General features: G+C 44.5%; 5 non-coding genes and 6 pseudogenes across 5 annotated transcripts; all 11 read left to right on the top strand.

The window, feature by feature from the left end:
- The first annotated feature begins 8,880 nt into the window (after positions 1 to 8,880).
- LOC142654072 (U2 spliceosomal RNA) lies at positions 8,881 to 9,090 on the top strand (annotated as a pseudogene).
- A 6,289-nt stretch (positions 9,091 to 15,379) lies between these two features.
- LOC142653724 (U2 spliceosomal RNA) lies at positions 15,380 to 15,567 on the top strand. The gene has a single exon (XR_012848641.1). It is a non-coding gene; the product is annotated as a U2 spliceosomal RNA (small nuclear RNA).
- Positions 15,568 to 22,402: 6,835 nt separating this feature from the next.
- Positions 22,403 to 22,577, top strand: LOC142653924 (U2 spliceosomal RNA; annotated as a pseudogene).
- Positions 22,578 to 23,847: 1,270 nt separating this feature from the next.
- Positions 23,848 to 23,917, top strand: LOC142654669 (U2 spliceosomal RNA; annotated as a pseudogene).
- Positions 23,918 to 29,885: 5,968 nt separating this feature from the next.
- LOC142654182 (U2 spliceosomal RNA) lies at positions 29,886 to 30,083 on the top strand. Its single transcript, XR_012848913.1, has one exon. It is a non-coding gene; the product is annotated as a U2 spliceosomal RNA (small nuclear RNA).
- Positions 30,084 to 36,665: 6,582 nt separating this feature from the next.
- Positions 36,666 to 36,853, top strand: LOC142654052 (U2 spliceosomal RNA). The gene has a single exon (XR_012848849.1). It is a non-coding gene; the product is annotated as a U2 spliceosomal RNA (small nuclear RNA).
- A 6,601-nt stretch (positions 36,854 to 43,454) lies between these two features.
- Positions 43,455 to 43,623, top strand: LOC142654118 (U2 spliceosomal RNA; annotated as a pseudogene).
- A 6,577-nt stretch (positions 43,624 to 50,200) lies between these two features.
- On the top strand, positions 50,201 to 50,388 carry LOC142653889 (U2 spliceosomal RNA). Its single transcript, XR_012848740.1, has one exon. It is a non-coding gene; the product is annotated as a U2 spliceosomal RNA (small nuclear RNA).
- A 1,270-nt stretch (positions 50,389 to 51,658) lies between these two features.
- Positions 51,659 to 51,769, top strand: LOC142654626 (U2 spliceosomal RNA; annotated as a pseudogene).
- A 1,351-nt stretch (positions 51,770 to 53,120) lies between these two features.
- Positions 53,121 to 53,331, top strand: LOC142653940 (U2 spliceosomal RNA; annotated as a pseudogene).
- Positions 53,332 to 59,922: 6,591 nt separating this feature from the next.
- On the top strand, positions 59,923 to 60,119 carry LOC142654198 (U2 spliceosomal RNA). The gene has a single exon (XR_012848923.1). It is a non-coding gene; the product is annotated as a U2 spliceosomal RNA (small nuclear RNA).
- The last annotated feature ends 1,411 nt before the right edge of the window (positions 60,120 to 61,530 follow it).

Here is a 61,530-nt window from a genome sequence, read left to right as displayed (position 1 = left end):
TGCGGAAGAAATTTCGTGGAAGAACCTCGGCCAGCAAGGAGAAGATTTGCATAGCTCCGCCCCCTTCGGGAAAGAGCTATCGAAGATCCTCCTCAAGCGACAAAAAACCAGCTGGAAGAAGCCATGGCCTCAACCAGCAACCCTGCCACCCAGAAGAAGAAGGCTGATGGACCAGGTGAGCCGGCCCAGGCCAAGACATCTCCTCCTGAAGCCTCCTCAAGCGAACAGGCCACCAGGAAGCCGAACCAGGCTGCTCCAACCCTGGAGCCCTGGATGAAGCAGACGGTGGCCCTGAAGCTGAAGGAGGTGGACGGGAGAGTGCCGGACATGACGGAAGAAGTGTTCTGCCAGAAGATGCTCCTGGACCAGGGCTTCGCTAAGCCGGAGACCATCAGCATCCAGGCCTTCATGACCGGGATGTTCTTCGTGACCTTCGCTTCGATCAACATCTGCAGAAGGTACTGGGAGATGGTGAAAGCGGCGAGGCCTGAATCCCCTTTCTCTCGCTTTGTGGGCAACTGCCCTGTCCAAAGAGAGGAAAGGCGGGTGACGGTCTCAATGCGGAACCCACACACCCCCGGCAAAGACATCACCACGCTCCTGAAGCGGTTCTGCACAGTGGTGAGGGAACCCACCCACATCCTGAACGGACTCGGCTTCTGGACTGGCAAGTGGTCGGTAATCGTCCGACTGAACAAGGATTCGAGCGCGGAAGACGGCCTCCAGCACCTGCCCCAGTCATTCTCGCTGGGCAACTCCTACGGCCTCATCTATTACCCGGACATGCCGCAGATCTGCAGGAGATGCAGCAAGAAGGGTCATTCGGTGAAGGACTGCAAGGAGGACGCCTGCAAGAACTGCCGGGTAACAGGACACGAGACCAAAGACTGCCCGAAACGGACAATGTGCAACCTCTGCGGACAAGCAGCCCACTCTTACAAGGACTGCCCGAAGAGGGATCGATCCTGGGCAACTGTAGCAGCGAAAGCTCCAGCCAGAGGGAACCCCGCCCCAGCCAGAGCTCCAGCGGCACAGAAGACCGGGAAAAAGAAGGATGGTAAGAAGACGACAGTCCCTCCCCCCCCTCTCCCGGCCCTCCCTCGCCCGGCCCTCCCCACCCCCCCGTCCCCAACCCCTGTCACCCCCACTGAGGCTCTCACCTTCTCCTACCCACCCATCTCAGTGGTCCTGTCACCTGCACCTCTCCCAACCCAGCCTCCCTTCTCCCCAGCTCCAGCAGCACTAACATCTTCCCCTCCAGCTGCTGGAGTCCTCTCCCTGGAGGATTTTCCCCCTCTTGTCTCCTCAGGTGCCATCCAGAGGAAGAGAAAGGTGAGGGACAGCCCAGCTGCTGAGTCCTCAAAACGACAAGTCGTGGAAATCTGCGAAGATTCCCTTGCGCAGCAGGAGGAAATGGAGCAGATGGTGGAGGAACTCGTGTCTGAACCTGAGGTCATCGACTTCACAACAGACATCCAGGTGGCTACAATCCTGGAACAATTTATGTCAGAGGGCCTGCTGGATCTTTCGGACCCGCCAGGCGAGGAGGATCCGCCCGACCGGACTGGTAACTAAGGTGTATCGTTTGCACTAACCTTCTTTATTCTCCCCCATGGCTGCTAAACTTAACATCTTTAGCCTCAATGTGAGGAGTGTTAGAGATAGGACTAGATGTCAGATGGTGCTAACTTTTCTTTCCAAGCAGTCGAGTGATGTATTTATGCTGCAGGAATGTACTCTCCCCTCTTCCAGGTCATACCATCATCTGGCCAGGCAGTGGACCCATGGCCCGTCCTACTGGTCTGGTGGGGGCGACTGTAAGTCTGCAGGGGTTGCCATCCTGATTAGGGGAAGCGTATTTACTGTTGACTCTGTCCAGGAGCTCGTCTGCGGCCGCTTGTTGGTCGTAGACGGTTCCTGGGCGGGAGAGCCGATTAGGCTCATCAACGTGTACGCTCCCCCTATGAAGGCTGAGCGCCTGGAACTATTCCAGACCCTGCGGACCCAGCTCGCCACCACTAGGGCAGTGGTGATGGCCGGGGACTTCAACTGCCCCATCGAAGAGGATGGACGAAGTTCCGGCACTTCAATCAAGCTGGATGTCAGTTCCAAACTGCTTATCGAGATGGTAACCGAAGCATCCTTGCAGGACGTTGTGGGCTCCATGGGGATCGGCTCTGTGAACTATTCATGGAGCCGACCCGATGGCTCACTTCGTTCTCGGATTGACTTTGTGTTCACCTCCCGGGCAGTCAAGCAGCATGGGCACTCCATGGTCCCCTGCTTCTTCTCTGACCACAGGGCCATTCTCTTCCAGGGTGCCATCGGCCACGGTTTTCCTCCCGGCCCTGGCTCCTGGAAGCTGAATTGTGCCCTGCTGGAAAGAGAGGAGGTACTGGCGGAACTTAGAGACGCCTATATTGTTTGGAGGAATGATAAAGTTTTCTTTGACAAAACCTGTGACTGGTGGGAATATGTTAAAGTTGAATTTCGTTGTTTCTTTCAGGCAAAAAGTCGTCAACAGGCGTGTGAGAGGAAGAGAGACTTCAGAGAGATGCAGCGTCAGCTGCGATCCCTGCAAGACCTCCTTCAATGCGGCTGGGACGTCAGGAAGGAGCTGGAGGAAGCCAAAAAGGGCCTGAAAAGGCACTTTGAGGAGGAATCCAAGCGAATTGTCTTTCGTTCCAAGGTGGAGAACCTGGAGAAGGGTGAGAAATGTAACTCGTTCTTTTTCAGGAAACTCCATGCCGGCCACACGCCCCTGAAGGAACTCCGAGATGAGACCGGAAACATGCATTCTGGGAAGAAGGAGGTGATGGGAGTCGTCACAGACTACTACCGAAGCCTCTACTCCCGGAAAACCACTGACCCCGAAGCCGCCGATAAATTCCTGTCAGGTATCACTAATCATCTTGATCCTGCAGGTACGGAGGCTATGGATGTACCCCTGACGGTGGAGGAACTGCTCTCTGCCGCTAAATCCTTCAGACCCGGCAGGACCCCGGGCAGTGATGGTCTCCCAGCAGAGCTCTATGTAGCGCTGGGGGACTTGATCTGTCCGGACCTGCTGGAGCTCTATGAGGAGATGGTGGTGGGGGGTAGAATGCCACCGTCCTTGAGAGAAGGCATGATCACGATCTTGTATAAGCGGAAGGGGGAGAGATGTGACCTGAAAAACTGGCGTCCCATCTCTCTCCTGAACGTGGACTACAAGATCCTCGCCAAAGTATTGACCAACAGACTGAAGGTTGTCATCGGACAGATCATCGGATCGGACCAAACCTGCGGCATTCCTGGCCGTAGGGTGGCCGACAGTCTTGCCCTGGTGAGGGACACGGTGCATTACATGCAAAGCCGCCGTACACACGCGGCCCTGGTCAGTCTGGATCAGGAGAAGGCTTTTGACCGGGTCTCTCACGAATTCATGGGTAAGGCTCTGCGTAGGCTGCGGCTTGGCAGGTTGTTCTGTTTGTATGTTAACCTGATGTATTGCGACATTTACAGCTCGGTGCTGGTGAACGGCTGGAAGACTGACCCCTTTCCTGTATCGTCGGGGGTTAGACAAGGCTGTCCTCTTTCACCTCTCCTTTTTGTTTGTGTTATAGAGCTCTTCGCAGAGGCTATCCGGCAGAATGGAGAGATCAGAGGGATCACCGCACCAGGTCCAGGACACTTCGAGGTCAAATGCTCGCTGTACATGGACGACGTGACCGTCTTCTGCGCTGACCAGAGTTCGGTGACTGCACTCGTCCAGACCTGTGAGGAGTTCGGACGCGCTTCAGGGGCAAAAGTCAACTGCGGGAAGTCGGAAGCCATGCTCTTCGGAAAGTGGTACCTGCCTTCTCCTGCCTCCTTCCCGTTTACTATCAAGCCGGACTTCATCAAAATTCTGGGAGTCTGGTTCGGTAAGGAAGGTGCAGCCCTAAAGTCGTGGGAAGAACGCTTGGCCAAAGTCAACCAAAGGATCGGACTGTGGAGCCTCAGACAACTCACTATTGAGGGCAAAGCAATGGTCCTGCGTAACGAAGTCTTGCCTGTGCTACAATACACTGCACAGGCATGGCCCCCTCTTGCAACGGTCTCGAGGGCCATTACCAGGACTGTGTTTCGCTTCATCTGGGGCTCGAAAATGGACAGAGTAAAGCGGACTGTTATGTACAAGGAGCCCCGCAAAGGTGGGAAGGGTATACCCGACATTCCCACTCTGCTGCGGATCGCTTTTGTATGTGACTGTGTTCGTAGGACTCTGAGGACAGCAAACGGCTCTGCGGGCAAGGCCATGTCCCGCTACTTCCTCCTTCCCCTCTGGCGAGGTTTTGGCTGGGACAAGTGGGACAGCTCCTTCCCTTACAACTGGCACGCTCCCTGGTTCTACGGAGATGTCGTCCGGTTTGTGAGGGAGCATCAACTGGAGGGTCTTAAGCCCGACTTGTGGAAACCTAAGACGATCCACAAGCACATCAGAGCAAAGGACTCACTGGAGTTTGTTCCAGGGCTTCATGCCGACACGTTGGAGACTGTTTGGACTAACGTGTCATCTGGCAGGTTGACCAACGGGCACAAGGACATTTCATGGATGGCCATCCAGGGAGGACTGCCTCTTAGGTCATTCATGCATGCCCGCAACCTGTGCAAGACCCGGTACTGCCCCAGGTGCCCCTTCACGGAGGAAACATCTTTGCACATTTTCTGGCAGTGCCCCTTTGCACAGGGTCTGTTGAAAGCCTTGGAACACGAACTCAAGGACTCAGTTCCCAGGAACAGACTGTCGTACCGCTCGGTACTTTATGGACTATTTCCTGGGAATACCACGGATGGAGCAATCCAGGAAGCCTGGCGCCTTATGAACTGTTTTAAGGACGCTATATGGTTCGCCAGGAATCGTCTGATTTTGCGGAGAGAGAGTGTGTCCGTCCAGGACTGCCGCAGGCTGATCCACAGCCTGCTCAGAGACTATTCCACCTGGGACAGCCCGGACGTCGATGAGGAAGAGGACTGATACTCCCCTTCCCCCCACTCTCCCTTCTTGTGTGTTGTCTTTCAATAAAGCTTCGGGCCTGTGATTTCCCCCTTCCCTATCCCCTCCTACCCACTCCCCTATCCCATCACTTGTCTGTAATGCTTTGTTGTTTGGCTTTAGTGAATGCAAGAATGTTAGTGTAGCATGTGGTGTAATGTATAGCATAGGCTAGCCTGTACTGTGTATTATACTGTCATGTTATGTTTGACGACTGTTATTATTTATTATTTGCTGCTTCATGGCTTGCGCTGCGTCGCAGTAATGTTTGTATGATGACGATTGATTGTCAATAAAGCAATTTTCAATCAAAAAATTTCCCTGGGACGTGATATGTTCTGGTTTTTCCATGGCTTTCCATTGCACTAACCATACTATGCCCGCATGTCTTTGAGATTAAAAATTGTCTCACAAAATGTACGGGTGTTCTCCTCTGCTCACAAGCGTGCTGCAGTCCTGGACTTTTTGGCCTCTAAGGGCAGTGACATTGTTTGCGTACAAGAATGTGGTTTGTCAAAAATGCCTAGGAAAGAAGAATGGAAGTTTGGGGAAGCAATTTGGTCTTTTTCTTCCACAAATAGGAATGATGGAATTGGTATTCTTTTTAAAAATAATGAGTTTGTCATCAAACAGACTCAAATTATACAAGAAGGAAGATGTGTCTGTGTGTTACTATCCTATAAGGGATGGCAGTTTAGGCTAATTAATATCTATGGCCATGCTGTGAAAACTGATAGGTTGGCACTTTTTGATTCTTTAAAATTTTTTCTTCATGGTAAAGTTCCTGTAATTATTGTTGGTGACATTAACTGTATCCTGGAGAAGCAGGCCCGAGCTGGGTCCACAGAGTCTAATGTGGATGTCACTGGAGTTTTGTGGAATAAAATGTTGCAGGACTTTGCTTTGCAGGACGCTGTCACCAGGAAACCAGGTCCATTTACCTATCATGCCGATGACGGAAGAACGGATTCTCGTCTGGACTTTTTCTTTTTTTCTACTTCAGCAATGAAATGTGTAGATTATTCGCAGGAGAGAGTGTGGTTTTCAGATCACGAGTGTTTGTTGGGGGTTTTTGTTATAAATAATTTCTTTTATGGTAGAGGGGTATGGAAGATGAATGTTAGTTTTCTGAGTGATGAAAGGGTGAAAACTAGGTTTGGGGAAAAATATGGGTTTTGGGTTAGGAAGAAAAGTTCTTTCTCTAATGTGTGTGAATGGTGGGTATGGGTGAAAAAAAAGATTGGTGGGTTTTTTAGACAAATAGGATATAGAAGAGCGAGAAGGAAAAGATTGCAATATTCACGCTTTAACATGCGGATGACGTTCCTTCATCAATGTAAAAATTTGGGTATGGATGTAAGACACGATTTGGAAAAAACAAAAAAAGATATTAAGGAGTGGTTCCGAGAAAAAGGGAAAGAAATAATATTTAGGTCTAAGGTGGAGGTTAGAGATAATCACGAGAAATGCACTAGATTTTTCTTTAAAAAAATGTGTGGTGGGAAAAGTGGTATGAATGTGTTATTGGATAAGGATGATAAAGAGGTGTTTGGTAAGGATGTGATTGATGCGGTGTCTGATTTTTATAAACAACTGTATGATGTGAAGAAATGTGATTTGGGTGATGATGAGGAGTTTTTGGATATTGTGTGTAATTTTGTTCCTGAAAGTGAATGTGAGGTTTTGCTTGGTGAGATTATGGATGGTGAAGTAAAGGATGTGGTGGGAAGTATGGCTAAAAATAAGTCTCCAGGGATCGATGGGATACCAGCTGAGTTCTATGGGAAATATTGGGACATAATTGGGAAGGATGTTATAGATGTTATGAGAGTGTTGTTTTCTGGGACGAATATGTGTGATGTGATGAAGAAGGGTATGGTAGTTCTGTTGCATAAAAAAGGAGATAAGAGGCGGTTAGAAAACTGGCGACCGATTACTTTGCTGAATACGGATTATAAAATTTTTGCCAAGCTGATTGCGAATCGTATGAGAGACGTGATTGGGTGTGTGATTGATGAGGATCAGGTATGTGCGGTACCAAAAAGGAAATTGCATGAGAACGTGGCGTTGGTGCGGGACATGCTTGAGGATTGTAAGGGTCGGAATAAGAAGGTGATTGTGTGTGCGTTAGATTTTGAGAAAGCGTTTGATCGTGTGGCGCATGTGTTTTTGTTTAAAGTGTTAGAGAGAATGGGTTTTCCGGTTCAGTTTGTGAGTTTGTTGAAGAATTTATACGCGAATGCAAAGAGTTGTGTGCAGGTGAATGGGTTTTTTTCAGAATCATTTAGTATTATGTCTGGTGTGCGACAGGGTTGTCCGTTGTCTCCCATCCTATTTATTTGTGCGATTGAACCATTGTTGCAAATGATTAGAAATGATAAGGTTGTGAAAGGTTTGGTGGTGCCCGGGTGTGATGGAAAACGTGTGAAAGCTTTGGGATATATGGATGATATTTGTGTATTGTGTGATTCAGTGTATGATATGTCCAGAGTGAAGTTGATTGTAAACATGTTTTGTATTGCGTCTGCTTTTAAAATAAATTGGGGTAAGAGCAAATTTAAATTTTTTTTCAGTAATGAGCGAGTGAGTGATTCTGATATGGAACAGGTGGATGGTGTGAAAATTTTGGGTATTGTGTTTGATGATGAGTTGAAAGGGAGAGAAAGTTGGGATGAGTTAGGTGGTAGGATTGTGAGAAAGTTGGAAATGTGGAGAATGAGGGATCTTTCTTTTTCGGGGAAGGTTTTAATTGTCAAAAGTATTATTCTACCTATGATTTTATATGTTGCTCTGGTTTTTCCTCCTGCTGTTGATATGTTAAAAAAAGTGAATAGAGTTTTGTTCCTTTTTTTATGGGGGAGCGGGATTGAGAAGGCAAAGAGAGAAATTCTAATGAAAAGCAGACGAAATGGAGGCCTTGATTTCCCAAATTTGGAGATCTTCATTGGAATTAATTGTGTACGGTTTTTTGTAGAGCTTTTATTTAAAGAATCCAAGGCTTCCAGAATGTCGAAGTATCTAGCTGGAACGGTGATTCAGCGTCTAAGGTGGGAAAAACGTAATTTATGTAAACCAATTGCTTTTCAGTGCACAGGGTGGTATTTGTATGTTGAAAAATTTATTAAAAAGTTCCAGCTAGAGGATGTAAGAATGGAGAGATTTTTGAGCGAAAAGAATGTTGTGAGAAGTATGTGTATGAATAATGTGATGTGTTCTGTAAATGGTTTGAATTCGATGGAGTCTAAGTCTGTGTGGAAGAAGATTGTTACGTATGATGTGTCAAATAAGCAGAAAGATTTGTTATGGATGTCGGTACATGGAGTGTTGCCTGTAAGGAGTGTTCAGAAAAGAAGAGGTTTGGTTGCATCTGAAAGGTGTCCGAGAGAAGGTTGTGGGGATGATGAGGATGTGAGTCATGTGTTTTGGTCGTGTAAGCATGCAAAGGATGTTTGGAAAAAGTTGAGTGGGTTGTGCGAAGAATTGACTGGTTTGAAGTGTTTGACGTATGAAATTGTCTTGTTTGGTTTGTGTAGTTTGGGTAGTGAAAAGGATAGAGTGTTGTGGATTTTTTTGACTTGTGTGAAAGAGGTATTGTGGAATACGAGGAATTTGAATGTGTATAAAAGAGAAGTATTTGAGATGGAGGATGTGGTTAGTATGGTATTGGCTAAATTGTATTTTTATTATAAATGGGATCTAGAAAAAGGTATGGATGCGGAAGGGATATGGCGAATGTTAAAATGGAGGTATTTAGTTTGAGTAATTTTGTTTGACTTATCTTGTATTTGATGGAAAAATAAAATAATGAACCAGAGTGATGAGATTTTTTGAAAAATAGAGAGGTGGTTTGAACAACTACAGTTCTCGGTTTTATTCAAAAAAACCTGAATGGTTTAATAAAAAAAAAAAAAAAAAAAAAATCTGTTCTTATCAGTTTAATATCTGATACGTCCCCTATCTGGGGACCATATATTAAATGGATTTTTAGAACAGGGAGATGGAAATAGAGCTTGCTCTGTCCACTCCACGCATTGACCTGGTATTGCAGTATTTCCAGGACCGGTGCACCCTTTCCTTATGTGTTGACTAAAATCAGATTCCAAAAGTGTTTTTTTGTGTTTGCCATTGTTTCTGTCTTTCTGATGGGATCTCCCCTTTTAATCCCATTATTTCAACACCTGTTGGACAATGCATTTGTACAGTCATGTGTGATAATGAGCTAATTTATTAAATGCAATTAATTAATACATTGCCACCTCTTGTTGTGTGTGTGTCTTCTGTGTTTCTGTGTTTCCGGCATTTCACATTGGAACAGCTCATTCACCTTCCTTGTCTTCTCTCCGCCCTCCCTCCTAGGTAAGTTAAAGAGCTGCACCTGAGCCAGCCACTGATTGATGCAGCACCACAGTCAAATAGTGGAGTGGAGTGGAGTAGGGGAACAGCAAACAGCCATTAAAGCAGCCAGCCGCCTACCCGCCACAATGGACCTACCTGTGTACACTAGATGGATGTGATGGAATGTACTGTCGTCCCTACATTTCAAGAAGAAGTAAGAATTGCAGTTGCAACAAACCCTTGCTTGCCTACAAAGAGAGCAGCAATTTGGATTTGTTACTTTGTTACCTGGAAGAATAACAAACTGTGCAAGGATGGAGGTTGTAGGAGCAAGGAGAAGTTGTCTGTAAAGTTGGTGGATGCCTATTTTCCATTTTGCAGTCCCTTGTCTCCCTCTTGTGGCCTCCTGGAGGCAACTAGCTGTGCAAAAAAAAGACAGCCTGGCGGCCGGCTGTTGCAGTGTTGCCCTCTCAGGCAACACTGAGTGACTGACTGAGCCGCACCGTCTTATATAAAGTTCAGACGGAACTTTGCACGTGTCATAGTGGAGCCCTCAGGATTCCAGAGCCAGCTTTCTGACATCATAATGGGGCCTCAGAGATAAAAGCCTGGGCCCAGGCAGTGTTGGTCAGTGCTGCTCAGCAGGCAGCACTGGACTGGACTGGATTACAGCTGATACAAGGTGTGAAGGAACAAGGGGTGGCTGTGGGCATGCACTTGCTGCCGCTGCCAGTGTTTATCTGCATGGCAGGAGGGCATTTGGGCGTTGCCAGGAAGGCGTTTTTATGTAGATTCCTCCTCTTTCAGCACTGCATTGTGGTGCAAGCAAAAGAAGCAAATCCTGTCTGGCTTCCTCTCCGGCCTTTATTCACCTCCCGCTTAGTAGCTGTAAATGTGTGTGAGCCTGCAGGGCCCCATGGAATTGCCTAGGAGTAGGCTGAATCAATCGCTGCAAGGGGTGAACAGCAGTATTAGGCAGGCTCGGTCAACGCCCGGCCCATTCGGGTTATCGCTTCTCGGCCTTTTGGCTAAGCTCAAGTGGTTTAGCTGGGAGGTCCGTCTGAGTGTTCGCCCTTGGCCTTGTGGCATCACTGGTCCGCCAGCTTAAGCCACCTGCTGCTTTAGGGGGTGATCCAGGAGACAGGGAAGGCGATCGGAGGACGAGGACGAGGAGGATTATGGCTGGACCGCCTAATGCACCAAATACAGTTCGGCTGTTTATCGCAGAGGAGAAGAGGACGTCGTATGGAATTTTGCATGTGCAACAGAAGGTGTTGGAAGGAATTCTGGGAATGGCACACGAATCGATCTTCTGTCTTCAGTCCTTTCCCCAGCAAGGATTCTTTGATGCAAGTTTTTCCACCGTGAGTGAAATGAGGACCTGCTACCTCCGGAGTCAGGAGAACCTTTCCCATCCAGAGCTGCAGGGAATTGATTTTGTCCCTTGTGAGACCAAGAAAAAGAGGATCCCGGTGGTAATCCACATGTACAATCCTTTTGTTGAGGATGAGGAGATCCAGGCATTTTTGGGTCGTTATTGTGCCTATGTCTCTGGTGTGGAGAAAAGGAAGAACATTCTTGGGACTTTTAATGGTATGAGGAGGGTTTGGGTGGAGCTGCGTCCAGACCCAAATGGGCATGATGGTCTGTGCCACCCTCCCCAGAATTTTGCTATTGGGAACAACAGAGGTTTCCTTCACTACCCTGGCCAGCCGGATTTTTGTAGGGTGTGCTACGCCTTTGGCCACACCCGGGAGAATTGTACCACTGGACAGGTATGCAGAAACTGTTACAAGCCTGGACATGAGACTGCCAATTGCGAGGAGGCACGTAAGTGTCACTTCTGCGGATCTGTGGAACACCTGGCCAGGCGGTGCCCTAAGGTGTATGGAGAGGTACAGAGGTCCTATGCCGGGGTCGTGAGAGGTGAGATTGCTGCCTCCGGTCCAACAGCGCCGCCTGTGATGGAGCCGGAGGTTCATGAGGCGGCTGTTGTGGAGGATGTTCCTGTTGCGGTGATGACGGAAGCTGTTGCAGTTCCGGACCTGTTGGTCGCTGAAGGGGAGGAGGCTCAAGCTCCATCTGAGTCCTCTGGAGATCCGGGGGAGATGCAGGTTGATAAATCCTCTCTGAAGCGCAAGGAACCAGAGAGCGTAGTTTCAACGCCATTGAGTGAGCGCATTGAGGAATTTTCCAGTCCGGGTGGGGGAGGGGGAGATTCATCGGCTGCGGTGGATTCTGACTCTTCTACCTCTTCTTTTGGGGCTGGCTACCTTGAGAGCGGTACTGTTACCAAGTTGGCGAAAACCATTCACTTCACAAGAGGTGTAGTGGGGAATAAGAAGGAGAATGTGGCTCGTACTGCTGCGGATGGGACTCCGACGAAACATAGAGGAAGGGGTGCTTTAAAGAAGTCGTGAGGCCCTGTGTTTGAATTGTTTTGACTTTCATTTATAAATAATGCATTTTGTTATAGGTTCCTTAAATGTCCGGAGTATCAGGACTGCAACAAGAAGAGCTGCAACTTTTGATTTTCTGTCAAATTATCATTTTGATGTTTTATGTTTGCAGGAGTGTTGTTTGCTGGAGGAACCTATAAATGCTACCTGGGCCTTGGGTCCTGCAATTTGGTCAGGATCCCAGGAAAGAAACGGGGGGGTGGGAATATTATTTAAAAGTAATGATTTTGTTGTGAAGAAGGTAATTCACATAGTTCAGGGGAGGGTTTTATTAGTTAATTTTGAGTATAGAGGTGCCTCTTATAAAGTTATTAATGTCTATGCTCCGACTGGACGGAGAGAAAGAGCGGAGATGTTTGAGAAATTATATTTTTTCTTGGGGGGGAGGGAAAATTGTTTCCTTCTGGGAGACTTTAATTGTACAGTGAATGCAGGGGATAGGAGTAATGTTGGAGGGGGAGGTGATAGTGGGGTGGATAGTACTGGGAAACAATTAAATGAAATTGTGAGTTTATTTGAACTTAAGGATTGTTTTCGTGAAAAAAATGATGGTTCTTTTGGTTATACGTATTTTAGTAATACTGGAAATATATCGTCACGAATTGATTTTATTTTTTGTTCTAGGTCATTAACTGTTATGGACTTTAAAAGGAGGAGGATGCCGTTCACGGATCATGCGTGGATCGAATGTGTGGTTAAAAGTAACAGTACGTATGAATTTGGTAGGGGTGTATGGAAATTAAATGTGACATTGTTGGATGATGAATGTGTTCGGGAGCAATATAGGAGATTGTTTGGGATGTGGCAATCAAAGAAAGGGGAGTTTTTTAGTGTGATTGACTGGTGGGAATGGGTTAAAAGGGAAACAAAAAGGTTTTTTGTAAAAAAAGGGTGTGAAAGAGGAAGGAAGGAAATGGAGGAGTATGAGAGATGGCAAAAAAGATTGGAGTATTTGTATGAACTTAGACGGGTGGGTATGAATGTTGAAGGTGAGATTGAAGAAGCGCGTGATTATGTTAAAAGATGTTTGGAGGAAAAAGGTAAGAAAATTATTGCACAAGCTAGAGTGGAAGTAAGGGAAAAAGATGAGAAATGCACAAAGTTTTTCTTTAAAAAAGCTTTTAATAAAAAAACTGGAATGGTGAGTGTGTTGAGAGAGGATGGTGTAGAAGTGTTTGGTAAAAATGAGATTCTGGATGAAGTATGGAAGTTTTATACGGATTTGTTTACTGAGAAGGAGCGTGATTGTTCATTAGAGAGTGAATGTTTGGGGTATGTGGATAAACAGTTGGATGAGATTGATCAGAGTTTTTTGAGTGAGGACATAAGGAAGAGTGAAGTAGAGGATGCAATGAATGGTATGAAGAAGGGGAAAGTAGCAGGGAGTGATGGTTTGCCTGTAGAATTTTATTGTGTATTTTGGGATATGATTGGTGATTATGTATGGGAAGTTTGTAAGGAAGTTTTGGAGAGAGGTAGGTTGTCAAAAAGTATGAGTGAAAGTGTGACTGTTCTTTTGTTTAAGAAGGGGGAGAAAAAGAGTTTAAAAAATTGGAGGCCGATAGCGCTCTTAAATTGCGATTACAAGATTATATCTAAGATTATTGCTAATAGGTTGAGAAGTGTGATTGACTGTATGGTTGGTGAAGAACAAATGTGTGCAGTGCCTGACAGGAGGATTTCTGAATGTTTGCTGGGTTTGAGAGATGTGTTGTGGGACTGTAAGGATAGGAAACAAGGTGTGGCTGTGATTACGGTTGATTTTGAGAAGGCGTATGATAGAGTTGTGCATGATTTTATGTTCAAGATTTTGAGGAAAATGGGTGTACCGGAGAGAATGGTTGGATGGATTCAGTGTTTATACAGAGATATAGGGAGTAGAATCCAGGTGAATGGTTTTCTGAGCGAGAAGGTGAGGATTATGTCAGGAGTTCGTCAAGGGTGTCCATTGTCACCAATTTTATTTGTTTGTGTGATTGAACCGTTGTTGGGTATGTTTAGGCGGGACAAGGTAATGCGGGGTGTAGAAATCCCTGGCAGTAAGGGGAGAGATGTGCGTGTGATTGGTTATATGGATGATGTCACGGTTGTGTGTAAATGTATGGCTGCTGTTAAGCGGGCTAAGTTGCTGATTGAATGTTTTTGTATGATGAGTGGGTTTAAGTTGAATGTGGATAAAAGTGGTTGTAAGTTTTTTGATGAATGGAAGGAAAATGACTTGTGTGGATGGCCAGTGAGACAGGGTGGGGTGGAAGTTCTGGGGGTGATTTTTGACAATGATTTGTATGGGAAAGAGAGTTGGGGGAGAGTTTTAGAACGGGTGAAAAATAAAACAAATTTTTGGTCTTTAAGGACTTTATCGATTGATGGGAGAGTTTTGGTGATTAAATCTGTGATTATTCCAATTTTGTTGTATATTAATTATGTTTTTCCTCCGCCTGACAGATGTCTGGCGAGAATCATCCGAGTAATTTTTTTGTTCCTTTGGAACTCAAAGATGGAGAAATTGAAGCGAGAGAAAGTGGTGAAGAGAAGAGTGAATGGTGGAAAAGGTCTGATGAATATTGAATGTTTTCTGGCGGTGAAGTATGTAAGTTTTTGTATGTCGATCAGTAAGAAGGAAAGTGTGTATGGTTGTATGGTGAAGTATTTGGCTGGAAGGGTGTTACTGAGATATAAATTAATGGTAAGGGATTTGAGGGAGCCAACAAGTTTTGGTACTCCATGGTTTTATATGAGGATTGATAGGTGCATTAGGAGGAACCACTTAGAGAATGTGACAGTGAATGATTGGTGTGAGAGCAAGAAAGTGATGAAAGTTTTGGAGTCAAGAGAGATGGTTGAATGTGTGGCTGGTTTGACTGAGAATGAGAGTAAAGCAGTGTGGAAGAATGTGCAAAATAAAGAGTTAGTAAACAGGCAAAAGGATCTTGCTTGGATGACTGTGCATAGGTGTTTACCTACGCGCGAGTTTCAACGGAGAAGAAGGTTGGTAAACAGTGAGAACTGCCCCAGGGCAGGATGTGGTAGGTGTGAGAATTATGTTCATTTACTGTGGGAGTGTGAGTATGCTAAGAATGTATGGAAAGGGATGGGTAAATTGATTAAAGGTATAACTGGGGTTGAATTATTGACGTTTAATATGATGATGTTTGGGTTGTGTGGTGTGAATAGAGAGAAAGCTAGGTTGTTGTGGTTGATTGTAAATTGCGTAAAAGAAGTGTTGTGGGATGTCAGGAATATCTTAGTTTTTAAGCAAAAGGACGTTGAAGTGTATGAGTGTTTGGGCATGATCCGTGGACGTTTATTTCTGTATGTGTTATGTGACCGAAAAAGACTTGGCAGTGATGCCGAAGGAGTCTGGAAATACAAAAAATGGCGGTCATGGCTTATTAATTGAATTTAATGTGTTTTTTTTCTTTTCTTATAAGAATGGGTTTTTTTTGTTTTTTTTGGGAGGATACAATGTATTTGTGTTTGTATTTTTGGATATTTCTCTTTTGAAATGATGGATGTATCTTTGAATATTTTGTTTTTGTACTTTTCATGACAAATGTATGAAATGTAATTTGACTTTATTTTCAATAAAAATTAAAAAAAAAATCTGTTCTTATCAGTTTAATATCTGATACGTCCCCTATCTGGGGACCATATATTAAATGGATTTTTAGAACAGGGAGATGGAAATAGAGCTTGCTCTGTCCACTCCACGCATTGACCTGGTATTGCAGTATTTCCAGGACCGGTGCACCCTTTCCTTATGTGTTGACTAAAATCAGATTCCAAAAGTGTTTTTTTGTGTTTGCCATTGTTTCTGTCTTTCTGATGGGATCTCCCCTTTTAATCCCATTATTTCAACACCTGTTGGACAATGCATTTGTACAGTCATGTGTGATAATGAGCTAATTTATTAAATGCAATTAATTAATACATTGCCACCTCTTGTTGTGTGTGTGTCTTCTGTGTTTCTGTGTTTCCGGCATTTCACATTGGAACAGCTCATTCACCTTCCTTGTCTTCTCTCCGCCCTCCCTCCTAGGTAAGTTAAAGAGCTGCACCTGAGCCAGCCACTGATTGATGCAGCACCACAGTCAAATAGTGGAGTGGAGTGGAGTAGGGGAACAGCAAACAGCCATTAAAGCAGCCAGCCGCCTACCCGCCACAATGGACCTACCTGTGTACACTAGATGGATGTGATGGAATGTACTGTCGTCCCTACATTTCAAGAAGAAGTAAGAATTGCAGTTGCAACAAACCCTTGCTTGCCTACAAAGAGAGCAGCAATTTGGATTTGTTACTTTGTTACCTGGAAGAATAACAAACTGTGCAAGGATGGAGGTTGTAGGAGCAAGGAGAAGTTGTCTGTAAAGTTGGTGGATGCCTATTTTCCATTTTGCAGTCCCTTGTCTCCCTCTTGTGGCCTCCTGGAGGCAACTAGCTGTGCAAAAAAAAGACAGCCTGGCGGCCGGCTGTTGCAGTGTTGCCCTCTCAGGCAACACTGAGTGACTGACTGAGCCGCACCGTCTTATATAAAGTTCAGACGGAACTTTGCACGTGTCATAGTGGAGCCCTCAGGATTCCAGAGCCAGCTTTCTGACATCATAATGGGGCCTCAGAGATAAAAGCCTGGGCCCAGGCAGTGTTGGTCAGTGCTGCTCAGCAGGCAGCACTGGACTGGACTGGATTACAGCTGATACAAGGTGTGAAGGAACAAGGGGTGGCTGTGGGCATGCACTTGCTGCCGCTGCCAGTGTTTATCTGCATGGCAGGAGGGCATTTGGGCGTTGCCAGGAAGGCGTTTTTATGTAGATTCCTCCTCTTTCAGCACTGCATTGTGGTGCAAGCAAAAGAAGCAAATCCTGTCTGGCTTCCTCTCCGGCCTTTATTCACCTCCCGCTTAGTAGCTGTAAATGTGTGTGAGCCTGCAGGGCCCCATGGAATTGCCTAGGAGTAGGCTGAATCAATCGCTGCAAGGGGTGAACAGCAGTATTAGGCAGGCTCGGTCAACGCCCGGCCCATTCGGGTTATCGCTTCTCGGCCTTTTGGCTAAGACCAAGTGTATTTATACAGGAGGTTTTGTCAGAAGGTGCCTGGGGTACCCGGCTACTTGGCCTGGGGGGATCGTCACAGGTTTATCGCCTTGACTTCACCCCCCTGCAGCTATTGGGTAGTCGGACTAGTCCTCAGGCAACGAGAAGGGATCACTAGGCGGACGGCTTGCGCCGGACGGCCTAGAAGGGCGAATCCTTGTCGGGACAAGCTGAAAATGCCGTTTGCGTACGGATTCGTGACTGGGGAAACCCAGTTGCGACAATCTATCCGGATTGAGGTCGAGGAGAAACATCGCCAGCGGAAGAACCTGAAGTTCATAGTAGGGGAAATCCTGCTTGGCTTCTTCGGCCTCAGACGGGAGAACATCCTGTGTCTTAATGACCAGGAAGGCCGCGGACGATATACCATCTCCTTTTGTACCGCGGCCTGCTGCGACACCATCTGTGCAGCCCTGTCTGGTGCGGACCAGACAGAAGAGCGCCTGGACGGGCTCTATTTCGCATTCCTCTACGGGGAGGAATCTATTCCACTTGTCGTGGTGATGCACAGCCCGTTTGTCCCTGCCAGGGACATTGAGATCTTTCTTGGGCGATACTGTCGAGAAATCCACTTCAGCCATGAAGTTAAAAATGCGGAAGGCTTCTGGAATGGAAAGCGGAAGTATTTTGTGAAATTCTTCCAAGACCCAAATGGCATACGAGGCTTTATACATCCGCCAGCCAACTTTGCCATTGGGAGGAACCGGGGATATCTCTTTTACCCCCAGATGCCTCGGTTCTGCTGGAACTGCCAGTCGTATGGACATACGAAAGACGCATGCAGTGAGGGTCATGTCATACGCTGTAATAAATGTGGAGGCCTTGGGCACGTGGCCTCCAAATGCAGTTCCAGCACCATGTGTAACCTGTGCGGGGAGACAGGACACATGTACAAAGAATGTCCAAAGAGAACGCAGTCATTGAGGGGTGAACCCAAACCTGGGCCACCCCGACCGGGGCCAGGGCAGCAGCCTGCAACAGGTGCGGGCACTGCTGGTAATGCCCCGGGACCCACCGAAGGGTCAGGGCCAATACCCTCCGGGCCACGTGTGGAGGGTGGTCCTAGGGATTCCAAGGGGGCCGAGCAGGGCTGTTCTAGCTCTGTAATGAAGGCCCCAAGCTCCAACCCGGAGCCGGTCGGCAAAAAGTCTCGCCGGTCCTCGATACCCACAAAAGGGGACTGGGCAGAGACGGCGGCTGGTGAAGAGCCAAATAAGGAGTCCAGACGTAGGGGCTCCTTGCGGGATACCCCAAGCACCAGCCGCCGCCGATCGGCCGGGCAGCTAGAGTCGGTCCCTCTTGTCACGCCAATAGAGGGTCGGATGCTGACGGCTTTAGATGCAGTAGGCGGAATGATAAGGAAGAAGGAAGGGACCTCACAGGCTCCTGAGCAACCCAAGACGACCAGCGATCCGGAGGAACCTGTAGCCGCACCTGAGGTAGCAGTGGCCGGAGATCGTGACGGAGATGACATCAGCCAGGAGACCGAGGTGACGTCGAGTGAGGAGGACGAGGACGAGACGACGATGGATTTATCCAGTACGGGGAAGAGGTCAAGAGAGGAGGAGGTGTCTACAATAAAGAGGAAAACGTTATGCCGCAGTTCGGACGAAAGCGAATTCAGGGGAAGGGTCGGGTCGAAACATCTGTCCGGCTCTGACCCTGTGAACATCGTGGAGTTCGCGTCCCCGGATGCGGGGCAGCCTGACTCCCAGAGTATATCGGAGTCGGGCTCCTCAGAAGTGGACACTGACTCTCCATAAACTATGCCTTGTAGTACCCTAAAATTCTCCTCACTGAATGTGAGGTCCCTAAAGAGCCCTGTTCGCAGGGCTGCTTTGTTTTCTTACCTTGAGACTATGGACTTTGATTTTTGCCTACTGCAGGAGTGTGGAATCCCTAACAGCATGGACTATATGGATCTAAAACAAGATTGGAAGCTGGGCCCTTCGGTGTGGTCTGGAGCCAATGACTGTCGTTCTACAGGTGTGGGATTACTCTGCCGTGGCCATTTTATTTCTATACAAAATGTGATTGAGATTATGCCCGGCAGAGCTGTTTTAACCCACCTGCACATTAATGGACTTTTAATTCGTATTTTAAATGTGTATGCCCCTCCTGACAAACAGGAGCGGGCAGAACTTTTTAATATTTTACCACTGTTTGGTGTTGGGTCTGCCCCCCTGCTGGTAGGGGGTGATTTTAACTGCATAAGAGAAGGAGAGTGCCGGCAGGGGGGTGATGCAAATAGGAAAGACCACACTACCTACCTGCTCAAAAATTTTATTGATGATTTTAAATTACGCGATTGCTGGAAGGATCTCTTGCCAGGAGACGCAGGCGCCACATGGTCTAATGGAAGAGTGAGCTCCAGAATCGATTTTATTTTTGCCTCCCATGATTTTACCCCTCAAAAATGCATGCTTTTAAATAACATCTTTTCAGATCATAAACTCCTAAATGTGTCTCTGGAGCTGGAGGGAGAGCAAAAAGTAAGTAAGGGCCTCTGGAGGTTGAACGCCACGCTCCTGGAGGACCCTGAAATTAAAAATGAGTTTGTGCGGACCTACCAGTGCTGGCAATTACAGAGAAAACCCCACGGGACCATGCTGCACTGGTGGGAGGGCATTAAACCAAAAATTAAATTATTTTTTATCCGAGCAGGTAGGAAGAAAGCCAGAGAAAAGAAACAGTGGTTTTATGTTCTTAATAAGCGTCTACATGTGCTTTTTAAATTGAAGGATGTTGGGTTTGATGTGGATTCTGATATTTTAAACTTAAAAGCTGAAATAAAAAAATGTCTTGATGATAAAGGTAAACAAATAATTTTTAACTCCCACGTGAAGCATCTAGAAGAAGACGAGAAGTGCTCCCGATTCTTTTTTAAAAAGGTAAACGACAAAAGAGACGCTATTTTAAACCTAGAAGGGGAGACTTCCGTGGGAGGAATGTTAAAGGCAGCTTTTAATTTTTACCAACTCCTTTTTAGTAAAAAAGCCATTGATGAATCCTTTTTAAATCATGCTCTTAACTCCCTTGATTTTAAGTTAGATACTTTGGACCAGGAGGTTTTATCCCGGGATCTTAATTTGGAGGAACTTTTATTTGTTTTTAAAAGTTTTTCAGCGGGAAAGGCCCCTGGGGAGGATGGGTTGCCTATTGAATTTTATCTAACTTTTTGGGATGTTTTAAAAGAGGATATGATTTTATTATATAAAGAGGCTTTTATTGTAGAAGAGCTGCCCCCTTCTTGGAGAAGGGGGATTGTGTCCCTAATTTTTAAAAATAAGGGTGGAAAGGACCAGCTCAAAAATTGGCGCCCGATTACGCTTTTAAATGTAGATTATAAAATTTTAGCCAAACTGATAGCGGTCCGTTTTAAACCTTTTATCAGTAAATTAATCCACCCAAATCAGGTCTGTGGGGTACCTGGTAGATCTATCACTGAGTCCCTTAATATTTTAAGAGATGTTATTTGGTATTTTAAAGATCGAGGCCAAAACCTTGCTATTTTATCCCTTGATTTTGAAAAGGCCTTTGATAGAGTGTCCCATGAGTTCCTTTTTATGGTGCTTAAAAAAATGGCGGTGCCTGATTTTATTATAAGTCGTGTTATGCTTTTATATCGGTCCTGTTTTAGTGAGATTTCTATAAATGGATTTTTAACTAGTGGTGTTCCTCTTTTATCTGGAGTCAAGCAAGGGTGCCCATTGTCTCCCCTACTATTTATTTGCGCAATGGAGCCCCTTTTAGCCATGCTCAGGAACGATAAAGTTATTAGAGGCGCCCCAATACCTGGTGGGAGGGGCAACCAAGTAAAGGTATTAAGCTACATGGATGATGTGACAATTCTGTGCCCCGATTCATCATCCATGAGGAGGGCGCTGAGGAACACCACCTTTTTCTGCGAAGCTTCTGGTTTTAAACTTAATATTGATAAATGTGAGTGTTTTAATATAGGAGGCTGGGATTCCTCCCTGACCCCAGGAGTCAGAATGCAGAAGGACCAGATTAAAATTTTAGGGATTGTTTTTAATCAGGCGAACAATGGGACCTCTAACTGGGACTCAGTGATAGCAAAAATAGAGAAGAAGGTTTTAATGTGGAATCTTAGGAGCCTCACGATGGAGGGGAAAATTTTAATCATAAAAATGGTTTTAATCCCAATAATGCTCTATGTGGCCATGGTTTTCCCTCCATCCATTTTATATATTAAAAAGCTAACACGCATTTGTTTTATGTTTCTGTGGGGCTCCAAGATGGAAAAATTAAAGCGTGATTTTATGTATAAAGGTAAAGACAATGGCGGGAGAGATGTTCCTAACCTTTTTACATTTTTTTATATCAAATATTTCTGCTTCTGTTTTAAAATGTTTAAATCCGATGGCATTTTTAGCTGCTTTTTAAAATACGCAGCGGGCATGGTTTTTAAACGTTGGGCTCGTATCTCCCTAAATTCTCCTGTGCTTCTGTGTCCCCCAAAACACTATGTGGTGCTAGAAAAGACTGTTAGGCTCCTGAGCCTCCAAGAATTGGAGCCTGACATATTGGGGGACCAGAGAAAGGTGTCGATGGCGTGCAGACACGGAGAAGAGACAGTGGCAGTGTCCAATTTCTCGCAGGCAAGGTCCAAGCAAGTGTGGCGAAATGTGTACGGGAAATATCTTGCAAATGTGCATAAGGACCTTGCCTGGGCAATCGTCCACCAGTGCCTCCCTACACGTGCATTCCAACATAGGCGAGGACTGGTGGCGAGAGCCAAGTGCCCACGAGATAGGTGCGGGAATGACGAAACAGTAATGCACTTGTTCTGGAACTGCCACTATGCACAGGAGGTATGGAGGAAAGCCGGCCTTTTACTAAAATGGATCTGTGGTCTTAAAGATTTTAAGTACGAATACGTTTTTTATGGCCTTTTTACCTGCCCATCATTCAGACAGCAGATGATCTGCTGGATGATTATTAATTGTTTTAAAAATGCCATCTGGAAGGTTAGGAACATTCTTCTTTTTAAACGTGATTTTATTGACATTACAGACTGTGTCAAGATTGCGTTAAGTGAGCTGTATGTATACTACCTCAGAGACAAAAAAAATCTAGGAGCAAAAGAAGCGGCATCCATGTGGTGTCTGTCTCTGTGGAACACGATTACCATGTAAATAATTTATGTATTTGTAATTGTGATTTTACTGCTTGTTTTATCCTGCCATTGTCAGATTTTTAAAGAAACCTTCTTCTCGTTAAAAAATTTATTGCTTTTATCATTTTAATGAAATGTATTAAAAATAAACATTTTATTACTGAAGTTATTTTACAAAAAGGTTTTAATGAAATGAATTAAAAAACATTTTGTTATTGAATTTTATTAAAGAAAAATGTACAAACATATAATTTATTACAGAATTGATTACACAAAAATTATTTTTTGAAATGTACAACAAGCATTTTATTACTGAATTTTATTTTATGAAAATGTATTCTCTGTATATATATATGTGTCAATAAAATTTTGTTGAAACCTTATCTGTTCTTATCAGTTTAATATCTGATACGTCCCCTATCTGGGGACCATATATTAAATGGATTTTTAGAACAGGGAGATGGAAATAGAGCTTGCTCTGTCCACTCCACGCATTGACCTGGTATTGCAGTATTTCCAGGACCGGTGCACCCTTTCCTTATGTGTTGACTAAAATCAGATTCCAAAAGTGTTTTTTTGTGTTTGCCATTGTTTCTGTCTTTCTGATGGGATCTCCCCTTTTAATCCCATTATTTCAACACCTGTTGGACAATGCATTTGTACAGTCATGTGTGATAATGAGCTAATTTATTAAATGCAATTAATTAATACATTGCCACCTCTTGTTGTGTGTGTGTCTTCTGTGTTTCTGTGTTTCCGGCATTTCACATTGGAACAGCTCATTCACCTTCCTTGTCTTCTCTCCGCCCTCCCTCCTAGGTAAGTTAAAGAGCTGCACCTGAGCCAGCCACTGATTGATGCAGCACCACAGTCAAATAGTGGAGTGGAGTGGAGTAGGGGAACAGCAAACAGCCATTAAAGCAGCCAGCCGCCTACCCGCCACAATGGACCTACCTGTGTACACTAGATGGATGTGATGGAATGTACTGTCGTCCCTACATTTCAAGAAGAAGTAAGAATTGCAGTTGCAACAAACCCTTGCTTGCCTACAAAGAGAGCAGCAATTTGGATTTGTTACTTTGTTACCTGGAAGAATAACAAACTGTGCAAGGATGGAGGTTGTAGGAGCAAGGAGAAGTTGTCTGTAAAGTTGGTGGATGCCTATTTTCCATTTTGCAGTCCCTTGTCTCCCTCTTGTGGCCTCCTGGAGGCAACTAGCTGTGCAAAAAAAAGACAGCCTGGCGGCCGGCTGTTGCAGTGTTGCCCTCTCAGGCAACACTGAGTGACTGACTGAGCCGCACCGTCTTATATAAAGTTCAGACGGAACTTTGCACGTGTCATAGTGGAGCCCTCAGGATTCCAGAGCCAGCTTTCTGACATCATAATGGGGCCTCAGAGATAAAAGCCTGGGCCCAGGCAGTGTTGGTCAGTGCTGCTCAGCAGGCAGCACTGGACTGGACTGGATTACAGCTGATACAAGGTGTGAAGGAACAAGGGGTGGCTGTGGGCATGCACTTGCTGCCGCTGCCAGTGTTTATCTGCATGGCAGGAGGGCATTTGGGCGTTGCCAGGAAGGCGTTTTTATGTAGATTCCTCCTCTTTCAGCACTGCATTGTGGTGCAAGCAAAAGAAGCAAATCCTGTCTGGCTTCCTCTCCGGCCTTTATTCACCTCCCGCTTAGTAGCTGTAAATGTGTGTGAGCCTGCAGGGCCCCATGGAATTGCCTAGGAGTAGGCTGAATCAATCGCTGCAAGGGGTGAACAGCAGTATTAGGCAGGCTCGGTCAACGCCCGGCCCATTCGGGTTATCGCTTCTCGGCCTTTTGGCTAAGATCAAGTGTAGTACCTGCTCAAGCTGAGGTTAGTAATCATCCCTGCCGGTGGTACGTGGGCCATCGTAGGGGGATGACAGAACGCCGAGGTGAGGGCAGGGAACCACAACGGTCATCGCTCTGGTGTACGCATTTGGTTTAAAGGTACCATTTGTAGGTGACCAGGCGACCGCCGGATCGAGGTCATTAGGCCGGGTAGTTTGGAAGCCCGAGTTGCTATGTGCCCCAGGGCTGGTGACCCTGGGGTGCCCTAACTCACTGGGGGTGGGATCCCACTGAGTGAAGGCACACTTGCACGCACTCTCTTTCACGCTATATGAGCACACACCTTTATTCTCCCGGCCTTCTGGCTGGGAGATGAGGAATTTTTTTTATACCTGGCGGATGTCCAGGCTGTATCACAGCGCACATCCACTTATTTAATTTTGTTTTTCACTGTGTGTTTGTCACGTTTGTCACAAGGATTTTGGGATGCGGTGCCCTTTTGGGACCCTCCTGAGGTCTAGGGGGAAAATGTGTGGCCTTCTGGTTCCTTTTTCCCCTGCAACCCGGCCTCCCTTCTTCGGAGGGGAGGTGCAACTAGGATGCAGGCTCCTAGGTGGACACTGGGGTGGCAGCCCAGGTAGAAGCCTAGGAGTGTGTTTGGGTCTCCCTAAGCTTCGGCGAGGGGGGACCATCGATCCTTGATCCTCTAGGCCTATGGTTTGGAGGGTCAGGGAATGGTTATGCGGGGCCTCTCTCTTTTAAGAGAAGGGCTGCGATAGACCGCATCCTTGTGCACTTTTTGTGTGGCACCTCTGCACTTTTTATGCACTTGGGTGATAGAAAGCACGACTCGGGCTTTCAATAAAACTGACGTAGTCAGAGGTGCGTGGCTTCTGGCTTGTCCAGAAGCGTTCCTTGAGGAGGGATACATTTTGTTTCTGTGGGAAACCGACAGATTTGAAGATGGCTGGAATCAGGAACACCATTCGTCTGCAGGTGGATCCAAACGATGGAAGAAGGAACAACGTGGTGTACTTGATCCGGGATATCGTGGAGACAAGGGCTGGAGCATCCCGGAAGGATATTTTCAGTGTCCAGGAGTTCCCAAGGCAGGGTCTGTATGACGTAACCTTTGTGGATGAAGGTATGTGCCTGACTATTTATGAGTGGATGCGGGGACATGCTGAGGATCAGGTAATGACCGGGATCCGTTTCCAACCGCTGTTTGGTCTTCAGGAGAAGGTAATCACTGTACATGTGTATAACCCCTTCACTGAGGTGGAAGTCCTGATGAACCTTCTGCGCCAGTACTGCGAGTATGTGCATGCGGGAGTACCACAGACAAATGTGTTGGGAATTTTTAATTGCAAGTATAAATTTAGGGTCAAGTTCAGACTGGATGCTGGGTGTATTGGAGGATGCAGACATCCCCCAGCAAATTTTACTGTGGCTGGGCATAGAGGGTTTCTGACTTACCCAGGTCAGCCCCAGTATTGTAGAAATTGCTTTATGTTTGGGCATACCAAGGCTGACTGTGCAAAAAAGCAGTGTTGCAGGAATTGCAAACAGGAGGGTCATTTGGCGGGAAATTGCCCAAGTCCCAAAGCGTGTGATATGTGTGGACAGACAACTCACATGTATAGAGACTGCCCTAATGTGCGCAAAGAATAAGCAGAGAGGGAGGAAAATCAGCAGGAAGCAGAAAGAAGTCGCAAATCCTATGCTGAAATGGCTAAGGAAGTGGCCAGACTGGAGAAAGAGCTGCGTGTACCAGTTCAGAGGCCAGGAGTGAGAGTGTTGGTTGCTCCAGAGTTGCCTCCTATGAGAAACCTGGAGGAATTAATTGAGGAGACCATAAGCCCAGTTCACCTCTCTGATCCGGTTAATATTGAGGTGTTTCCATCTGGTGAACCTGGAGGTGGAAAGTGTCCCAGGGAGGGTGGAGGGAATACTGTTTCAGAGGAGGAGGAGGACTTTGTGCAGGTTGAAGGGAAGAAGGCCTTCAAAAAGAGAAGATGTGAGAGGAGTGAAACAAGCACTACAAAAACCAGCAATGTCTATCAAGCGCTGGAGGAGAACAGTATGGACTCTGGTGGAGGTGGCTCTACAGTATAGATAGCCATGTGCTGGTTGTATGGCCTTACTTTCTGGCTTCATGTAAAATGAAGGCCTGTTTCCTTTTTTAGCTGTGAAAAAGTGGAGTAACATGTGCTTTAAAAGTTGTAACATGTGCTTAACATGTGCTTGTGTCTATGTACTGCTTTGCCTTGCCTCATTTGTGTTTGCAGGTGTTCCAGCAATGAAGAAAGGGCTGGGGGTTGGAAAATGCTCCACCTGTATTTTTTTTTGTCTGTCTTAGGCTTCCTAATCAAAGGGAAAAGAAAGTGGTTACTGCTGGAATGCTGGGAAGTATGCAAATTATGCAAATTTTATGTTCCCCTTAGGTTTGTGGGTTTACACCAGAGTGTGATATTTTGTTTTTGTGCATTTGCTTCTTTTTAGGATGGTTTTTTCTATTTGCTCTCAGAATGTTAGAGTGTTTAAGAGCAAGGTTCGTAGGAGTGCAATTTTGGAATTTTTAGCACAAGAAAATGCTTCAATATATTGTTTACAGGAGTGTGGACTGTGTGAATGTATTGGAAGTGATGAATGGGCGTATGGTAGTACAGTATGGTCAGGTAGTACATTGAATAAAAATGATGGGGTGGGTATTTTAGTAAAGGGGAGGGAAGTGTCTTTAGTTAACTATACAGTAATAGAGGAGGGTAGGTGTATATCTGCAATTTTTGAATATAGAAATATTAAGTTTTGTGTTATAAATGTTTATGCCTCAACAGATAAATTAGAGAGGAAGTTATTATTTGAAAAAATTAAGTTATTTATCCCAGGGAGAATGCCCTTAATTGTAGTGGGGGATTTGAATTGTGATATCACAAAAAGTCATGTGGATGTGTCTGGGAAAACTTTTTTGGAGATTGTTAGCGACTTTAATTTGGGAGATATGCAGAAATTATGTAAAGTAGATCCGATGTTAGACACATATCATGCAGACAGAGGGAAAATTCACAGTCGTTTAGATTATTGTTTTGTGTCCCAGAATGTTGTACCTGTAAATTATAAACAAAAAGGTGTTTTATTTTCTGATCATGAGTGTGTAATGTGTGATTTGGATCTGGATGTAAAGGGTGTGTATGGGCGGGGTTTATGGAAACTGAATGTGAGTCTGTTAGAAAGTGAGGATGTGAGGCGGGAATATGCAAATCGGTATGAATGTTGGGTAAGGAAGAAAAGTGAGTTTACTGATATCTGTAGGTGGTGGGATTGGGTGAAGATGAAAACAAGATCCTTTTTTAAGACTATTGGGTATAAAGTTGCCGCAATAAAGAGGGAGAAGTATGTGAGGTTGAATGCTCAGTTAAGTTTGTTGTATAAGTTAAGGGATGGCGGTGCGGAGGTGAGTGAAGATATAATAATTGTTAAAAGAGAAATTAATGAGTTTTTGTCTGAAAGAGGTAGAAGTATTATCTATAGGGCTAAGTTGGAAAGAATGGAGTTTGATGAGAAATGTACTCGTTTCTTTTTCAAGAAGGTTTTTGGTAAAAAGCAAAGTATGAATGTGTTAATTGGATTGGATGGTAGTGAGGTGAGTGGTGATGATGTGAGTGAGGAAGTTGCAAAGTTCTATGAAGAATTGTACGCAGAAAAATGGAGGGATGATACATTGGAGAGTGAGGTGTTGAATGGGATGGACAAAAATTTGAGTGAGGCTGAGAAAGAAGGTGTTATGAAGGATGTGACTATGGATGAAGTATGGAAGGTAATAAATAGTATGGCTGTGAATAAGACACCAGGGGAAGATGGACTCCCTATAGAGTTCTATAGGCTAATGTGGGATGTGATTGGAAAAGATGTGATAGAATTGTGTAAGTATATGTGGGTGAATGAAGCAATTACTGAAAGTATGCGTACGGGTGTGATTGTGTTGATTCCGAAAAAGGGAGATCTGAAGGAATTGAAGAATTGGCGTCCGATTACGTTACTTAATTGTGATTACAAGATTTATGCGAAGGTGATAGCCAATAGGATGCGTGATGTGATTGAGTGTGTGGTTGGGGATGAGCAATGTTGTGCGGTGCCTGGGAGAAGAATACATGAGAATTTGTGTATGTTAAGAGATTGCTTGTGGGATTGTATGGGAAGGAAGAAGGATGTGCATTTGTTAAGTTTGGATTTTGAAAAAGCCTACGATAGGTTGTCTCATAAGTTTTTGTATAAGGTGTTGCTGAAAATGGGGTTTCCAGCTGAGTTTGTATGTAGAATCAGGAGTTTGTATGGTGGGATATATAGTCGTGTGTTATTGAATGGTTGTGTGGGTAGGAGAGTGATTGTGTCTTCTGGTGTGCGTCAAGGATGTCCGTTGTCACCGGTTGCTTTCATTTGTGCGATTGAGCCATTATTGTGTTTGTTAAGGAAGGATAAGGTTGTACGTGGTGTTCAGGTTCCAGGGAGTGGGGGGAGAGAGTGGAAGGTAAGTGGCTATATGGATGATGTGTGTGTTCTATGTGATTCTGAATGTACTATAAAACGTGTGAAATTGCTAGTGTCGTTTTTTTGTGGCGCGTCTGCTTTCCGTGTTAATTGGAATAAGAGTGAATGTAAAAGCTTTGGGAATGGTAGATTGAGGGGTGATATAGGTGTAAATGTGGTGGATGGACCTATCAAAGTCTTGGGAGTGAAATTTACGGAAAAATTAGATGGGAAAGAATGTTGGGATGATGTGAAGAAGAAAGTGGAAAGTAAATTATGTTTTTGGAGGATGAGAAGTTTATCGTTTATTGGGAAGATTTTGATTATTAAGAGTGTTGTCTTGCCAATATACTTGTATATTGCTTTAGTGTTTCCGCCAAATTATATGTCTTTGAGGAGCTTAAATAGGATTCTGTTTGTTTTTTTGTGGGGCTCGAAAATGGAGCGAGCGAGGAGGGAGGTGGTAATTAAATCTGTGAGGAATGGTGGATTGGGTTTTCCTAATTTAGAAGTATTCTTTGGGGTAAATATGTGTATCTTTCTTCTAAGAGTAGTCAGGGCAGATTTAAAATATTCTGTTATGTGTAGATATTTGTTTGGGACTTACCTGATTCGGATGAAGTGGTGTGCGAGAGATTTACGTAGGCCAGTCGCGTTTGTTGTGCCTGTGTGGTATGAGTGGATGTATAAGTTCCTTGTGAAATATAAGTTGCATGGTGTGGATGTTAGGATGTTGCGCAATAAGAGTTTGGTGTATAGGATGATTGAGTGTGCGGAGACTGAGTGCGGTATAAATATGGTGAGAGGAAGAGATGTGGGGAAAGTATGGAAGAAAGTAAGAATGGATGGTTTGACTAACAAGCAGAGTGAATTGGTGTGGCAAAGTTTGCATGGAGTGTTGCCAGTAAGAGAATTCCAGAGGAATCGTGGGCTAGTCAGGAGTGATATGTGTCCAAGGTCTGACTGTAATGGAAGGGAGAGTGTTACTCATTTGTTCTGGAATTGCAAGTATGCAAGAGAAGTGATAAAGAGAATGGGACCGTTATGTAAGGAGTTGACTGGGGTGAGTTTGTTGTCTTTTGAAATGTTTATGTTTGGGTTGTGTGCGTGTAGTGGAGAAAAAGAGAGAGTGTTGTGGTTGTTGCTTGCATGTATAAAAGAAGTACTATGGGATGTTCGGAATGTATATGTGTTTAAGAGAAAAGAATTAGCTGTTAGAGATAGTGTGCGAATGGTATTGGGAAAATTGTATGTTTGTTTTTTGTGGGATAAAAAAAGAAAAGGGGAAATGGATTCGGAGGGGGTGTGGAAGGTGATGAAGTGGATAGATATTGTTGATTATTCATCATGATATTGTTTTCTGTATTTTTTATGTGAAGACATTGTTTGTTTTCCTTGTACATATTAAAAGAAAAGAGTAATGAGCGCTGTCTAGATGATGATGGGGACAATTGATGGAAATTGTCTTGGATTGAATATGGTTGGTTTTTGATCGTATTAATTCCCATCTGAGGGATAGCAAAAAAAAAAAAAAAAAAAAAAAAAATCTGTTCTTATCAGTTTAATATCTGATACGTCCCCTATCTGGGGACCATATATTAAATGGATTTTTAGAACAGGGAGATGGAAATAGAGCTTGCTCTGTCCACTCCACGCATTGACCTGGTATTGCAGTATTTCCAGGACCGGTGCACCCTTTCCTTATGTGTTGACTAAAATCAGATTCCAAAAGTGTTTTTTTGTGTTTGCCATTGTTTCTGTCTTTCTGATGGGATCTCCCCTTTTAATCCCATTATTTCAACACCTGTTGGACAATGCATTTGTACAGTCATGTGTGATAATGAGCTAATTTATTAAATGCAATTAATTAATACATTGCCACCTCTTGTTGTGTGTGTGTCTTCTGTGTTTCTGTGTTTCCGGCATTTCACATTGGAACAGCTCATTCACCTTCCTTGTCTTCTCTCCGCCCTCCCTCCTAGGTAAGTTAAAGAGCTGCACCTGAGCCAGCCACTGATTGATGCAGCACCACAGTCAAATAGTGGAGTGGAGTGGAGTAGGGGAACAGCAAACAGCCATTAAAGCAGCCAGCCGCCTACCCGCCACAATGGACCTACCTGTGTACACTAGATGGATGTGATGGAATGTACTGTCGTCCCTACATTTCAAGAAGAAGTAAGAATTGCAGTTGCAACAAACCCTTGCTTGCCTACAAAGAGAGCAGCAATTTGGATTTGTTACTTTGTTACCTGGAAGAATAACAAACTGTGCAAGGATGGAGGTTGTAGGAGCAAGGAGAAGTTGTCTGTAAAGTTGGTGGATGCCTATTTTCCATTTTGCAGTCCCTTGTCTCCCTCTTGTGGCCTCCTGGAGGCAACTAGCTGTGCAAAAAAAAGACAGCCTGGCGGCCGGCTGTTGCAGTGTTGCCCTCTCAGGCAACACTGAGTGACTGACTGAGCCGCACCGTCTTATATAAAGTTCAGACGGAACTTTGCACGTGTCATAGTGGAGCCCTCAGGATTCCAGAGCCAGCTTTCTGACATCATAATGGGGCCTCAGAGATAAAAGCCTGGGCCCAGGCAGTGTTGGTCAGTGCTGCTCAGCAGGCAGCACTGGACTGGACTGGATTACAGCTGATACAAGGTGTGAAGGAACAAGGGGTGGCTGTGGGCATGCACTTGCTGCCGCTGCCAGTGTTTATCTGCATGGCAGGAGGGCATTTGGGCGTTGCCAGGAAGGCGTTTTTATGTAGATTCCTCCTCTTTCAGCACTGCATTGTGGTGCAAGCAAAAGAAGCAAATCCTGTCTGGCTTCCTCTCCGGCCTTTATTCACCTCCCGCTTAGTAGCTGTAAATGTGTGTGAGCCTGCAGGGCCCCATGGAATTGCCTAGGAGTAGGCTGAATCAATCGCTGCAAGGGGTGAACAGCAGTATTAGGCAGGCTCGGTCAACGCCCGGCCCATTCGGGTTATCGCTTCTCGGCCTTCTGGCTGAGATCAAGTGTAGTTCTGATTACTTGTAGTCAGTGCTGCCTGGTCTTGGTTAGGAGGTGCTCAGGTACCCTCTCTCTCGGCCTCGGGGGATCGTCCAGGTTCGCCTGGACTTCACCCCCGTGCTGCTATTTGGGAGAGAGGCTTAGTCCTGAGCAACGAGTTGCGATCCACATATCCCCCGTGTAGGCTTCGGCCGAAAAGGGGAAAGCTGCGTAGACGTTACGTCACCAACGGGTGGCGTAACTTTCCGTGAAAACCCCTCACCATGGACGAAAGTCCTGGTGAGATACCGGCGTATGCCCGGATAAAGAATACAATCCGTGTTATTGTATCAGAAGAGAAGGCGACGACCTGCGGCCTGAAGTTCTTGGTGGAGACCGTGCTTGTTGGCATTTTCAACATTCAGAAGCGGGAGATATTGGCGGTACAAGACTATCCTAGGAGAAGAACATACGACATAACTTTTGTACAGAATGGAGTGTTCCAAGATCTGCTGGCGGCATACATGGTAAAAAACGATCCGAGACTGGACGGTATTGAATTTTACAAACATGTGTTGGACATCACTAAGATGATTGTTATAAAAATGTACTGCCCGTTTGCTGATTTAAAAGATGTGATGTCCTTTTTATCCCCCTATTTCAAAAGTGTAAAATGTATTGGCAAAATAATGAACGAAGTTGGAGTTTGGACGTCAAAGTGGAGATTTTTAGTAACTTGTTATAGAGATGCCAATACAGCAGGGGGGATAATGTTGCCGCCAGCACGCTTTAAATTAGGTGATATGGCAGGAGATCTTTTTTATACAGGAATGCCTCCATTCTGTAGAAAATGTCAAAAGTACGGTCACACCAAAGAGTTCTGCGAAAGCACCTGTAGGAACTGTGGCAGCTCTGAGCACGAGGCCAAAACTTGCCCTCTGGGGAAAAGGTGTCGTTTTTGCAGCCGAGTTGGTCATCTATATGCTACTTGTCCCCACAGATCGGAACAACCCGAGGTCCGGCCGAGGCGTCCAGAGCAGCCAGCAGGCCAGATCGCCCCCGCACAAGGAGAGGAACCAAGAGGTGAAGAGGCAGATGACATGGACACCTCCAGCAGACCCCCCCAAACAGGTGACCCAAAGGAGCAAAGGCGGTTTAAGAGAAGAGCCAGTGATCAGCGGACGAAAAAGCCCCCTCAGGAAACGGAGGAGATGGGTAGTTCGGATGAAGCTGATCCGCCTGGGCCGCAGGAGATGCTGGGTCAGCCTGTACCTGAGGCAGAGGACCCGGGTGGAGCGGCAGCTAGGTCTAAGAGGCGTAGGGCGTACTCAGAGGTGGCAGCGGGGGTGCCGATGGGAGTACCTGCTAGAGCGAAAGCAGGGAAACCAGTTGACGCGCCCCCGGAAGCACCAGCTGAAGGTCTCCCCCCTTCTCGCCAGTTGGGGGAGACAAGCATAGCTGCCTCTGAGGTGACAGAAGTCCCTGAAACGGCCGCGAGTGCGTTTCCTGCCCCTATCGTAGGGGAGGAGGCTGCCATACAAAATGCTCCAGAAACCTTGCCCGTGGAGTCCATCTGGGACCCATTTTCGATAAGTGCCTCAGGTATGGCGGGGGGTCAGCTGTCTGACATGAGTTCCTCTCCAATCTCCTCAAGTTATACAGTCGGTTTGAAGTCGGAGGGCGATGAGAGTTCGAGTGAGGTCTCTGGTAACGCCGAGGACTGCTGAGGCCACCTCGGGTAAGATTACATAAGACTGTCTCTTTTCCCTTTTCCTCATGGCAGAGTTAGGTGGCATTTCCTTAAATGTTAGGAGCGTGCATTCTAAGACGAGAAGAGCTGCCCTGTTTGACTATCTTTCTATTTTTTCCGCCACCGTTTTTTTCCTACAGGAATGCTGTATCCCACATCGCACGAACTACAACAAATATAAGGAAGACTGGAGACTCGGACCTTCAGTGTGGTCCGGGTCTAACGATTCCAGAGCCGCAGGTGTCGCCATTTTATTTAAAGGGAACGTTTTAATTGACAGTTTTAATGAAATTTTACCAGGTAGAATTTTATTGGTCAAAGCTTTTATAGACGGTATTAGATGGCAGTTTTTAAATTTTTATGGGTCCTCGGACAAGAATGAAAGAGCTAGAATGCTAGAGATTTTACCCCTTTTTTTAAACGATTCAGAGCCACTTGTTTTAGCGGGTGATTTTAATTGTATTTTAAAGGGGGAACGCCGGTTCTCTAACTCAGTAAGCAGGAATTATGACAAAACCTCCTCATTATTAAAAGATATAGTTACTGATTTTAAACTTACTGATGTTTTTAAGAAATGTAACAGCAATTTATCTGCAGAGGCCGGCGTCACCTGGAGCAATGTGAACTGTAGCTCCAGGATCGATTTTATATTCTGCTCTTATCAAGTACTGCCTTTTAAATGTGATCTTAATCCCAATGTTTTATCTGATCATAAATTATTGTATTTTAAAGTTAAAAATGATATTGGGAAAAATACTGTCAAAAAAGCCTGGAAAATGAACGTTTCCCTTTTAGATGATCCGCAAATTTTATCTGATTTTATTACCTTTTATAAGGGCTGCAGACGGGTAAGACATCCAAATATGTCCATAGTCTCATGGTGGGAGAAAATAAAAATAAAAATAAGAGACTTTTTCATAAAAATCGGAAGGAGAAAAGCAAAAGAAAAACAGGATTTTTTTGCTAATTTGAATACCCGTCTGCAGACCCAATACAAGTTCAGAGAACAGGGTATGCAGGTGGAGGAGGAGATTATGGAGATTAGGAAGGAGATCTCCCAGTGCCTGGAGCAGAGAGGTAAGGAAATTGTCTTTCGTTCAAAAATGAAACACCTCGAGGAAAATGAGACCTGCTCCAGGTACTTTTTTAAGAAAATTAACGATAAGCATACCCTGTTAGACAATGTTGATGGAGATACAAACACTGACAATATTTTAAAAAAGGTACACAGATTTTATGCGGATCTTTTTAATATAAAGCTTGTTAATGTTGATTTGATGAACGACTCATTGAAGGAGGTTGACGCTGTTTTAAATCCTGTCTCCAAAGATTTTTTATTACAGGATATTACGGAACAGGAGATTTTAGATACCATCAAGAGTTTTAAAACAGGTAAAGTCCCTGGCCCTGATGGTATACCCATAGAGTTTTATGTCACATTTTATGGAGTTTTAAAAGAGGATCTCTATTCCCTTTTTACTCAAGTTTTTAGAACAAAAGCCCTCCCGGGGTCCTGGAAGAAAGGTGAGGTGTCCCTGCTTTATAAAAAGGGGGACAAAACAGATATTAAAAACTGGAGGCCTATCACCTTACTAAACACAGACTACAAAATAATGGCCAAGATTTGCGCGAATAGGCTAAAGGCTGTTATAGAGAAAATCGTCCACTCCAACCAAGTCTGTGGGATACCTGGGAGGAGCATATGGGACAATTTAAACCTTTTAAAAGATGCTATTGGTGATACGAAGGAGAGAAAAGGCAGATTGGCGGTTTTATCCATAGATTTCGAGAAAGCCTTTGATAGAGTATCACATTTTTATCTTTTTAAGGTTTTAGAAAAGATGGGTATACCAGAAGGCTTTTTACAGTCTCTGAAGGCCTTTTATGAAAATTGTACGAGCAAGATTTTAGTAAAGGGTTTTAAGACACAGGATGTCCTTTTAAACTCCGGAGTGAAGCAGGGGTGTCCCTTGTCCCCACTACTTTTTATATGTGCGATCGAGCCTCTACTCTGCAGATTGAGGAATGACAAGCAGATATGTGGAGTCCCCCTGCCGGGCGGGGGGGGACTAGAGGCAAAAGTAGTGGGGTACATGGATGATGTCGCGGTCCTGTGCAGGGACGCCCCGTCACTGCAAAAAGCATTACAACAGATATACCAATTTTGCTGCTCCTCCGGTTTTAAAGTCAATTTTAATAAAAGTAATATTTTAAATATTGGCAATATGATTTTACAGGACATTCCAGTCCCTGTGTCGGAGTCTGTACAGATTTTAGGGGTCTCCTTCAATGAGTCAAACAATGGTTTTATCAGTTGGGACTTGGTGGCACAAAAAGTTAATAAGAAAATTTGTTTATGGAATCTTAGAAAACTGACAATGGAGGGAAAAATTTTAATCACAAAAATGGTGATTTTACCAATTTTATTATATCTAAGTATGGTTTTCCCTCCCCCTGATATTTTATTAAAAAAGATTACCAAGGCATGTTTTACATTTTTATGGAATTCTAGGATGGAGAAGCTCAGGAGAGAAAAAGTGATGTTGCCAAAGCTAATGGGTGGTAAAGATTTTCCAAATATAAAAGCATTTCTTTTAATCCATTTTTTTACACTGTGTCTTAATACTGTTTTTAAGGAACACTACTGGTCTTATTTTATCCGTTTTAACACTGGCTATTTTATGAGGAGGTACGGATGGTTCTCTACTGTTTTAAGCTCGCCATATGCTTTTAACCTGCCAGACCAGTATAAGATTTTAGAAAAAATAGTGAACCTTTTTAACTTAAAAGACAAAAGAATAGAAGATGTAAAAAATAGTAAATATGTTTTAAAGGAAATAAAAGAAAATGTTTTAATAGCCCCCATTAGCAATTTTAATGAAAACAAGTGCAAATTCATCTGGAGCATGGTTAATGCTAAATTCATTTTTAATTCACAGAAGGATCTGGCCTGGAGCTGCGCTCACGAGTGTCTTCCATGCCGGGCATTCCAGCATCGAAGGGGACTGACCAACTCGGCTGCGTGTCCAAGGGGAGGATGCCGCGATGACGAGACAGTCTTACATCTTTTTTGGCAATGCTATTTCTCACAACTGATATGGACAAAAATCCTCCCCTTGATGAAGAAGATAACCGGAATAAAGAGAATTACAAGTGAAGGCGTTTTTTACGGATGTCTGGAGTGCCCAACAAGGACTCAAAAAATTATGGCATGGAAGATTACTAACTGCGTTAAAGCAGCTCTGTGGGCGGCCAGGAATATTCTTTTATTCAAACATGAAATTTTATCTGTGAATGATATTTTAGGAATTTGTTTTTATGAAATGCACAAGTATTATCTTTTAGACAAAAAATTCTCTCCTGTTTTAAGTAGAAAATGGTTTTTTAGCGAATGGAATTCTATAATATGATGCCACCAAGTGCCCTTTTAAAAATTGTATGATTTTAATCTGACAATTTGTATTTATTTTTTAACCATTGTTGTAAAATCTGAAATCTCTGTAAAAATGTTGAAAAATGTTGATTTATTGTAAAATCTGAAAAATTTTAAATAAACGGTTACCCCCAAAGTTGGGGTAGTCAACTTAAAAAAATCTGTTCTTATCAGTTTAATATCTGATACGTCCCCTATCTGGGGACCATATATTAAATGGATTTTTAGAACAGGGAGATGGAAATAGAGCTTGCTCTGTCCACTCCACGCATTGACCTGGTATTGCAGTATTTCCAGGACCGGTGCACCCTTTCCTTATGTGTTGACTAAAATCAGATTCCAAAAGTGTTTTTTTGTGTTTGCCATTGTTTCTGTCTTTCTGATGGGATCTCCCCTTTTAATCCCATTATTTCAACACCTGTTGGACAATGCATTTGTACAGTCATGTGTGATAATGAGCTAATTTATTAAATGCAATTAATTAATACATTGCCACCTCTTGTTGTGTGTGTGTCTTCTGTGTTTCTGTGTTTCCGGCATTTCACATTGGAACAGCTCATTCACCTTCCTTGTCTTCTCTCCGCCCTCCCTCCTAGGTAAGTTAAAGAGCTGCACCTGAGCCAGCCACTGATTGATGCAGCACCACAGTCAAATAGTGGAGTGGAGTGGAGTAGGGGAACAGCAAACAGCCATTAAAGCAGCCAGCCGCCTACCCGCCACAATGGACCTACCTGTGTACACTAGATGGATGTGATGGAATGTACTGTCGTCCCTACATTTCAAGAAGAAGTAAGAATTGCAGTTGCAACAAACCCTTGCTTGCCTACAAAGAGAGCAGCAATTTGGATTTGTTACTTTGTTACCTGGAAGAATAACAAACTGTGCAAGGATGGAGGTTGTAGGAGCAAGGAGAAGTTGTCTGTAAAGTTGGTGGATGCCTATTTTCCATTTTGCAGTCCCTTGTCTCCCTCTTGTGGCCTCCTGGAGGCAACTAGCTGTGCAAAAAAAAGACAGCCTGGCGGCCGGCTGTTGCAGTGTTGCCCTCTCAGGCAACACTGAGTGACTGACTGAGCCGCACCGTCTTATATAAAGTTCAGACGGAACTTTGCACGTGTCATAGTGGAGCCCTCAGGATTCCAGAGCCAGCTTTCTGACATCATAATGGGGCCTCAGAGATAAAAGCCTGGGCCCAGGCAGTGTTGGTCAGTGCTGCTCAGCAGGCAGCACTGGACTGGACTGGATTACAGCTGATACAAGGTGTGAAGGAACAAGGGGTGGCTGTGGGCATGCACTTGCTGCCGCTGCCAGTGTTTATCTGCATGGCAGGAGGGCATTTGGGCGTTGCCAGGAAGGCGTTTTTATGTAGATTCCTCCTCTTTCAGCACTGCATTGTGGTGCAAGCAAAAGAAGCAAATCCTGTCTGGCTTCCTCTCCGGCCTTTATTCACCTCCCGCTTAGTAGCTGTAAATGTGTGTGAGCCTGCAGGGCCCCATGGAATTGCCTAGGAGTAGGCTGAATCAATCGCTGCAAGGGGTGAACAGCAGTATTAGGCAGGCTCGGTCAACGCCCGGCCCATTCGGGTTATCGCTTCTCGGCCTTCTGGCTGAGATCAAGTGTAGTTCTGATTACTTGTAGTCAGTGCTGCCTGGTCTTAGTTGGGAGGTGCTCAGGTACCCTCTCTCTCGGCCTCGGGGGATCGTCCAGGTTCGCCTGGACTTCACCCCCGTGCTGCTATTTGGGAGAGAGGCTTAGTCCTGAGCAACGAGTTGCGATCCACATATCCCCCGTGTAGGCTTCGGCCGAAAAGGGGAAAGCTGCGTAGACGTTGCGTCACCAACGGGTGGCGTAACTTTCCCGAAATCCCCTCACCATGGACGAAAGTCCTGGTGAGATACCGGCGTATGCCCGGATAAAAAATACAATCCGTGTTATTGTATCAGAAGAGAAGGCGACAACCTGCGGCCTGAAGTTCTTGGTGGAGACCGTGCTTGTTGGCATTTTCAACATTCAGAAGCGGGAGATATTGGCGGTGCAAGACTATCCAAGGAGAAGAACATATGACATAACGTTTGTACAGAATGGAGTGTTCCAAGATCTGCTGGCGGCATACATGGTAAAAAACGATCCGAGACTGGACGGTATTGAATTTTACGAACATGTGTTGGACATCACTAAGATGATTGTGATAAAAATGTACTGCCCGTTTGCTGATTTAAAAGATGTGATGTCCTTTTTATCCCCCTATTTCAAAAGTGTTAAATGTATTGGCAAAATAATGAACGAAGTTGGAGTTTGGACGTCAAAGTGGAGATTTTTAGTAACTTGTTATAGAGATGCCAATACAGCAGGGGGGATAATGTTGCCGCCAGCACGCTTTAAATTAGGTGATATGGCAGGAGATCTTTTTTATACAGGAATGCCTCCATTCTGTAGAAAATGTCAAAAGTACGGTCACACCAAAGAGTTCTGCGAAAGCACCTGTAGGAATTGTGGCAGCTCTGAGCACGAGGCCAAAACTTGCCCTCTGGGGAAAAGGTGTCGTTTTTGCAGCCGAGTTGGTCATCTATATGCTACTTGTCCCCACAGATCGGAACAACCCGAGGTCCGGCCGAGGCGTCCAGAGCAGCCAGCAGGCCAGATCGCCCCCGCACAAGGAGAGGAACCAAGAGGTGAAGAGGCAGATGACATGGACACCTCCAGCAGACCCCCCCAAACAGGTGACCCAAAGGAGCAAAGGCGGTTTAAGAGAAGAGCCAGTGATCAGCGGACGAAAAAGCCCCCTCAGGAAACGGAGGAGATGGGTAGTTCGGATGAAGCTGATCCGCCTGGGCCGCAGGAGGTGCTGGGTCAGCCTGTACCTGAGGCAGAGGACCCGGGCGGAGCGGCAGCAAGGACTAAAAGGCGTAGGGCGTACTCAGAGGTGGCAGCGGGGGTGCCGATGGGAGTACCTGCTAGAGCGAAAGCAGGGAAACCAGTTGACGCGCCCCCGGAAGCACCAGCTGAAGGTCTCCCCCCTTCTCGCCAGTTGGGGGAGACAAGCATAGCTACCTCTGAGGTGACAGAAGTCCCGGAAACGGCCGCGAGTGCGTTTCCTGCCCCTATCGTAGGGGAGGAGGCTGCCATACAATATGCTCCAGAAACCTTGCCCGTGGAGTCCATCTGGGACCCATTTGCGATAAGTGCCTCAGGTATGGCGGGGGGTCAGCTGTCTGACATGAGTTCCTCTCCAATCTCCTCAAGTTATACAGTCGGTTTGAAGTCGGAGGGCGATGAGAGCTCGAGTGAGGTCTCTGGTAACGCCGAGGACTGCTGAGGCCACCTCGGGTAAGATTACATAAGACTGTCTCTTTTCCCTTTTCCTCATGGCAGAGTTAGGTGGCATTTCCTTAAATGTTAGGAGCGTGCATTCCAAGACGAGAAGAGCTGCCCTGTTTGATTATCTTTCTATTTTTTCCGCCACCGTTTTTTTCCTACAGGAATGCTGTATCCCACATCGCACGAACTACAACAAATATAAGGAAGACTGGAGACTCGGACCTTCAGTGTGGTCCGGGTCTAACGATTCCAGAGCCGCAGGTGTCGCCATTTTATTTAAAGGGAACGTTTTAATTGACAGTTTTAATGAAATTTTACCAGGTAGAATTTTATTGGTCAAAGCTTTTATAGACGGTATTAGATGGCAGTTTTTAAATTTTTATGGGTCCTCGGACAAGAATGAAAGAGCTAGAATGCTAGAGATTTTACCCCTTTTTTTAAACGATTCAGAGCCACTTGTTTTAGCGGGTGATTTTAATTGTATTTTAAAGGGGGAACGCCGGTTCTCTAACTCAGTAAGCAGGAATTATGACAAAACCTCCTCATTATTAAAAGATATAGTTACTGATTTTAAACTTACTGATGTTTTTAAGAAATGTAATAGCAATTTATCTGCAGAGGCCGGCGTCACCTGGAGCAATGTGAACTGTAGCTCCAGGATCGATTTTATATTCTGCTCTTATCAAGTACTGCCTTTTAAATGTGATCTTAATCCCAATGTTTTATCTGATCATAAATTATTGTATTTTAAAGTTAAAAATGATATTGGGAAAAATACTGTCAAAAAAGCCTGGAAAATGAACGTTTCCCTTTTAGATGATCCGCAAATTTTATCTGATTTTATTACCTTTTATAAGGGCTGCAGACGGGTAAGACATCCAAATATGTCCATAGTCTCATGGTGGGAGAAAATAAAAATAAAAATAAGAGACTTTTTCATAAAAATCGGAAGGAGAAAAGCAAAAGAAAAACAGGATTTTTTTGCTAATTTGAATACCCGTCTGCAGACCCAATACAAGTTCAGAGAACAGGGTATGCAGGTGGAGGAGGAGATTATGGAGATTAGGAAGGAGATCTCCCAGTGCCTGGAGCAGAGAGGTAAGGAAATTGTCTTTCGTTCAAAAATGAAACACCTTGAGGAAAATGAGACCTGCGCCAGGTACTTTTTTAAGAAAATTAACGATAAGCATACCCTGTTAGACAATGTTGATGGAGATACAAACACTGACAATATTTTAAAAAAGGTACACAGATTTTATGCGGATCTTTTTAATATAAAGCTTGTTAATGTTGATTTGATGAACGACTCATTGAAGGAGGTTGACGCTGTTTTAAATCCTGTCTCCAAAGATTTTTTATTACAGGATATTACGGAACAGGAGATTTTAGATACCATCAAGAGTTTTAAAACAGGTAAAGTCCCTGGCCCTGATGGTATACCCATAGAGTTTTATGTCACATTTTATGGAGTTTTAAAAGAGGATCTCTATTCCCTTTTTACTCAAGTTTTTAGAACAAAAGCCCTCCCGGGGTCCTGGAAGAAAGGTGAGGTGTCCCTGCTTTATAAAAAGGGGGACAAAACAGATATTAAAAACTGGAGGCCTATCACCTTACTGAACACAGACTACAAAATAATGGCCAAGATTTGCGCGAATAGGCTAAAGGCTGTTATAGAGAAAATCGTCCACTCCAACCAAGTCTGTGGGATACCTGGGAGGAGCATATGGGACAATTTAAACCTTTTAAAAGATGCTATTGGTGATACGAAGGAGAGAAAAGGCAGATTGGCGGTTTTATCCATAGATTTCGAGAAAGCCTTTGATAGAGTATCACATTTTTATCTTTTTAAGGTTTTAGAAAAGATGGGTATACCAGAAGGTTTTTTACAGTCTCTGAAGGCCTTTTATGACAATTGCACGAGCAAGATTTTAGTAAAGGGTTTTAAGACACAGGATGTCCTTTTAAACTCCGGAGTGTAGCAGGGGTGTCCCTTGTCCCCACTACTTTTTATATGTGCGATCGAGCCTCTACTCTGCAGATTGAGGAATGACAGGCAGATATGTGGAGTCCCCCTGCCGGGCGGGGGGGGACTAGAGGCAAAAGTAGTGGGGTACATGGATGATGTCGCGGTCCTGTGCAGGGACGCCCCGTCACTGCAAAAAGCATTACAACAGATATACCAATTTTGCTGCTCCTCCGGTTTTAAAGTCAATTTTAATAAAAGTAATATTTTAAATATTGGCAACATGATTTTACAGGACATTCCAGTCCCTGTGTCGGAGTCTGTACAGATTTTAGGGGTCTCCTTCAATGAGTCAAACAATGGTTTTATCAGTTGGGACTTGGTGGCACAAAAAGTTAATAAGAAAATTTGTTTATGGAATCTTAGAAAACTGACAATGGAGGGAAAAATTTTAATCACAAAAATGGTGATTTTACCAATTTTATTATATCTAAGTATGGTTTTCCCTCCCCCTGATATTTTATTAAAAAAGATTACCAAGGCATGTTTTACATTTTTATGGAATTCTAGGATGGAGAAGCTCAGGAGAGAAAAAGTGATGTTGCCAAAGCTAATGGGTGGTAAAGATTTTCCAAATATAAAAGCATTTCTTTTAATCCATTTTTTTACACTGTGTCTTAATACTGTTTTTAAGGAACACTACTGGTCTTATTTTATCCGTTTTAACACTGGCTATTTTATGAGGAGGTATGGATGGTTCTCTACTGTTTTAAGCTCGCCATATGCTTTTAACCTGCCAGACCAGTATAAGATTTTAGAAAAAATAGTGAACCTTTTTAACTTAAAAGACAAAAGAATAGAAGATGTAAAAAATAGTAAATATGTTTTAAAGGAAATAAAAGAAAATGTTTTAATAGCCCCCATTAGCAATTTTAATGAAAACAAGTGCAAATTCATCTGGAGCATGGTTAATGCTAAATTCATTTTTAATTCACAGAAGGATCTGGCCTGGAGCTGCGCCCACGAGTGTCTTCCATGCCGGGCATTCCAGCATCGAAGGGGACTGACCAACTCGGCTGCGTGTCCAAGGGGAGGATGCCGCGATGACGAGACAGTCTTACATCTCTTTTGGCAATGCTATTTTTCACAACTGATATGGACAAAAATCCTCCCCTTGATGAAGAAGATAACCGGAATAAAGAGAATGACAAGTGAAGGCGTTTTTTACGGATGTCTGGAGTGCCCAACAAGGACTCAGAAAATTATGGCATGGAAGATTACTAACTGCGTTAAAGCAGCTCTGTGGGCGGCCAGGAATATTCTTTTATTCAAACATGAAATTTTATCTGTGAATGATATTTTAGGAATTTGTTTTTATGAAATGCACAAGTATTATCTTTTAGACAAAAAATTCTCTCCTGTTTTAAGTAGAAAATGGTTTTTTAGCGAATGGAATTCTATAATATGATGCCACCAAGTGCCCTTTTATAAATTGTATGATTTTAATCTGACAATTTGTATTTATTTTTTAACCATTGTTGTAAAATGTGAATCCCTGTAAAAATGTTGAAAAATGTTAATTTATTGTAAAACCTGAAAAATTTTAAATAAACGGTTACCCCCAAAGTTGGGGTAGTCAACTTAAAAAAAAATCTGTTCTTATCAGTTTAATATCTGATACGTCCCCTATCTGGGGACCATATATTAAATGGATTTTTAGAACAGGGAGATGGAAATAGAGCTTGCTCTGTCCACTCCACGCATTGACCTGGTATTGCAGTATTTCCAGGACCGGTGCACCCTTTCCTTATGTGTTGACTAAAATCAGATTCCAAAAGTGTTTTTTTGTGTTTGCCATTGTTTCTGTCTTTCTGATGGGATCTCCCCTTTTAATCCCATTATTTCAACACCTGTTGGACAATGCATTTGTACAGTCATGTGTGATAATGAGCTAATTTATTAAATGCAATTAATTAATACATTGCCACCTCTTGTTGTGTGTGTGTCTTCTGTGTTTCTGTGTTTCCGGCATTTCACATTGGAACAGCTCATTCACCTTCCTTGTCTTCTCTCCGCCCTCCCTCCTAGGTAAGTTAAAGAGCTGCACCTGAGCCAGCCACTGATTGATGCAGCACCACAGTCAAATAGTGGAGTGGAGTGGAGTAGGGGAACAGCAAACAGCCATTAAAGCAGCCAGCCGCCTACCCGCCACAATGGACCTACCTGTGTACACTAGATGGATGTGATGGAATGTACTGTCGTCCCTACATTTCAAGAAGAAGTAAGAATTGCAGTTGCAACAAACCCTTGCTTGCCTACAAAGAGAGCAGCAATTTGGATTTGTTACTTTGTTACCTGGAAGAATAACAAACTGTGCAAGGATGGAGGTTGTAGGAGCAAGGAGAAGTTGTCTGTAAAGTTGGTGGATGCCTATTTTCCATTTTGCAGTCCCTTGTCTCCCTCTTGTGGCCTCCTGGAGGCAACTAGCTGTGCAAAAAAAAGACAGCCTGGCGGCCGGCTGTTGCAGTGTTGCCCTCTCAGGCAACACTGAGTGACTGACTGAGCCGCACCGTCTTATATAAAGTTCAGACGGAACTTTGCACGTGTCATAGTGGAGCCCTCAGGATTCCAGAGCCAGCTTTCTGACATCATAATGGGGCCTCAGAGATAAAAGCCTGGGCCCAGGCAGTGTTGGTCAGTGCTGCTCAGCAGGCAGCACTGGACTGGACTGGATTACAGCTGATACAAGGTGTGAAGGAACAAGGGGTGGCTGTGGGCATGCACTTGCTGCCGCTGCCAGTGTTTATCTGCATGGCAGGAGGGCATTTGGGCGTTGCCAGGAAGGCGTTTTTATGTAGATTCCTCCTCTTTCAGCACTGCATTGTGGTGCAAGCAAAAGAAGCAAATCCTGTCTGGCTTCCTCTCCGGCCTTTATTCACCTCCCGCTTAGTAGCTGTAAATGTGTGTGAGCCTGCAGGGCCCCATGGAATTGCCTAGGAGTAGGCTGAATCAATCGCTGCAAGGGGTGAACAGCAGTATTAGGCAGGCTCGGTCAACGCCCGGCCCATTCGGGTTATCGCTTCTCGGCCTTCTGGCTGAGATCAAGTGTAGTTCTGATTACTTGTAGTCAGTGCTGCCTGGTCTTGGTTAGGAGGTGCTCAGGTACCCTCTCTCTCGGCCTCGGGGGATCGTCCAGGTTCGCCTGGACTTCACCCCTGTGCTGCTATTTGGGAGAGAGGCTTAGTCCTGAGCAACGGGTTGCGATCCATATACCCCCGTGTAGGTTTCGACCGAAAAGGGGAGTTGCGCCCAAAGTTGCGCCTACTAAGGAGTAGCGTAACGATCCCAAAAAACCTTACTCACCATGGACGAGGATCCATGTGAGATACCGGCTTATGCCCGGATTAAAAACACAATTCGTGTAGTGCTATCGGAGGAGAAGGCGACGACCTGCGGCTTAAAATTCGTGGTGGAGACCGTACTTGTTGGTATCTTCAACATCCAGAAGCGAGAAATTTTGGCGGTGCAGGATTACCCAAGAAGGAGGATATACGACGTTACTTTCATACAGAATGGAGTATTCCGAGATCTGCTGGCGGCTTATACGGTAAAAAATGACCCGAGACTGGACGGTGTTGATTTTTATGAGCACGTTATGGACATCACTAAAATGATAGTTATAAAGATGTACTGCCCTTTTGCCGACTTAAAAGAAGTGATGTCCTTTTTATTCCCTTATTTTAAAACTGTGAAATGTATTGGCAAAGTCATGAATGAGGTTGGTGTATGGACCTCAAAGTGGAGATTCAATGTAACATGTTATAAAGATGCCAATTTTACAGGAGGGATAATGTTGCCGCCAGCACGTTTTAAAATAGGTGATATGGCCGGAGACTTTTATTTTTCAGGGATGCCTCCATTCTGTAGGAAGTGCCAAAAGTACGGTCACACCAAGGAGTCTTGTGACAGCACCTGTAGGAACTGCGGCAGCTCTGAGCACGAGACCAAAACTTGCCCTCTGGGGAAAAGGTGCCGTTTTTGCAGCCGAGTTGGTCACCTCTATGCTACTTGTCCCCACAGATCTAAGGAGTTGGAACAACCTGAGGACCGGCCAAGGCGTCCCGAGCGGCCCGCAGGCCAGATCACCCCCGTACAAAGAGAGGAACCCCAAGGAGGTGAGCAAGACGAAATGGATACCTCCAGCAGACCCCCCCAAACAGGTGACCCTAAAGAGCAGAGGCGACAAAAACGCAGAGCCAGTGATCAGCGGACGAAAGAGCCCCCCCAGGAGACTGGGGCGCAGGATAGTTCGGATGAAGCTGATCCTACTGGCCTGCAAGAGATGCTGGGTCAGCCTGTACCTGAGGCAGAGGTCCCGGGCGGAGCGGCAGCGCTCACTAAGAGACGTAGGGCGTACTCGGAGGTGGCAGCGGGGGTGCCGATGGGAGTACCTGCCAGGTTGAAGGCAGGGAAACCAGTTGACGTGCCCCCGGAAGCGACAACTGAAGGTCCCCCCCCTTCCAGACAGTTGGGGGATATAGGGACAGCTGCCTCCGAGGTAAGCGTGGTCCCTGAGACGTCCAGAAGCGCGATTCCTGCCCCTATAGAAGGGGAGGACGCTGCCAAAGATTGCGGAATCTTACCCGTTGAGTCCGTCTGGGACCCATTTTCAAGAAGCGCCTTAGGTATGGGGGGTCAGCTGAGTGACGGGTCTTCCTCTCAAACCTCATCGATGCGTACATTTGACTCGAGGAAATATGATGATGAGAGCTCGAGTGGGGTGTCTGGCGACGCGGAGGACTGCTGAGGCCTCCTCGGGTAAGATAAAAATAGACTGTCTCTCTCCCTTTTCCTCATGGCTGAGTTATGTGGTCTTTCCCTTAATGTAAGAAGCGTGCACTCACAGACAAGAAGAGCTGCCCTTTTCAACTACCTTTCTGTTTTTACCGCCTCAGTGTTTTTCCTACAGGAATGCTGCATACCTCACCGCATGAATTATAAAAAATATGAGGAAGACTGGAGACTCGGACCTTCAGTGTGGTCCGGGTCCAATGAATCAAAAGCCGCAGGTGTCGCCATTTTATTCAAAGGGAACGTTTTAATTGATCGTTTTTATGAAATTTTACCAGGCAGAATTTTAATGGTCAAAGCTTTTATAAACGGTGTTAGATGGCAGTTTTTAAACTTTTATGGTTCTACAGACAAAAAAGAAAGAGCAAAAATGCTAGAAATTTTACCCCTTTTTATCAATGATTCAGAACCACTTATTTTAGCTGGTGATTTTAATTGTATTTTAAAGGGGGAACGCCGGTTCTCTAATTCAGTAAGTCGAAACTATGATAAAACCCCGTCTATTTTAAAAGATATTACAGTGGATTTTAAACTTACTGATGTTTTTAAAAAATGCAATAGGGATCTACCGGAAGAGGACGGCGTCACCTGGAGCAATGTAAACTGCAGCTCCAGGATTGATTTTATTTTTTGCTCTTATCAAATACTGGCTTTTAAATGTGATCTTAATTCTAACGTGTTTTCTGACCATAAACTTTTATATTTTAAAGTTAATTTGAACGATCAAAGGAGAACTCCGAAGAAAGCCTGGAAATTAAACGTATCCCTTTTAGAGGATCCGCAAATTTTATCCGATTTTATCACCTTTTATAAGGGCTGCAGACGGGTAAGACATCCCAATATGCTAATTGTTTCCTGGTGGGAAAAAATGAAAATAAAGATAAGAGATTTTTTTATTAAAGCTGGGATGAAGAAAGCAAAAGAGAAATCTGAATTTTATGCTAATTTAAATACCCGTCTGCAGACCCAATACAAGTTCAGAGAACAGGGTATGCAGGTGGAGAAGGAGATCACCGAAATTAAAAAATAAATCTCCCAGTGCCTGGAGCAGAGGGGAAAGGAGATAATCTTTCGCTCTAAGGTAAAACATCTTGAAGAAAATGAGACCTGCTCCAGGTACTTCTTCAAGAAAATAAATGATAAGCATACCCTGTTAAATGAGATAGATGGGGAAACAAATACCCAAAACATTTTAAAAAAGGTGCACGGTTTTTATGCGGATCTTTTTAATACAAAACATGTTGATGTTGATTTTATGAACGACTCATTGAAGGAGGTGGATGCTGTTTTAAATCCTGCTTCCCAAGTGTTTTTATTACAGGATATTACGGAACAGGAGATTTTAGAAACTACAAAGAGTTTTAAAACAGGTAAAGTCCCTGGCCCTGACGGTATACCTATAGAATTCTATGTTATATTTTATGGTATTTTAAAAGAGGATCTCCACCCTCTTTTTACCCAAGTTTTTAGAACAAAAGCCCTCCCAGGGTCCTGGAAGAAAGGCGAAGTGTCCCTGCTTTACAAAAAGGGGGACAAAACAGACATTAAAAATTGGAGGCCTATCACTTTGCTAAACTCTGACTACAAAGTAATGGCGAAGATATGTGCGAACAGATTAAAAGCAGTGATAGGCCAGATCATACACTCCAATCAGGTCTGTGGGATACCCGGGAGGAGTATATGGGATAATTTAAACCTTTTAAAAGATGTGATCAGTGACACGAAAGAGAGAGGAGGTAAAATGGCAATTTTATCTATAGATTTTGAGAAAGCCTTCGATAGAGTGTCACATTTTTATCTTTTTAAGGTTTTAGAAAAAATGGGTATACCGGAAGGTTTTTTACAGTCTCTGAAGGCCTTTTATGAAAATTGTACTAGCAAAATTTTAGTAAAGGGTTTTAAGACACAGGATGTCCTTTTAAATTCCGGAGTGAAGCAGGGGTGTCCCTTGTCCCCACTACTTTTTATTTGTGCGATCGAGCCTCTACTCTGCAGGTTAAGAAAGGATAAGCAGATAAGCGGAGTCCCCCTGCCGGGCGGGGGGGGACTAGAGGCTAAAGTGGTGGGGTACATGGACGATGTCGCGGTCCTTTGCAGGGACACCCTGTCATTACAGAAATCTTTTAAACAGATTTACCAATTCTGTTGCTCCTCCGGTTTTTTAGTAAATTTTAATAAAAGTAACATCTTAAATATCGGCAAAATGGTTTTAATGGACATTCCAGTCCCTGTGTCAGAGTCTGTACAAATTTTAGGAGTCTCCTTCAATGAGTCAAATAATGGTTTTACCAGTTGGGACTTGGTGGCACAAAAAGTTAATCAGAAAATTTGCATGTGGAACATGAGAAAGTTAACAATGGAGGGAAAGGTTTTAATTACAAAAATGGTGATTTTACCTATTTTATTATATTTAAGTATGGTATTCCCTCCCCCTGAGATTTTATTGAAAAAAATAATTAAAGCATGTTTTACATTTTTATGGAACTCCAGGATGGAAAAGCTCAGGAGAGAGAAGGTAATATTACCCAAACCAATGGGGGGGAAAGATTTCCCCGATATAAAAGCATTCCTTTTAATAAAATTTTTTACTTTATGTCTTAATGCAGTTTTTAAGGAACATTACTGGTCATATTTTATACGTTTTAACACAGGTTATTTTATGAGGAGGAACGGTTGGTTCTCCACGGTTTTAAGCTCCCCGTATGCTTTTAACCTTTCTGGCCAGTATAAGATTTTAGAAAAAATTGTAAACCTTTTTAACTTAAAAGACAAAAATATTAACGAAGTAAAAAATAGTAAAGGAATTTTAAAAACGATAAAAGAAAATGTTTTAGTAGCTCCCATCAGTAATTTTAATGAACAAAAATGCAAAGAAATATGGAAGATGGTGAGCGCTAAATATCTTTTTAACCCACAGAAAGATCTGGCCTGGAGCTGTGCCCACGAGTGTCTTCCATGCCGGGCATTCCAGCATCGAAGGGGACTGACCAACTCGGCTGCGTGTCCAAGGGGAGGATGTAGAGATGACGAGACAGTCTACCACCTATTCTGGGAATGTTTTTACGCGCAATTGATATGGACAAGAATCCTCCCCTTGGTACAGAAGATTACAGGACTTCGGAGATACACAAGTGATGGCGTTTTATATGGATGCCTGGAATGCCCAACACAGACTCGAAAAATGATGGCATGGAAGATCACCAACTGCGTAAAAGCAGCTCTGTGGGCGGCCAGAAACATTTTATTATTTAAGCATGAAGTTTTAGCTGTGGAAGATGTTTTAGCCATTTGTCTTAATGAAATGTACAAATATTTTCTTTTAGATAAAAAACTCTCTCCTGTTTTATGTAGAAAATGGTTTTTAAGTGAATGGAGTTCCATAATATGATGCCACCAAGTGCCCTTTTATAAATTGTTTTTATTTGACAATTTGTATTTATCTGTATTAAAAACCATGATTGTAAATTTATGTAAATTTTTGATGAAATGTATTGATTTATTGTAAATTTGTTCAAAATTTTAAATAAACGGTTACCTCCTTTGTTGGGGTAGTCAACTCAAAAAAATCTGTTCTTATCAGTTTAACATCTGATACGTCCCCTATCTGGGGACCATATATTAAATGGATTTTTAGAACAGGGAGATGGAAATAGAGCTTGCTCTGTCCACTCCACGCATTGACCTGGTATTGCAGTATTTCCAGGACCGGTGCACCCTTTCCTTATGTGTTGACTAAAATCAGATTCCAAAAGTGTTTTTTTGTGTTTGCCATTGTTTCTGTCTTTCTGATGGGATCTCCCCTTTTAATCCCATTATTTCAACACCTGTTGGACAATGCATTTGTACAGTCATGTGTGATAATGAGCTAATTTATTAAATGCAATTAATTAATACATTGCCACCTCTTGTTGTGTGTGTGTCTTCTGTGTTTCTGTGTTTCCGGCATTTCACATTGGAACAGCTCATTCACCTTCCTTGTCTTCTCTCCGCCCTCCCTCCTAGGTAAGTTAAAGAGCTGCACCTGAGCCAGCCACTGATTGATGCAGCACCACAGTCAAATAGTGGAGTGGAGTGGAGTAGGGGAACAGCAAACAGCCATTAAAGCAGCCAGCCGCCTACCCGCCACAATGGACCTACCTGTGTACACTAGATGGATGTGATGGAATGTACTGTCGTCCCTACATTTCAAGAAGAAGTAAGAATTGCAGTTGCAACAAACCCTTGCTTGCCTACAAAGAGAGCAGCAATTTGGATTTGTTACTTTGTTACCTGGAAGAATAACAAACTGTGCAAGGATGGAGGTTGTAGGAGCAAGGAGAAGTTGTCTGTAAAGTTGGTGGATGCCTATTTTCCATTTTGCAGTCCCTTGTCTCCCTCTTGTGGCCTCCTGGAGGCAACTAGCTGTGCAAAAAAAAGACAGCCTGGCGGCCGGCTGTTGCAGTGTTGCCCTCTCAGGCAACACTGAGTGACTGACTGAGCCGCACCGTCTTATATAAAGTTCAGACGGAACTTTGCACGTGTCATAGTGGAGCCCTCAGGATTCCAGAGCCAGCTTTCTGACATCATAATGGGGCCTCAGAGATAAAAGCCTGGGCCCAGGCAGTGTTGGTCAGTGCTGCTCAGCAGGCAGCACTGGACTGGACTGGATTACAGCTGATACAAGGTGTGAAGGAACAAGGGGTGGCTGTGGGCATGCACTTGCTGCCGCTGCCAGTGTTTATCTGCATGGCAGGAGGGCATTTGGGCGTTGCCAGGAAGGCGTTTTTATGTAGATTCCTCCTCTTTCAGCACTGCATTGTGGTGCAAGCAAAAGAAGCAAATCCTGTCTGGCTTCCTCTCCGGCCTTTATTCACCTCCCGCTTAGTAGCTGTAAATGTGTGTGAGCCTGCAGGGCCCCATGGAATTGCCTAGGAGTAGGCTGAATCAATCGCTGCAAGGGGTGAACAGCAGTATTAGGCAGGCTCGGTCAACGCCCGGCCCATTCGGGTTATCGCTTCTCGGCCTTTTGGCTAAGATCAAGTGTAGTACTTTAGGGTATTGCCTTGTTTCTTGGTCAGGAGGTGCCCTGGTACCCTTTTCCTTGGCCTGGGGGGATCGTTTCTCTTAGGAGAGACTTCACCCCTCTGCTGCTATTGGGGAGGAGGATTAGTCCAGGGCAACGGGGAGCGATCACCTGCCTGGTACTCCGGTACTGAAGGTATTTCTTTGGAGATTGCTGGAATTCTTTTGGAGCAGGATGGAGGAAATTCCCGAACATATGCGAACCAGGAATGCGGTCCGGTTTTTCGTGGAGGAATCTGAGAGGCAAAGGAAGGATTTGGAGTACATCACGAAGGTCCTTTTGTTGGATTTCTTTCAGCTGGAGAGATCGTGCATTTTGGCGGTGATGGACTATCCGAGGAGAGGGTGCTTTGACGTTACCTTCGCTACAGAAGAAATTTATTCAGATTTTTTGGAACGCTTGAAGGAAGGTAAAAGGGACCCAAGACTTGTGGGTGTGAAGGTAACACCACATTTTGTGCCAAACAAGAAGTTGGTGGTCGTAAAGATGTTTTCGCCTTACGTGGAGGAAGAGGACATTAAGTCATTTCTCACTAAGTTTTGTGAGGAGGTGGTGGGAAAGGGGAAAGTGTTTAACCCCTTTGGATTTTGGACTGGGAAATGGAAATTTCTTTGTAAATTTGTGAGAATTGGTGAATCTAGAAACCTATTGTTTCCTCCAGCGCGGTTTAAGATTGGAAGTGCATGTGGAAATTTATTTTTTTTGGGAATGGATATGTTTTGTTTGAATTGTAAAGATTATGGTCATGAGAGAGAAACGTGTGAGAAAGTAATGTGTACAAAATGTCTGCAAGAGGGGCATAAGTATAATGAATGTCAGAAAGGGAAAGTATGTAATATGTGTGGAGAGGAGGGGCACATATTCAAATCATGCCCAAAGAAAAGCAAACGTGAGGTACAAGAGGAAAATAAGAAGATAGTCAAAAGAAAGGAAGCGGAAGTTAGTTTGGAAGAAGGAAAGCTTCAGAAATTGGAAGGAAGTGGGCAAAGTGATGAGAAAAAAAGGAAAAAAGCAGAGAGAAAGAAAAAAAGTGTCATTTCAGAAGAGGAAAGAGCAGAAAGAGACAGGTTACTGGAAGAAGTAGAGCAGTTACGTAGTAAAATTAATTTTGAAAAAATGCGGAGAAGGGTGCGGCTCTGTGTAAGAGAAAATTTACCAGGGTTTCTTGAACGGTATGGTGTGCCAACGTGGTTAGCGTGCATTGTAAACTGTGAATGGGATGGTAATGATTTGCAGGAACATTTAGTGGATATGTTAGGAACTATTGCTGTTAAAAAAGGAATGTTTTTTTGATTTCTTAAAAGGAAAAAAGGAAAGAGGAAAACAAAAGTTAATTATACGTTTTCAGTTTTCATTGTGATGATCTAAGTCTTTTTTATTTTGAATTTTATGATTTTTAAGACGTGATCTGAATGAAAAAAAAAAAAAAAAAAAAAAAAATAAAAAATCTGTTCTTATCAGTTTAATATCTGATACGTCCCCTATCTGGGGACCATATATTAAATGGATTTTTAGAACAGGGAGATGGAAATAGAGCTTGCTCTGTCCACTCCACGCATTGACCTGGTATTGCAGTATTTCCAGGACCGGTGCACCCTTTCCTTATGTGTTGACTAAAATCAGATTCCAAAAGTGTTTTTTTGTGTTTGCCATTGTTTCTGTCTTTCTGATGGGATCTCCCCTTTTAATCCCATTATTTCAACACCTGTTGGACAATGCATTTGTACAGTCATGTGTGATAATGAGCTAATTTATTAAATGCAATTAATTAATACATTGCCACCTCTTGTTGTGTGTGTGTCTTCTGTGTTTCTGTGTTTCCGGCATTTCACATTGGAACAGCTCATTCACCTTCCTTGTCTTCTCTCCGCCCTCCCTCCTAGGTAAGTTAAAGAGCTGCACCTGAGCCAGCCACTGATTGATGCAGCACCACAGTCAAATAGTGGAGTGGAGTGGAGTAGGGGAACAGCAAACAGCCATTAAAGCAGCCAGCCGCCTACCCGCCACAATGGACCTACCTGTGTACACTAGATGGATGTGATGGAATGTACTGTCGTCCCTACATTTCAAGAAGAAGTAAGAATTGCAGTTGCAACAAACCCTTGCTTGCCTACAAAGAGAGCAGCAATTTGGATTTGTTACTTTGTTACCTGGAAGAATAACAAACTGTGCAAGGATGGAGGTTGTAGGAGCAAGGAGAAGTTGTCTGTAAAGTTGGTGGATGCCTATTTTCCATTTTGCAGTCCCTTGTCTCCCTCTTGTGGCCTCCTGGAGGCAACTAGCTGTGCAAAAAAAAGACAGCCTGGCGGCCGGCTGTTGCAGTGTTGCCCTCTCAGGCAACACTGAGTGACTGACTGAGCCGCACCGTCTTATATAAAGTTCAGACGGAACTTTGCACGTGTCATAGTGGAGCCCTCAGGATTCCAGAGCCAGCTTTCTGACATCATAATGGGGCCTCAGAGATAAAAGCCTGGGCCCAGGCAGTGTTGGTCAGTGCTGCTCAGCAGGCAGCACTGGACTGGACTGGATTACAGCTGATACAAGGTGTGAAGGAACAAGGGGTGGCTGTGGGCATGCACTTGCTGCCGCTGCCAGTGTTTATCTGCATGGCAGGAGGGCATTTGGGCGTTGCCAGGAAGGCGTTTTTATGTAGATTCCTCCTCTTTCAGCACTGCATTGTGGTGCAAGCAAAAGAAGCAAATCCTGTCTGGCTTCCTCTCCGGCCTTTATTCACCTCCCGCTTAGTAGCTGTAAATGTGTGTGAGCCTGCAGGGCCCCATGGAATTGCCTAGGAGTAGGCTGAATCAATCGCTGCAAGGGGTGAACAGCAGTATTAGGCAGGCTCGGTCAACGCCCGGCCCATTAGGGTTATCGCTTCTCGGCCTTTTGGCTAAGACCAAGTGTATTTATACAGGAGGTTTTTAGTCAGAAGGTGCTCAGGTACCCTCTCTCTCGGCCTCGGGGGATCGTCCAGGTTCGCCTGGACTTCACCCCCGTGCTGCTATTTGGGAGAGAGGCTTAGTCCTGAGCAACGAGTTGCGATCCCCCCAGCCCCTTGGTCTCTGTACGTCAAGGGGCGCAGCGAAAGCTGCGCGGTTCGACCTGGCCACGCTAATGGCAGGCGAACCCGATGCGGTGCCGGTATACGCCCGGCTGCGAAACTCTGCTAGAGTCATCTTGGCAGAGGGTGGAGGCGGTCCACGAGGTGTCAAGTTCCTCGTATACGAAATCCTCGAGAAGTTGCTGGCGGTCCGCAAGCATGAAATTTTGGCGATCCAGGATTACCCAAGGCGTGGAGTTTTTGACATAACTTTTGTTGGAGAAGGTATCCTCCGTGATGCTATGGACAAAGCTGAGAGGGAAAAAGTTCAACTCACGTCTTTGGGAGTCCAGGTAATAGAGCATGCTTTTGAGGTAACCAAACTCGTGGTGATTAAGATGTATTCCCCATATGTGAAGGACCAGGAAGTGGCAGCATTCTTAGCTGCCTACTTCAAGAACATCAAGCTTATGGGGAGAGTTATGAACGAGTGCGGTGTGTGGACCGTCAAGTGGAAGTACTTAGTGACTTTGATAAAGGACCCCTCCACCCAAAATACGAGACTCCCACCGGCTCGTTTTAAAATTGGAACAGTGAATGGCGACCTCTACTTCTCGGGGATGCCAAACTTCTGCAGGGCCTGCGGTACCTATGGGCATACCAGTTACAACTGCGATGTCACCTGCAGGAACTGCGGAAGCAAAGAGCACACAATTAGAGAATGCACAGGAGAAAAAAAATGTAACTTTTGTCAGAAAACTGGTCATCTGTATTTTTCTTGCCCCTATAGGTACCGAGGCGAAGAAGATGAGCAACCCGGAGCGCCCCCACGTGCTCCACCAGCGGACCAAACCCGTCCCCAGGGAGAGGAACAGACCAGCCACACGAAAGAGGAGAGAGGTACCTGGGCTTCAAAGGTGCGAGGGACTGGAGCCAAAACAGGTACCTCGCAGCCAGCAACCTTGGAGGATAAAGGGGAGCCCAGTGCGAAGGAAAAGCGGCAGACTAAGCGGAAGGCGGAAAAGGAGCAGGCCGGAAAAACTGAGGCATCCCAGAAGGCTGGTTGCTCAGGGGGTGCCGGGCCTGCTCCAAGCCCTGGGTCTCTGGCATCCTCGTCGGAGGAAGAGGACGAGGTGCCGGTGGGTCCCCGAAAAAAAGGGAGGCAAGCCAGAGTCAGTAGGGGGGAGACAGGGGAGGAGCAGATGGACACAACGGTGAAAAACGATGCGGCTCCTCCTAGAACCCCCTCCTCGCCGCGACTGGTGAGGAGGGCGGGCACTGTTCCCCCCGTGGAAACTGACACCCCACCTTGTGCGCAACCTCCCCCTCCAGAAGGGCCTGCACGGTCCCAGGGGGGAGGTGCGGGCCCCCTAGGGGACCCACCCGACCTAGACGGTCAACCGTTTGAGACCCAGGGAGATCCGAATGAGTTTGGGCTCCCCGTACGCAGAAGCTTGGTTGCTGGCGTTACCCTCAGCGAAGGTAGTTCCTCTCCTTCGTTCTCCCTCCTGACAAATGATTCGGACGGGGGCGGGTATCTGAGCCCAAGTGAGATATTTGGTATTGCTGGTGGAGAAAATGTGTGATTTTAAAATACCGCTACTATTTATTATTTTAAAATCAAATACGCATTCAAAACTCCACAATGTCTGAACTAAAGGGAATATCCCTCAACGTGAGGGGCGCCAAGTCTAAAGTAAGAAGGGTTGCTCTCTTCAATTTTTTATCTTGCCTGGCAGCCTCTGTTTTTTTCCTGCAGGAGTGCGGTATTCCCCATACGATGAAGTACACCAAATATAAAGAAGATTGGAAATATGGTCCATCCGTCTGGTCTGGATCAAACGAGTCCAGATCAGCAGGGGTCGCCATTCTATTTAAGGGAAACGTTTTAATTGATTTTATTCAAGAAATCTTACCAGGACGTATTTTATTGGTTAAGGCTTTTATTGACGGTGTGAAATGGCAGTTTTTAAATTTTTATGGCTCACCTGATAAAAATGAGAGGGCAGAAATGCTAGAAGTTTTACCTCTTTTTATTAACACAACTGAGCCTTTTATCCTCGCAGGTGATTTTAACTGTATCCTGAGAGGGGAACGCCGGCTTACAAGTGCTACAAGCAGAAATTACGATAAGACCTCTGGACTGCTCAAAAATATGGTGAGCGATTTTAATTTAAAAGATGTTTACAAAGAATGTAACAGGAGCAGTCCAGAGGAAGCCGGCGTTACCTGGAGCAACGCCACCTGTAGCTCCAGGATAGATTTTATATTTTGTAATGAGAACTTACTGCCTTTTAAATGTGAAGTTTTAACCAACGTGTTTTCAGATCATAGGCTTTTATCTTTTTATGTGAAGCGTGATCTTAATAATCTTATTTGTAAGAAGTCCTGGAAGATGAATGTTTCCCTTTTAGATGATCCACAGGTTTTAACCGATTTTATTGAATTTTACAAGAAAAGCAGGCGGGTGAGAGATACCAGAGCTCCCATCAGTGCATGGTGGGAGAAGATGAAAAGTAAAATAAAAGATTTTTTTATTAAAAAGAGTGTGGTAAAAGCCAAAATAAAATATGCTGTTTTTAATACATTAAACACCCGTCTGCAGACCCTGTACAAAATGCGAGACAATGAAATAGAAGTGGAAGCCGACATCACCGACCTTAAAAAGGAGATAGCCCAGTGCCTGGAGCAGAAAGGTAAAGAAATAATCTTTCGTTCAAAAATTCAAAACATAGAGGAGAACGAGACCTGCTCCAGGTACTTTTTTAAAAAAATCAACAATAAAAGGGCTGTCATCAAAAATATTGAAGGTGTGTCGGATGTACAGGGTCTTTTAAGTAAAGTTCATGAGTTTTATACTGACCTTTTTAATGTTAAGACTGTGGATCGTGATTTTATGCGTGACTCACTGAAGGAGATTACCACTGTTTTAGACCCTGTCTCCCAGAATTTTTTATTGCAGGACCTGACGGAGCAGGAGATTTTAGAAACAGTTAAAAGTTTTAAAGCAGGTAAAGTTCCTGGTCCGGACGGTATACCCAGTGAGTTTTATGTAAAATTTTATGATCTTTTAAAAGAAGATTTGTTTTTACTATACGCAGAAGTTTTTAAATCCAAGATGCTGCCTAAGTCCTGGCAGAAGGGTGAGGTCTCCCTATTATACAAGACGGGTGACATCGCAGTTTTAAAGAACTGGAGACCAATAACCCTTCTAAACAGCGACTACAAGATCATGGCTAAATTATGTGCGAACCGGATGAAAGCCATAATACCCCACATAATACATTCCAACCAAGTATGTGGGGTGCCAGGCCGCAGCATCTGGGACAATCTTAACCTTATTAAAGATGTGATTGAGGACACGAGGTCTAAGAAGAATAATTTAGCAATTTTATCAATAGACTTTGAAAAAGCTTTTGACCGTGTCTCTCACTTTTATTTGTTTAAGGTTTTAGAGCGTATGGGTATACCTGAAGGATTTTTATTATCCATCAAAGCCTTTTATAAAAATTGTACAAGTAAGATTTTAGTAAATGGTTTTAAGACACAGGACGTATTTTTAAACTCTGGGGTGAAGCAGGGGTGTCCCTTGTCCCCACTGCTTTTTATATGTGCGTTAGAGCCTCTATTATGCGCAATTCGCCGAGACAAGTTGATACGTGGAGTCCCCCTACCAGGGGGAGGCGGCATAGAGGCTAAAGCAGTGGGGTACATGGATGATGTAGCGGTATTATGCAGGGACACCCGGTCGCTTCAGAGAGCCCTCAAGCAGATAGAGTTTTATTGCTGTGCTTCCAGTTTTAAGATAAACTTTAGCAAGAGTAGTATTTTAAGCATAGGAAGCATGGTTTTTAGTGACATACCAGTTCCTGTGTCGGATAATATTAAAATTTTAGGGGTCTCCTTCAGTGAGTACGACAATGGTTTTATCAGTTGGGACATGGTGGCGCAGAAAGTAAACAAGAAGATATGTATGTGGAATATGAGGAAGCTTACTATGGAGGGAAAAATTTTAATTATTAAAATGGTCATTTTACCCCTGCTTTTATATCTGAGTATGGTTTTCCCTCCTCCCACGGTTTTACTGAGAAAAATAACCAAAGCTTGTTTTACTTTCTTTTGGAGTTCCAGAATGGAGAAATTAAAGAGAGGAATCGTGATGAAGTCCAAACCAAAGGGTGGCAAAGACTTTCCAGATTTTAATAGGTTTCTTTTACTAAAATTTTTTAGCTTCTGTTTTAATTCCCTTTTTAAAGAGCACTATTGGTCGTTTTATTTACGTTATAATACAGGGTTTTTTATGCGAAGGTGTGGGTGGTTCCAGATTATTTTAACCTCACCTTATGCTTTTAATTTACCCCCACAATATGTAATTTTAGAAAAAATAGTTGCTTTATTTAAATTAAAAGGGAAGAGTATTAATGATCTTAAAAATAGCAAGAAGCTTTTAATCGACCTAAAAAGAGAGGATGCGGTCAGCAGAATAGACAATTTTAACGAAAAACGCAGTGGTTTTATCTGGAAAATGTCTAACATATTTTATCTCTTTAACACACAGAAGGACCTGGCCTGGAGCTGCATTCATCAATGTCTTCCATGCCGGGCATTCCAATACAGAAGAAGATTCGCGAGGTCTGCCGTCTGCCCGAGGGAAGGCTGCCAGGCTGAGGAGACAGTGCGTCATTTACTTTGGACATGTTACTTTGCACAACATTTTTGGAAAAAGATATTCCCTCTTATGGAAAAGATGGCAGACCTGAAGGACTTATGTTACGATGATATTTTATATGGACAATTTGGATGCCCGACCGCGAATCAGAAGACAATAGCATGGAAGACGATGAATTGCGCTAAAGAAGCTCTTTGGAAGGCCAGGAACATCCTTCTTTTTAAACACGACGTTTTAACAACGGATGATGTTTTAGGTCTTTGTTTTAGTGAGATGTATTTATATTATTTAATTGACAGGAAAGCAAATGCCACCCTTCTAAATAAATGGTTTGTGACTGACTGGAACTCCAATAAATAAAGATTTGCCACCATGTCCCCCTATAAATATTAATGTAATTTGATTTTTACTATTGTAACAATATGAAAATGTTTGATGTAATTGTTGTGTTATCTATTGTAAAATTGAATTTTTATTAATAAATCATTGACACCCCCGCGAGGGGGTAGCCAACTGAAAAAAAAAATCTGTTCTTATCAGTTTAATATCTGATACGTCCCCTATCTGGGGACCATATATTAAATGGATTTTTAGAACAGGGAGATGGAAATAGAGCTTGCTCTGTCCACTCCACGCATTGACCTGGTATTGCAGTATTTCCAGGACCGGTGCACCCTTTCCTTATGTGTTGACTAAAATCAGATTCCAAAAGTGTTTTTTTGTGTTTGCCATTGTTTCTGTCTTTCTGATGGGATCTCCCCTTTTAATCCCATTATTTCAACACCTGTTGGACAATGCATTTGTACAGTCATGTGTGATAATGAGCTAATTTATTAAATGCAATTAATTAATACATTGCCACCTCTTGTTGTGTGTGTGTCTTCTGTGTTTCTGTGTTTCCGGCATTTCACATTGGAACAGCTCATTCACCTTCCTTGTCTTCTCTCCGCCCTCCCTCCTAGGTAAGTTAAAGAGCTGCACCTGAGCCAGCCACTGATTGATGCAGCACCACAGTCAAATAGTGGAGTGGAGTGGAGTAGGGGAACAGCAAACAGCCATTAAAGCAGCCAGCCGCCTACCCGCCACAATGGACCTACCTGTGTACACTAGATGGATGTGATGGAATGTACTGTCGTCCCTACATTTCAAGAAGAAGTAAGAATTGCAGTTGCAACAAACCCTTGCTTGCCTACAAAGAGAGCAGCAATTTGGATTTGTTACTTTGTTACCTGGAAGAATAACAAACTGTGCAAGGATGGAGGTTGTAGGAGCAAGGAGAAGTTGTCTGTAAAGTTGGTGGATGCCTATTTTCCATTTTGCAGTCCCTTGTCTCCCTCTTGTGGCCTCCTGGAGGCAACTAGCTGTGCAAAAAAAAGACAGCCTGGCGGCCGGCTGTTGCAGTGTTGCCCTCTCAGGCAACACTGAGTGACTGACTGAGCCGCACCGTCTTATATAAAGTTCAGACGGAACTTTGCACGTGTCATAGTGGAGCCCTCAGGATTCCAGAGCCAGCTTTCTGACATCATAATGGGGCCTCAGAGATAAAAGCCTGGGCCCAGGCAGTGTTGGTCAGTGCTGCTCAGCAGGCAGCACTGGACTGGACTGGATTACAGCTGATACAAGGTGTGAAGGAACAAGGGGTGGCTGTGGGCATGCACTTGCTGCCGCTGCCAGTGTTTATCTGCATGGCAGGAGGGCATTTGGGCGTTGCCAGGAAGGCGTTTTTATGTAGATTCCTCCTCTTTCAGCACTGCATTGTGGTGCAAGCAAAAGAAGCAAATCCTGTCTGGCTTCCTCTCCGGCCTTTATTCACCTCCCGCTTAGTAGCTGTAAATGTGTGTGAGCCTGCAGGGCCCCATGGAATTGCCTAGGAGTAGGCTGAATCAATCGCTGCAAGGGGTGAACAGCAGTATTAGGCAGGCTCGGTCAACGCCCGGCCCATTCGGGTTATCGCTTCTCGGCCTTTTGGCTCAGATCAGGTTTATTGCCTGGTCTGGGCCGGGGGTTCGGTCTTTCGTGGAGTCCTATCCGACGTTTTTGGGAGCGATCATCGTGCCGTTGGGCATTCCATTTCAAGATGGCAGCTGTGC

Source organism: Rhinoderma darwinii, chromosome 5 (assembly GCF_050947455.1).
Source record: "Rhinoderma darwinii isolate aRhiDar2 chromosome 5, aRhiDar2.hap1, whole genome shotgun sequence".
In the NCBI taxonomy this organism is placed as follows: domain Eukaryota; kingdom Metazoa; phylum Chordata; class Amphibia; order Anura; family Rhinodermatidae; genus Rhinoderma; species Rhinoderma darwinii.
This window is presented reverse-complemented; position numbering and strand designations above follow the sequence as displayed.